General features: G+C 44.4%; 3 protein-coding genes across 3 annotated transcripts; 1 reads left to right on the top strand and 2 right to left on the bottom strand.

Annotated features, from left to right (window-relative positions):
• Positions 1-15,126: 15,126 nt before the first annotated feature.
• Positions 15,127-39,668, bottom strand: RASAL3 (RAS protein activator like 3). Its single transcript, XM_069945344.1, has 18 exons — positions 39,073-39,668; positions 34,815-34,924; positions 31,838-31,916; positions 28,983-29,056; positions 28,424-28,497; positions 28,086-28,206; positions 27,907-28,005; positions 27,120-27,644; positions 26,894-27,038; positions 26,187-26,331; positions 25,814-26,050; positions 23,312-23,513; positions 22,548-22,639; positions 20,877-21,150; positions 19,679-19,795; positions 17,273-17,460; positions 16,224-16,299; positions 15,127-15,629 (listed from the first exon to the last, which is right to left on the bottom strand). The coding sequence occupies exons 1-18, from the start codon at positions 39,362-39,364 to the stop codon at positions 15,486-15,488; spliced, it is 2,994 nt and encodes a 997-aa protein (XP_069801445.1). The 5' UTR covers positions 39,365-39,668; the 3' UTR covers positions 15,127-15,485.
• A 102-nt stretch (positions 39,669-39,770) lies between these two features.
• PGLYRP2 (peptidoglycan recognition protein 2) lies at positions 39,771-48,694 on the bottom strand. The gene is made up of 6 exons (XM_069967790.1): positions 48,544-48,694; positions 46,570-46,647; positions 45,248-46,075; positions 44,136-44,346; positions 40,898-41,195; positions 39,771-39,851 (listed from the first exon to the last, which is right to left on the bottom strand). The coding sequence occupies exons 2-6, from the start codon at positions 46,634-46,636 to the stop codon at positions 39,837-39,839; spliced, it is 1,419 nt and encodes a 472-aa protein (XP_069823891.1). The 5' UTR covers positions 46,637-46,647; positions 48,544-48,694; the 3' UTR covers positions 39,771-39,836.
• A 4,913-nt stretch (positions 48,695-53,607) lies between these two features.
• MCOLN1 (mucolipin TRP cation channel 1) lies at positions 53,608-71,021 on the top strand. Its single transcript, XM_069967682.1, has 14 exons — positions 53,608-53,841; positions 61,483-61,679; positions 61,938-62,105; positions 62,186-62,336; positions 62,420-62,486; positions 63,204-63,300; positions 63,404-63,503; positions 65,625-65,731; positions 65,806-65,955; positions 67,984-68,085; positions 68,205-68,327; positions 68,412-68,618; positions 68,707-68,840; positions 70,517-71,021. The coding sequence occupies exons 1-14, from the start codon at positions 53,772-53,774 to the stop codon at positions 70,548-70,550; spliced, it is 1,707 nt and encodes a 568-aa protein (XP_069823783.1). The 5' UTR covers positions 53,608-53,771; the 3' UTR covers positions 70,551-71,021.
• The last annotated feature ends 825 nt before the right edge of the window (positions 71,022-71,846 follow it).

Genomic DNA, 71,846 nt, shown 5'->3' with positions numbered 1-71,846 from the left:
ACCATCTGATGTATGTATTGTATGGTTTTTCAGCTCCCTTTTAAACATATGTTTTTAAACCAAAGAATTAAATTCTGTTGTTTGTAATCAATAAAGTATTTTTGATATATGTAGAATACTGTCCAGCATTGTTTTTTCATAGGTAGTGTGTCCATTGAAATGAGTGTGAAACATTACTGAGCATGCTTTGTGACCTTTGAGGTCATTCCACAGGGAGCTTCTATTGTCTCCTCTATCTACTGGTATCACATGTTGCTGCACTGCCGAACAGATCACTTTACAGCAGCCTCCTCTTATCACCACAGACACAACAGGAAGTCTCAGCTTAGTTTAAGCCCCAGTGGTGAGAATGAAAACTGCAAGATATTGTGAGAAAATGAAAAATTAGGAAAAATGTCACCAAATATTCGTTAGAAATACGTTTAACATAAAAATTTTTTTCTTTAAATAAAAACATTTTTTGATTACACCTTCCTTTAAAGGGAAACTGTCAGCTAGAAAAGATGTCCCAAACTGCTTATGTGGATATATGGCTATGTATGCAGTTAGATATCTATATACAGTGGTACCTTGGTTTAAGAGCGTTTTGGTTTAAGAGCTCACAGTTTTTCAAAATTGTCACTTGGTGTAACAGCATTGCTTTGGTGTAAAAGCTCCCTGTACTGGGCGGGAGGGCGAGTGGGGGAGGGGCATGGTCTGCATAGCGGGGTCTACAGCACTGTACTCTGACCCAGGAAGTCTTCCTCACCTTCCAAATCATAGCAGATCCACTTCAGGCTGGGGCTTACATCAGGGGACAGGACTGAGGAGGTAATCTCTCCATAGCTGTAACCCCTCTTTCCCCGGACAGAGAGTGCTGCATGTATGTGTCCACATCTGCCTGCTCATTCCTCCATGCTCCCAGCAGTCTCTGTCAGCTCTGATTGGTCCATGCTGAAAATACCCCCTTTCCCATTGCTGTCATGTGACCACACAGACCTCTGACAGCAGCCCTCCTTCTCTATTCTAGCCTGTTGTACTACGCTCCCGCATTATGGGCATCTGCAGTTCCATCCTGTATCTACAAATTGCGGCTGTTTTTCAGGTTTCTGCACTTACTCTATAATATATTATACACCACATGCTGATTTCCATACTGTACAGTAACTTATAATATCACATATTCAGCTGTTTTTAAAATGTTTGTTTCATTTGTTTTACATGTTATTCAGAATATAAATTCACAATTTTTGGGGTGTGGAACCAATTGTCTGCATTTCAGTGATTTCTTATGGGAAAACTTGCTTTGGTTTAAGAGTGGATTTGGATTACAAGCGCAGTCCCGGATTGAATTATGCTCGTAATCCAAGGCACCACTGTACTTATTACCATCTAAAGTGTCAGAGGCATGGCCAGAGCAAGTGCCCTGACTACGTCTTTATGACACTTTACAGCTGCAATTAAAAAAAAAAAAAAACACACACTTTTTGATGATTGCAGCCTCAGACAGCTCTAATAAAGGTAGGGATAATCTCACTGCTTACATAGCTATATATCCATCTTAGGAGCTTGTGATGTCTTTTCTAGCTGGAAGTTTTCCTTTAGGCTATGTTCCCTCTACGTAAAAAGCAACGGCCGTTGTTTTAATTGAAAAATTGCACTAAAGTCTATAGACAACGACCAGAAATAAATCACATAAACATTAGTTCGATGGCCATAGCCATTGTTCAATACATTGTGCGAAACAAAGGGCTGATTTATAAAAAGTATGGTGTGTGAACATAGCCTTAAAGGGGTTATCCACCTAAGAGCTAAAAATGTAATGCTAGCTGCTCCTACTCACCAAGACCCCCTGAGTATTTTGAGCCATTTCCTGTCTTTCTAGCTGCTGCCATTCCTGAGTTACAAGTTTTCTAAAAGTCGATCTATATCCAAGATGGCGCCGGCCAGGAAACTACATTTCCCATTATGCATTTCCCTGATTGGTGCATTTGTGTACTCTCCCTCTTAGCTTTCTTTACTGACCAGCAGAAAACACAGGACTGTTTGTTTCGCCCACTGATTTAGCATCACATCACCCCAATATGTATTTTATACTAGCTGATGGTGTAGCAGAGTTGACGTGCGCATGGTGCAACTATGTGTTGCATAATGGGCATATGTTTACCGGGGGGTGTAGTGCAGGCTTATATCTCTGCTTCCTGATTGTGAATGAAAACATTCTAGTTCAATGAAGACCCTAAGAACATCCATAACACTTACAATATACAGAGTTTTGGCACAGGTACATATGTCTGCATACACTGGCAGAAGGCAGAGATAGAACCATAACTTTTATTACAGAAACTTATGCTGCGTCTTCACGGAACCATTATCGTGCGAATTCGCACGATAACGATCGAATTCGAACAATTATCGTATGTGAAAATGCTGCGAACGATCAAATGACTAACGAGAAATCGTTCATTTTGTTCTAAAATTGCCGTTCGCAAAAAATTTGCATATCATTCCGTGTAAACAGTCGTTCACCGATTTTTCCTATGTGCGAGATAGGCTTAAGCGATCGCAAAACGAATTTTCCGTACGATATATCGTACCGTCTAAACGCTGATCGTTATGAAAAAATAATCGTTACTCCGACATAGTTAATCGTACGATTGGGCGAATTATCGTTCCGTGTAAATGCAGCATTAGGATCGGCGACACATGTAAGTCTATAGAAGCAGCACTTTCACTAGCAGGGAACAGGTGCATGGAGATGATGTAGATGATGTCTCCTGGGGGTCGGGTTATCAAGTCAATAGACAAGTTACCCAATCCCCAGAGAGGAGATCACCTGTCCTGTGTCTACAAAGGGAGGGGGGAAGGGGAGCTGAGCGTGGTCAGAATGGACATAGAGAAGATGATTTTAGACTTCCACAGCGGATAAGAATGAAGAAAAAACAGGGAAAGTGTTATACAAATATATTAGACATATGTGGTATTGGGAAGGGGGATCGTTCAGAGTATTGTTTTTGTTACCCAAATAACCTGCTACTTGTTTGCGAATCCTGGTACTGTGGTCTTCAAAGGGGTTACACACCCGCAGGGGAATTTTCATTCCGCTGCCAGTATGTAACGCCGGCCTCTTTAACCCCATGCCGCCCACAGCATACGTTACCTGCTCCGCAATCCGGCTGCATCTGAGGCTCCCGGCTCCTGTAGGACTCTCTTAGCCAATCAGTGCACGGCCCCAATGCAGTCACTGATTGGCTGAGCGGACCTATGGGAGCTGGGAGCCTCAAATGCAGCTGATGTATGCTGCAAGGGGGGGGGGGGGGGATTATCGAAGATCACAGTACCAGGCGGATTTCGCTGCAAACTCGCAGTGTGAAATGTGCTGCAAATTGGGTACATGTGAGGCTACCTTATACCCTAAAGCTGTCGGAGTCGCTGATCTCTCCCTCATTCTTCCCAAGTTCAGTTCACATAGGTGAGGATCAGAAATGGCAAATTTGACACCGATCTGTCATTTTCCTTCTCAATGCCAATTGTGATAGGTGTAAATGCCAGATCGGGTCCAACACTTTTCTGTACCAGCATGGCCGCAGCTAGTAGGAATGGAGATAAGGTCAAATGCATGCAGCCCTCATAACCACAATGTCATGTAAACTCAAAACCAACTCAACATCCTCTCATGGTTTTGTTCACAAATAACAATGCTATATTTATATTCTGAATGGCCAGTACAGCAGCATATCCTGCATAGTAACATTCTCACACCTGGTGGTGGGTCAGTGATGGTCTGGTATAAGGAATTGTCCTGCTGATAGTGTCCATCTGCCATAGGGGAAACAGCTGCCATAAGGGGATATACCTGGTCACAATACAAAGATAAGCCCTACTGTCCAAACATTCACTCAACAGGCATCAGAGGAGTCGGGTTAAACATTCCCAGCACCATTACACCTCCTTCCCCAACCTGACCTGATTTATGCTGCTTGTGCAAACTGTGGACCTTCCCTTCAGCATGGTGCATCTGGGTTTATCTGAGCAGACAATGTGGAAAACACTTCTCAGTAAACAAGTTTTTGCATTCTAGAGGCATCTCCTGTTATAGTCCATCAGTGCTAAGTAGAGATGAGCGCAACTGGAGCATGCTCGAGTTCGTTCGGCATTGGATTACTAGTGGCTGAAGAAATTGGATGCAGCCCTAGGGACTCCCTAGGGCAACATCAAACTTTTTTAGCCACTGGTAATCCAATGACGAGCGATCAGACTCGAGCATGCTCCAGTTACGCTTATCTCTAGTGCTAAGGAACAACAGGTTGTGCTTTCAGACCCATTAGTTGGCTGTACATTAGGACTAGAGATGAGCGAACTGGGTTCGGGCTTGAGTCGATCCGAACCCGAACTTTCGGCATTTGATTAGCGGTGGCTGCTGACTTTGAATAAAGCCCTAAGGCTATGTGGAAAACATGGATATAGTCATTGGCTGTATCCATGTTTTCCAGACAACCTTAGAGCTTTATCCAAGTTCAGCAGCCCCCGCTAATCAAATGCCGAACGTTGGGGTTCGGATCGACTCAAACCCAAACCCGATTCGCTCATCTCTACTAGGGATCCTTCTACATGGCCCGATATGGGGCTGTGAAAGAACGCTAGGAAGCATCGATCAGCGAGATCAGCGCTTGTTTGCAGTGTCTTTAGAAGCCGGGCTGCACCAACAATCACAATTTTATTTATGTGGGAATGTTTCACCAGAAAATTACTTTTTTTATGTTAAACATACTTTTCAAGATCTTTTGGTTATTTTTTCTTTAATTTTCCATTTTTCTATCTCTATTTTAAAATAATCCTGAGATCTTGTAGTTTTCATTCTCATCACTGGGGCGAAAACTAAGCTGAGACTTCCTGTTCTCTCTGTAATGATAAGAGGAGGCTGCTGTAAAGTGATCTGTACAGCATTATGTGTAGAGGAGACAAAAGCACCTCCCGGTAGAATTACCTTTTTCCAAAGGTCACAGAGTGCGCTCAGCAAGGTCATCTCAAGGGGACAGACTCTGTTGTCGTCTATGTCCATGAAGCTTGCTGTAAACCATATCACTAAGTGCTGTTATGAACATCCCAGGCCACCCCATAACATTGTACAAAAAGTGAAAATAAAAATAGAAACAGATTTTCAGTGATGGGGTGATGATGGAGTGTGGAAAGAAGTCATGGGAAAGCCTGAAGAAAGGAGTAAGTAAGTGAGAACTGGAGAGAGAGAATAGACAAGGTGTGAGGGAATACGGTCACTACAGCAGGTGGTGAGGCGAGAGGAGGAGAGGAGTCTGGAGACGTTTTCCTCTGTCACCGGTTGGAAAGCTGAGAGGGATGAGGAGGAAATGTGAGAGGGAATGGGATCAACACTCCCTGGGGACTGGGAGATGATGTCCCCTATATTGCTTTTGAAGTAGAAGGCCAAGTCTTCAGCGCAGAGGTTAGTGATGGGTGTCTGTATTTCGAATTTAAGGAGAGAATTAAGGGTATCAAAGAGGCGTTTTGGTTATGGAATAGAGAAGAGATGACAGTGGTAAAGTAGGATTGCTTAGCAGAGTGAAGAGCAGAGTAGTAGGAGGTCTGCTGTTTTCTTGGATTTCTTCCATAGGCGTTCAGCACACCTAGCGCTGTTCTAGATTTGTGACAGGCTGTTTGGGGTATTGGAAGGGGGGGGGGCAAGTTTGTCCACAGTGGTTTTAAAGGTGTTGTGGTATTGTTTGGCGGACAGATTAGGACAGGATCGGGAAGAGATAGGGGGCAATGATGACTGTACAGTGTCTAAGGGTACTATTACACGGAACAATAATCGGCCCGATCGCTCCGTGTAATAAATACAACGATCAGCCGATGACAACGATTATCGGCTGATCGTTGATATAGGTTAGAACCTATATTTGTCAGGCGCCGACCGCGCACCGCTACGTGTAATAGTGGCGAGCGACCGGTGACTGACAATATATTTTACCTATCCATGCTCCAGGGCTGCTCCTGCGGTCCCTTTCTCCCCGGGTCCTGTGCGCTCTAGCTTCAGAGCGGCCTGTCAGCTGACAGGCTGCTCAGCCAATCACAGGTCGTGGCGGTCCCGGCCTGTGATTGGCTGAGCGGCCTGTCAGCTGACAGGCCGCTCTGAAGCTAGAGCGCGCGGGACCCGGGGAGAAGTGGACCGCAGGAGCAGCCCTGGGGCGTGGACAGGTGAAGTATATAGTTTAAGCAAGGGCTGCAAGGACATCGGTAACTATGTCAAAGCAGGCCTTGTTAAGCGATTATCGGGCCGTGTAATAGGCCCAGTAAACGTTTACAGGTATTATCGGGCCCCCGTCGGCCGTGTAATACCACCCTAAGAAATGTTGGGTTCTGATGGCACCTTTGGTTTCGAGGTCTCAGGGTATGGGAAAGGTGTAAGCCACCATGGGTCAGAGCAGCAGGTGAGGCTGTGTCCGACTCTTGTAGCCATGTTTCCGTTAGAGCCAACAGGTTTAGCGATTTAGTAGTGAACATATCATGAATCAGACAGACCGGGCGTTCCACAGGGCGCAGTAAATGAGGATAGGATCCAGCATGGAGGGAATCCTGACAAGGTTATGAAGGTTTCTGTAGGTGGTAGGTGAAGAGAAGCTGTTAGTGAAAGAGGGAGTTAAACCAGGGTTATGAGAAATGTCTCCTGCTGCAAGAAGAAGGAGAATTGTAAGGGATAGTAAATTATTTAGTGACTTATGAGGATGGTTTCTGTGCTGCACCTTGGAGAGTGAAAGATGATGGAGGTTCAAGAAGGTTAAAAGTCAATGTGAACAGTACATGGGTGAAGGAAGGAGAGAGGGGCTGATGTGGATAGAGTCCAGAGGGGGATGGGTATGTAGACAGAAGATCAGCCTGTATAAAGGGATACACAGCATGACGCAGGTAATAGAAAAGTAAGTGGTTAGTAGGTCTATGGAGAGTGCTAACAGGTTGACCCTCAGACGTTTCTTTTGGTTTCTTTCTGGTCAAATACTCAAGTGGTCACTTAAGATGTCATGATGGAAAAGCCAAAAGACCAGAGCATCAACTACGGCCGTTGTTTACTGCGGCTGTATAAAATAATGTTTATTTTCTACGGCCACAGTTTGCAAACAATGACCATAGAAATAGACTGGTCACACACTGTGTGGCCATCCTGCTGGTCGTAGTTTGAATAAAAATCGGTGGTTAATTGATTTTTATTCACACTCATACGGCCAGCAGAGTGGGTGGAAAACAATGTGCCTATGGCTGAAAGCGCTATATCGGCCAAAGGAACACATAATACAGCGGCTATTGTTTGATACTTAAAACAACAACGTGTGAACATAGCCTTATGGTGCAGGGATGCATTCGGCAGAGGCCCCAATCTGAGATTTCCTACTCCATATGGAAGTTCTTCTCTGCCAGATTCTCTATGATTAATCTGATTATATATATCGATATTTCCTGGATTGTAAAGACATCCTTCTGTTCAAGGAACAGCACCACACTTGGCCAAGTCTGGTATTACAGTACACAGACACTATTCTCTTGAAAAATCTTTAACAGCGCGTAGTGAATATACTGAAGATTTTCTGACCTTCATGGATAGCTCTCTCTTTAGGTTTAAAGACCCTATAACACAAAGCAATTATCAGCTGTATTTGGACGATTATCGGCTTGGTATAATAGAAGACGACGATCAGCCAACATAAATGATGAGGACTAATTATTGTCTGACATGTTGAAAGACAAACGACAAAGATAGTAACGATCTGCTGCCGTCGCCCCATGTAATAGGAGCGGCAGCAGCAGACCATCGCTATCCCCTATGGGCTCCCAAGATGATCTAAAGATTGTCTGGGGAGCCTCCCCACGCCCACCCTCCACACTTAGCCTCTCACTGTTGGCGTATGTAAAAGTGTTGGCAGCGAGCGAGGAATAAGGAGACGCCTGACAGGTTGACGCTCGCTTGCTCCCGGACATCGCCCCATGTAATAGGGGCTTAAAGGGGTAGTGCGGCGGTAAAGAATTATTGACAGAATAACACACATTACAAAGTTATAAAACTTTGTAATGTATGTTATGTCTGTGAATGGCCCCCTTCCCAGTGTCCCACCACCCCCACCCGTGTACCCGGAAGTGTGGTACGCTATACATACCTGTCACGTGCCGACTCGTCTCCGATCTTCAGTCTGCGACGTCGTCTTCGGACGGCCGGGCCGAATCCCTCTAAGCGTCCTGATTGCCGGCCGCCCTCTTCAGCGTCATCAGATGCTCAGCCGCGATTGGCTGAGCACAGTTTGGCTCAGCCAATCGCGGCTGAGCAGCTGATGATGCGCGTCATCGGCTGCTCAGCCGCGATTGGCTGAGCACAGTTATGCTCAGCCAATCGCGGCTGAGCAGCCGATGACGCTGAAGAGGGCAGCCGGCACTCAGGACTCGGAGACAAGTCAGCACGTGACAGGTATGTATAGTGCACCACACTTCCGGGTACACGTGCGGGGGTGGTGGGACACGGGGAAGGGGGCCATTCACAGACATAACATACATTACAAAGTTATATAACTTTATAACGTGTGTTATTCTGTCAATAATTCTTTACCGCCGTACTACCCCTTTAAGGAGTAGTGTTGAGTGGATCTGTCAGACTGTTGGCAACGTGCTCTGAATACAAACAATTGGCGGCTGCAGGAGTTGGATGCTGCCCTAGGGAGTCCTGGAAAACATGGATACAGCCATAGATATCTCTCTCTCAAGCTGGTCGGAAGTGTGGAGAAGCCATTGGGTAACACCAGAGTGACTTGGAGCACCATTCTAGGCTGCCTTTATATGTATCAGTCCTCTGAAATGCTGCATTGTTTATGAGGGTGTCATACACCATTGCAATAAGGGGGCAGCGTACCAATTGTAATTGAAGATATGGCAGGGATTTGTTACGGATCTCAAAACTATCAAAATCTGCAATTAGGCTATGTTCTTACTTCGGGAACACAGGGGGAGATGGCAGCCGTCTTCTTATGTAGACGGCCTCTAATATTGTTTTGGATCTTTATTAGCAGCCATCTGTAACAAGACGGCCACCACCCTCCGCTATATACCCGAAACGAGAATGTAACCTTAGGTTATGTTCACACAGTGTTTTTTACAGCTGCAAATAATGATTATGAACATTATTTACAGCCGTAACTATCAAAATACACCCACATTTTTTCTCTTGGGTTTTCCTGGCTGCATAATCCACCAGAAACTCTGTAAGTAATCCACACCAAAATCTGCAAGAAGATTTCCTTGTGGCTTTTTGCAGAGTTTTTGCAAAAAATCCCTGCAGCAAACCCGCTACATGCCAACATACCCTTACTTAAAAAAAAAAAAAAAAAAAAATACTAAGTAAAAATTGTGATTGTTACAAAATATCAATATTTTTTCCCAAAAAATTTTGTACTTGCACCAGTGTAAATATTTGGGATACATGTTAAATTTTCACGCACCTTACAAGACGTCTTCTCCATGTTACAGGGGACACAACAAGGTCAGTCTACTCTCTCAGGTTTAGGATTTGTTTGCTTTTTACTAATGAGTAATTGGTGAAAGCTGAGGGGAGTAAAGAGCAAATATAGTCCATTGGCGTCATGTTGACTAAACCATGTGTGGCTGTGCTTTAGTTTGGGCTTTGTAGTGAGTTTTGTAAGACAAGGTCCACACTGTGTCATAGATTAGGTCTGAAGCCTTGGTTGCAGAGTCCATTTGGCCCCAATGGATACAGACGGATCCAACAGATCCCGTCAGGTTCTCCACTTGTGTCCGTTATTTTGAGTTTATTGTGCCATGCAGTCATGGTTTCGTTTGTGCCAAACGCAATGTTAGAATATATCCTTAGGCTATGTTACCACTTTGGAACCATAGCCTAAAATTGCAGAAAAATTAGTTTTGCACAAGCCTTGGAAAAACATGGTGGCGTTAACAGGGATTTTTTTTATAGTGGAGCCACGATGGCCATATCCCGATGAATACTAAAAGGATGCAGTTGACTTTATATTAGCATAGATTCTTTGAATCTTAAAAATATCGGAGCTTAGAACAAATGTGAACTGAACCATATAATAGTTTCTGCTTAATGGGGGACATTTATCAAACGTGCGCCCCAGGCGTATGCCAGGGAGAAGGTGCAGATTCGCCCCTTCTCCCTGGCATACGCCTGCCCCATGCCCCGCTCGCCCAATGGGCGGGCCGGGGGAGTTTGGGGGGGGGCGTGACGAGATGGGGAGGAGGCGTGGCTACCTCCCGCACCTCATTTATCATGATTTATGCCTGTTCGCAAGCGTAAATCATGATCCAAATCTACACCTGCTTGGAAGCAGGTGTAGATTTTGTACGATGCGTGCAGGTTCGGCTGCCCGGTCGGATTCACTAAGAGGCGTGCGCCAGTACTTGTACGCTAGTCTTTATAAATCCTCCCTCAAAGTGTACCTGTCAGGAAGTCCTTCTGCCGCTAAAAGTTCGAGTATCCATGAATATGACCATGCTGAGTGGGACTCCCCCCCCATTCTAGTCCGCATGGGCCCATGCACAGTACTGACTTGCCGTGGCTGTATCCATGGATACCATAAGGAATTTCATGCCAATCAGGTCAGCGTTCTTGATTAGGGATGGTCCGAATCTTCTGAGGTTCGGGTTCGTATGAACCCGAACGCTCGGCATCAGATTCCCGCTGTCTGCCCGCTCCGTGCAGCGGGTGGATACAGCGGGAGGACCGCCTGGAAAACTGGAATACAGCCTCTGGTGATCTGGAAAGAGGAATTAGGAGGCATATAATGGTATCTATACATATGTAGTAGGTAAGTGTGTGTGTGCGTGGGGGGGGGGGGAGCTGCGGGAGCTGTCGCCGCTCCTGTTACACGGAGCGACGACAGCAGATCATTGCTATCTTAGTCGTTTTTATTTTAACAAGTTGAAAGACAACGACAGACAATGATCAGAACGTTCATGTCGGCTGATCGTTGCCTTTTATTACATAAAGCGATTATTGGCCGTAATGGCCGATAATCGGCCAAATACGGCCTATAATCGCTTCGTGTAATAGGGCCTTAAGACTGCGTTTACACATTTGCGTATGGAATACAACCACAACAAGGCTGAAAGACGTACATATACTTCTGGCAACATTGTGCAGCTATTGGTAAAGGGATGAAGAAACATGGATGTTTACAATACAAGGGTATGAAGGGGATTAATGTACAAGTCTGGAGGGATGGATTGGATAGCTACAAGAGCTGCACAATGGCCTGTTACCCTCAGTATAAGGACCACATAATAGCAGGTCATGATGCCATATCATTCTTAATAGAAAATAACCACTATAATACAAATACGACCTGGTTGGTGCCGGTGCATAGCTCTTGGTGACATCGTCCATATTTAAAACCACTGCCTGGTTCCCATCATCTGTGCTGATTTCTCTATATGCAAATTGGGTCGCTTGGTGCACTGGAGGCCTAGCGACTAGCTAGCCTTGATTCTGAGGAGGGAGGAGAAGATATCAGTGCACTAAGAGTTGCTGGGCCTGCCTCCAGTGCACCGAGCGACCTTCCCCATCTCAAGTACTTCCAGTACTTATCTGCTGCTGTATGTCCTGCAGAAAGTGAAGAATTCTTTCCAGTCTTACACAGTTCTCTCTGCTGCCATCTCTGTCCATGTCAGGAACTGTCCAGAGCAAGAGAGGTTTTCTATGGGAATTTGGTCATGGACAGAGGTGGCAGTAGAGAGCACTGTGTCAGATTGGAAAGAATACACTACTTCCTGCAGGACATACAGCAGCTGATAAGTACTAGAAGACATGAGATTTTTTTTTTAATAGAAGTAAATTACAAATCTGCATAACTTTCAGAACCAGTTGATTTAAAAACATTTTTTCCCCTCCGGAGGACCCCTTTAACAGTATAGTAAAGGCCCAGACCCTTCCTTACCATCTTAATCCAGGTGGTATTTGCAAATGGTTGGAATTTCTGGGTTTATTAGCTTACCCTCCATTTAATCTTCTTGAGCTCTTTGGAATGTTATAACTAGATATTTCTGGAGCTTTAATACATTTATTGAAGTTGGCCATAGACTGATGCCTTAACGCCAACTGGTGAGACATATGGATTCAATGCTTCCCTAATATGCTGGTAAAGAAATTATTAAATCAAATACTCACAACGCTCTCTTGATACTGAATACTAACACGGAGCGATTTTTAACGATTAACGACTAATGATAAACGATCGCAAACAAGATTGTTTAACGTTAACCTGAAATCCTTCATCATATTACACTGAACGATAGTCCTCGTTACTATGATCGTTTATTCCTTCTGATATCAGCAAAACAATGAACAATGTGCAATTACACTGAACGATTAGTAAAAAGATGCGGAACTTGAGCGAAAGAATGTGGATTTACAGCGAACAATTAACGATAATTTTAGGTTCAGATCTAAATCAACGATCAACGACATACAAACGATTTTTTGATCATTGCCTACAATTACACAGAACGATTATCGTTTAAATTGAAATGATATAACGATTTTTTGCACGATAATCGTCCCGTGTAATAGGGCCCTTATTCTTGTCTGTAACACTATGTCTAATTTTAGCACGGGAGTATAATATGGTTGCCGATATGAGAGGTTTTATCTTTGATGATGTTATCATAGTGCCCGGTGATTCACCTGCTCTGATCCCTCACAGCTGGCATGCTGGCTCTTCTGGTCCCTGGTCTTCTTGGTGACCTGGTCTCTGATGACAAACAGGCCTCACAGGAGCTGCCTCATTCAGCCAATCATTGACTATAATGGTACATGGCAGCGGCCAGACTTTATGGGACAGCCGAAGATAGTTGAGGACTGACATGTTGACAGCACCAATACAGTTTTTTCTCTGCTTGTCAGGCAAGGACAATGAAGTTGCACTTTCATCTCTGCCAAGCAGAGAAGATACTTAGTTGATATAAGCAAACACAATAATAGTCGCTCAGCCTCCCCCTCCCTGTAGATTGACATTTTCACAGGTCCCAGAGGTATGTCCATGAGGCTTGCCACTAAATGCTGTTAAAAACAGCTCAGATCTATAAAAAAAAGAACAGTAAAAAAATAAAAAGATTGTAAGAAAATAAAAAAATGTTCCGGTATCTGACCGGATATAATAAGTAAAAAATAAATCTAGCCATACATTCTTTTTAACAGTGCTAAAAGTTTTAACTTCTCTTCTGGGTCTTCTCTTAGGCGTAACAAACGTGTAAAAACTTGTTCCTGTGTTCACATAAGAATTTGTCTCCAACCTTTCTACCTACATGTTATTATGGGAAATCTAGTAGAGACTTGAGTTTGTATATGTTTGGTTTGTTGTATTTTGTTTGGTGGAAATTCACTTGTCTATAGGATGTATGGGAATGGATGTACGTGTCGAGAGTACACTGTGGAGTTATCTTCAAAGCGGAACCAACAATGCAGATATGTTGGTTGAGGTTACCTTCACTTGTTTCTTCATCTGGGGTCAGATGTATAGGAATTCAGGAGCAGACATGCTGAAATTCTCATTGATCATACTTGTTTCGATTGGTGGAGTCTAGTGTTGAGCGAACACTAAAATGCTTAAAGCTAATGCACCATCAGTACATTCGCTTTAAGTTAGAACGGCGCCGGTGCCAAAACTGGTGCTGGGGTCCCTTTTTTGAATCACAGCCCAGCACTGGTCTATTGCCATGCACCAGCCTGGCTGAAGCACTGGAGGTGGGCCGGCCCGCCCAAGTGAGAGGAAACCCCCGCCCCTCTATGATGTGGGCACCATTGATTCTAATGAAGCCGCGTTGTTACTCCAGTGGACCATTTTTCAATGCTTGGGTACTCAACTCGAATAAAAAAAACCATTGAAATGAATGAGAGACTCAAGCATTTAACCAAGGCATACCGCCAGAGTTCTATTGTGTCTTGCAAAAACCTATTGCATTTTTTTGTTCTAATTTTTATACATATTTTATTTATGCATCCCTTCAAGGGACAAAATATTCAAAAATTAGAAGGAAAAAATGGAATAGGTTTCTGCAAGACACATTAGAACTTTGGTGGTATGCAATCAATTGTCGGCATGCTGCTAGAGTTCTAATGTGTCTTGCACGGCAACTTGTAAAACCTAAGATGATCTGCTATAGTAATAAACCATAAAACAGCCATACATATCTTCTCCTGATGCCCTACGTCTCTGGCTCTGGTCCCCTGCTCAGTGACAGCCCACGCAGTCAATCACTGCATTGTACCGCCACAGTCACTGAATAGGGGACTGGAGGGCATTGGCAGGAGTGTAGACAGGTAAGTATGGCTGCTATATTGTTTTCACTGTGAAGGTACCCTCAAACAGTCTCAGAGATCCCAGCATTCATACTACTGTACTGACATGCTGTGTCAGTACAGTAGAACAAATATTTTAAAAGCACCCTGAACACTCCAAGGAGCCTGGTCAAGCATCGTGCATCGGTCAAGATACTCGATCAAGAACTATGCTTGACCGAGCATGCTCACTCAACACTAGTGGAGACTCAAAGTCTCAATGTAAATGGAGCAGGACCTAGAGAGATAATAAAGCTCCAGTTGGTCTTTCGCAATGCAGGAAACAAGGGACCTCTAGTCTCATGACTGGCAGGGGGCAGACCACAGTGGCTAGGTCATAGGTTTTAATCTTGGCATAACCCCATTTTTAGGTAATGATAATAGGACAGTAGCTTTTTGGTGATAAGATGGCTTATGAGTGGAAGGTTACTTTACCCATTGTTATAGATGCTAGATATAGGTTTTTAATTTACAACCAACATAAGAGTTCATGATACTTTCTCATACAAGACGCATTTTATTTGAGATACAAAGACTGACAATTAGTTGAGATGGTCATAGAGACTTTGGGCAGCCGTTCCCTTATGGTCATCTCTGCCTTGAACGAGTTGTCCAAAAAATGGATGTCTGAAATCCCTAATATATGGCCGTCTTTATAAAAATAGAGGTTCTATCTGTTCATGTAGGAAAGGATGAGGCAAAACCAAATAGTAACTGAGAAAAAGAATAAGGAAAGTTGTTCAGTAGAGAAGAGCCATAGGCTATATCCATGTTTTCTCAGACTCCCTAGGGCTGCATCAATCGGTATCCACCATAAGGCTTCTTCAGCCACCGGTAATCAAATGCTGAACGATTGGGCTCGAGCATGTTCCAGTTGCACTCATCTCTATTATTTAATAGACTCCTGGACCTGCTCTTTGTCCTGTAGTATGCTAAAATACTAGTCCAAATGTAATTTTTTTTAACCAACCTCTTATAAAAAAAATTCTATTATGTAATTGACCTGACTATATATGATTATACGGTATAAATACTCCTGTCATTTGGCTCAAGATCACAGAAGTTTCCAATGTGCTCTGTAAAAAAAGGCAGCTTGAACTTGACTTGTGTCAATATAGTAAACCCCAAACTGGTGAATGGACTAATCAGTGTCAGAACTTTCCAGTCCATCCATATTATTAGTTATGGAGATGTCCTGTAAGGCTTGTTCTGTGTTCTGATTGTAATCATTGGGAAGATGCTTAGAGTTTCTAGATGTCTTCTCCAGAAGTGACAGACGTCTCTCCTACAAGATATGAAGGCAATTGTATACCTCTTATTCAATATAATATAGACAGTCATCAGAATGGGGAAGAAGGTAAGACCTTACGCCTTCTCACAGTGGCAAGCATATTTACTTACTATATTGTGAAAGTATTCTATGTATTTCACCTGAATAATTATCGTTTTGGTTCAAATCATCTGTTTTCATCAACAATGGTCTAATGTGAATAAGCACCTTTATGCTGGTTTCACACCTATTTAAAACCCATTTGCACGTCTCTTGGCCAAAGTTGGTTACAAAGAGCAATTCATGCCCTGGATGACCTAACCTGTCCTATCCTGCAATCCATAGATTTGATTGGAGGCTGTGTAATGCTTACTTTTACCCGTGGGGGCGCTGCAGGGAATTTGAACACTTACTGCCAGGTATCCCTTCAGATCTCTGCTGATCACTGAGGGTCTGATTGGGAGACTCTGTGATTAGTCTATCATCGAGGAAGCCTTCTAGGAAGGAGAGATTAGACAAAGTGGACAACCCCTGTATTGGGCATGCCGCCATCCTGTCCAGAAGTGGAATTGATGTACATTGTAAACCAAGTTTAGTATGAGACCTTACCAGTATTAGAATCTTCTCTTCATTCTTCTCTCTTTGTGTCTTCTCTTCGGCACATTCCTTCTCTAATGCAGTAATCCTTACAGAAATTACACAAATGAATTAATTTAATAAAAATAATTTCTTTACTTATATAGCGCTAACACTTTATATAAATCAGTTGCTCTCATATCAAAGTTTACAATCTAAGGCCGGGTTTACACATCTCAAGACACCGGTCGTTCTGTAACCAGGCCGTGGCAACAGAACGGCTGGTGTCAGTAAAGATCATCCTGGCCGGTACTGCAGTACCCACCGGATGATCTTCATTTGTGCTGACAATGGAAAGTGCGGCCAGAACTACACTCTCCATTGTGTGAGCTGTCAGTGTTGTGCGGCCACTATTCAATGAATAGCGACCGCACAAAACTGACATGTCAGTTTTTCGTGCAGCCTCTAGGGGTCCCGGCTGGAGTGTATACTATGTGTATACACTCCGGCCGGGATTTCCTCAGACTGCAGTGCTACGTAACTTCTGTTCCAAATCGGCAACAACAGCCATGATTAATTCAAAAGTTATGTTGTATGAACATAGCCTAAGGGTGCGTTAACACCTACAGGATCTGCAGCAGATTTGATGCTGTGTTCAGTTATTTAAATGAAATCTGCTGCCGAAAATCAGCTGCAGATCCTGTAGGTGTGAACGCACCATAAATCTGTATGTGGGAGGAAACCTATGCAAACGCAGGGAGAACGTACAAACTCTTTGCAGATGTGGTTCTTGGTGGGACTTGAACCTAGGGCTGCAAGGCAACTGTGCTAACCACTGAGCCACCATGCTATTAATTTTATAATAATATATGATGTGACTGTGTATTTGTGGGTTATCTTATTCACTGAAACCAGTGGGAGTAATGGGAAATCCATGGAAATCTATGTACTCTGATAGGTTTCTGTAAGTGTAGGAGGACAAGAGGAAAAACTAACTTCACTAACCATTCACGAATGGAGGTCTCCACTACTGTGACTTATCTGAATGATAAAAAAAATTCAGTTCTTTTTATTGTTACTACCTGTTCTGCATTTGTGTCATCTGGTTAGTCATCTCCGTCTGTAATGCCTTGTGCATTTCTTCTACTTTGGCCATATGGTCTAGAGCTTTCTGCATCTTCTCCGCCATTTTTAGCATTTGTCCCTCTAGATCCTTTTGTTTGTTCTGGTTTTCTGTTATTTGTCCCTTCATTTCTTGTAGGTCCAGCTCCTATTGAGATCAGAATTTTTTTTAAAAAACGTAATAAATTATAACTTTCTGACTATCAACCTGCAAATTTGGCAATGATTAACCCCAGTATCCCATTCCCCTTAGATGACTGATGGATTGTTGGTGGAGTCCGGAGAACAGTTGTTGTTCCTGGTATTTATTATAATTGTCAGGCATGGAGTCAAGAAAGAATTTTTGTCCCCACAAAGTGAGTAAAATTGGCCTCTACCATATGTTTTATTTTTGCTTTTCTCTGGGTCAACATTAGGCTGGACTAGATAGACGCGTGTCGTTTTTCAGCCTTACAAACTGTTTTACCCACAAGCCTGACATAGGCTGTGTTCCCACTGCATAACAGTATGGCCGCTAATATCAATCATGATCATTATTAGCGGCTGTGTATGTTACAAGATAGTTGTCTTATATTATGACGCAATGGGAACATAGCCATATAATGGATTGTTCACACTATGACTAGTGGTCACCGATGGTTATACTTGCCTGAAATGGATTGGAGTTAGGGAATCCCCACCCAAAAGGTCACCTTAGCGGTAATCACTGCTGTTACCTGGAGCAGAACTTCAATGTCCTAATTTTGACTCCAGATTTTGGCAAGAATGAGTTAAAAATCTGAGCCTTTAGTGGGTTATTTTTCCTCAATTGGAGAAAGACAGTATATTAAAGATAACTACGTCATACCGAATTTTCAACTTTTTATATAGATTTTTTATTTTAAAATAATCTGACACCACAAGTCATTGGATCTGTCCCCAAAGGCTTCTGCCTATCCCGCCAGCCTTGATTGATAGCAGTGGCGTAGCTACCATAGAGGCAGGGTAGGCAGTCGCTATGGGGCCCGAGCAGGAGGGGTGCCCGGGGAGACAGTAAGATTGTGTCCTTCTGCTTAACCCCTTATGTACTGCAGTGTGTAATACCCCTATTCCACGGAACGATTATCGTTCATAAACTCGCTCCAATGACCGCTCGTTAACGATCACTAAACGAATTTTTTAAGCAAACGATAACACATAACGTGAACAATATATGTAGTGTAACGATTATTTTGCGGTCGTTACATGGTCGTTTAAAACGTTCGCCGGGGGGATCATGACCATACGACACACTTACTTTTTTAAAACCTTTTTACGAACGACTGAAAGATTTCTAATTTTACGAACCGATTATCAAATTATCTTTCAAAGAACAACGACTTTTTTTCGACATGCTGAAAAACAATTTTGAACGACAGCATAACGATTTCGCCTTTGTCGTTCGCTCGTTTACACCAATTCCATGAAGCGATTATCGTTAACGAGCGGTCGTTGGAGCGAGTTTATGAACGATAATCGTTCCGTGGAATAGGGCCTTAAGTGACCCAATGTTACTTACATGCTGCAACACAGAAAAGAGTTAACAAGCAGAAGACAAGGAGATCTCTGCTTCACTGCACTGATAACCTCTGACCTCTGTTCTCCAGCTGGCAATCAAGTAGGAAAGGGAAATGTGCAGAGCTCCGTGCAGAGGTCAGGGGTTATCAGTACACCAGCTGTAAAGTATATATATATATATATATATATATATACACACACACAGACACACACATTGCTTTGTGTTGTGCATAGGGGAGGGGAGCTCTTTATACTTTTTTGCTATGGGGCCCCGTGAATCCTAGCTACGCCCCTGATTGATAGATCTCTCCAGACACAGGGAGAACCCATTGGGAACTGACCGGATGACTTATGGTTCAGGCAGCAATAAAGTAACAACATGTTGCCTTCAAGTATGTCTTACATAGACCTAAGTTAGCAATACACATTAGGGCGGCTGATCAAAGAATACAAATGGGGCCTGATTTTCCTAAGAGAGCAGATATAGGGAGAAAGAGGCATTGTGTACGGTGAATAGCTATTAGCCACATGAGCAGACAGATACCTAAAGTTTATGCTAGCATTATTCATGGGTAAAGACATAAGCAGAAGAATCAGCAGCCATGAGTCTATCTTAGCCATTAGGGTATATGATTAAAATGGAGACCATATGGTTCAAACTCCATTCCAAACGTTAGAAAGGTGTGTGCATTCCTAGTTCTCTACATACTACAACTACGTAACATTGACCAAAGTTATACTGATTTCTCGTCCTCACATCTATAGGTTTCAAGTTATTCTCGTATGTGGTATAAACACCTTTTCTGCTTTCCCATAGTTTCCCACTTTACCTGGTCTTCTTCAACTTGTGCCTCTTGCTGTACAAAGTGTGGGTCCTCATCCCTGCACCATGGCACGGTTGACTTCCGTCTTGGTAGGGTGGATGATTGCCTTGGTCGTGTTGGCTTCTGTATAGAAAAAAATTACATCATTCATGTAATTCCAGTCTCTTTAGTAGTTCTGGTCTTTATAATGACATTTTTAAAGGGCCAATTAACGCGACTTTGTACCCACAATTTGCCTCCCACCCCGCCACAAACCGCTTGTACCTTTGGATAGCTGCTTTTAATCAAAGATCTGTCCTGGGGTCCGTTCGGCAGGTGATGCGGTTTATTGTCCTAAAAACAACTTTTAAACTTGCAGCCCTGTGGCAAATTGGAGTGGCCTAGAGTGTCTGTGCCCTAGGCTTGCGACGCCTCTCCGTCCTCGCGCCCCACCCTCTTCATCATTGGGAAGGCCGCTAGAAGGGTTTCACTTATTCATCACTTGTCTGAACACTGCACAGGTGCCTTAACGATCCAGGACTAGTGCAGTGTTCAGACAGGTAATGAATAGGAGAAATCCTGCCTAGTGGTGAAGAGGGTGGGGAGGGGTGAAGGAGAGGCGTCGCAGGACTTGGGCACAGACAGTCTAGGCCATGCCAATTTGGCACAGGGCTGCAAGTTTAAAGTTGTTTTCTTAGGACAATAACTGCATCACCTGCCGAACGGACCCCAGGACAGATCTTGGATTAAGAGCAGCTATCCGTTGTTACAGGCAGTTTGAGGCAACAGATTGTGGATACAGAGTCACTCTAACTATATGAAAACAATGCTTGAAATAAAATGCAGCAACCAATAAAATAAAATGCAGCAACCAAATAAAGGTTGAAGACCTGGAGGGCACTTAGGCTCTGCTCCCAGACATGGCCCAAAGTCAAACCAGTTGAGTAGCACAGTGGGTCTATATCAGCTGCCCAATTCTGAGCCCTGGTGTAACGGTATGGAACCCTGCAAATGACAGAACTCTTCTTTCAGAAGTTCCCGTTCATCCAGTAGAGAAGGAAGATGCCACCACAATATTGACATTCGGGACCAAGACAACCGTGACATCAAAAACAGCATCCGACCCCACCAGTCATTCTGTATACCACCAATCCAACTTCTTTTTTGCCAGTTTGTCATAATGTTTTTGGGGATAACAGTTTCCTCAGAAGAGACATGTTCATACCGATACACCTGCACTTCCATTCTCCTCTTCATCCTTCTCAGCCACAGAAGGAGCATCATGCCTTGTCCTACGCTCACGACCTGGCCTGGTCTGGGCCGGGACACTCTGCGTTCGAGTAACATGACGTCTGCTCTTTCTCTCCTTCTCCTCTATCTTCGGAAGGGGCACTAGTCTTTCCTTTATGAGGCTGCTCAACGACTGGCTCTTTTTTACAAGAGGGCGGAGATTGCACATGTCCCTCGGAAATATGATTTCCGGTTCTTCACTTTCCTGACTATAGAAAGAAATGCAATATGAGAGATTTAGGTTATAGACGTCCGTATAGAGGGCTCTCTGACCTGCAGAGAAATAACCATTTGGGGAAACTCTTTTAGTGGTTTATTTGTTTATACGGTATATGGGGTATCCACATGGCATGCAATATATGTCTGTTAGATACCAACAGTTCAACCTCTGAGATCTGCTCCTATATTGAGATTGAGGCGGTTTGCCTGTTTTAGGCTTCCCGACCACCTCCAGTGGTCACAACCATTTACCCTCACCATACTTTTTCTGAGAGGGCTGCAGTTGCCCTTTAAAGTGAATCACTCGCTGACTGCCTACCAAGCTGATGGCATCACTGAATGGATACGAATAAAAGCTTTTACGAAATACCTGTGCCTGTGTCTGTGTTTTCATTTTCATAAAAAAAAAAATAGGCTTTATCATGAAAAGTGTCAAGGAGGCGGATCTCATCATTCCCAGGGCCGTACCACCTCTACGCCTCACTGTGCTGTATGCCGCCCCTTTTGCATAATCAGCAACCCTTAATGTGCATACAGCACAGGGCCCAGGGAATGATAGGCCCCGCCTCTTTGACATTATTTATGGCCTGAATAAAGGCATTTGTTTATGAAAAGAAAAGCACAGGCATGTAACATAGGTATTTTCTGAATGATTTTATTGATATCTATCCAGTGGTGCCATCTACTGTGTGGATGGTCAGGAGGTGACGGATTCACTTTAATGGTGCGTTCACACCTACAGGATCTGCAGCTGATTTTCTGCAGCAGATTTCATTTAAATAACTGAACACAACATCAAATCTGCTGCAGATCTGCTGCAGATCCTGTAGGTGTGAACGCACCCTCAAGGAGAACTCTTGGCTGGAGTGGTTTTTGGCAGATTGATGGGGAGGATGAAAGAAGTAACATACTTTTACCTCCCCCACTGCAGCGCTGGTGCCGGTATCCCGCAGCTCCGGTTTCTCCCAGCTGCTGGGCCTAACATGTCACATCCCAGGTCCCCTCTCGGACCCTGAAACGGCCGGGTCTAAAGGCTGAACGTATGTCTGTTACCTTCATACTCTGCACCGTTCCCGTGCTGGTTTTTGTGAAATTCTCTGCTTGGTAAGAACAATCCGCGACGATCCAGCCTGACCAGACTGGCCCGCTGCATTGCTAATCATTAGAAGGGGTGGGCTGGCCGGGGACGGATCAGCGATGGGGGCGGCCATACCGGACAGAGGATTTTCCAACAAACAGTATGGGAATGGCGCAGAGGATGAAGGTGATACAAATACTTTCATTCTTAGCATCCAATAAGTACTAGGGAGCTTAGATTTGTCTAAACTGCTGATAGTTCCCCTTTATGACTTAAAGTGTGCTCCATTATTTCTGGCTGCAGTGTTACCTCTGGTCCTGGGTGATACATTCAGGGACGGGCAAACCCTCAGCCAAGGCCTTAAGGATTGTGGGAAGTGGCTCCAGATGGTCTTTAGTTTGCTATGGAAATAAGAAGAAATGTAAAATTGTCTTTTAGTTTCTTTAATAACTGCAATGATAAAAATAGACACTTAGAGGGCGGCTTCTCATAAAGGGGTACTCCAGTAAAATATATTTTTTCTTTCAAATCAACTGGTGTCAGAAAGGCTGGGTATGTTTTTGCAGTTTGTTTTTTCGAAAAATCCATTTTATGCAAAATAACGGATGAAAAAAACAGGTTGACCAAGTTTTTGTGTATGCTCAAAAAACCAATGTGTTTTGATCCTTTTTTTTATGCTTTTTTTTTATACTGGAAGTCAATGAAATAACATTCCAAAACTAATGCACACAAATACATCCGTTTTATCATCTGTTTTTCATGTTTGTTTGTTTTTTTTTTTGCAGAAAATGTATGAAAACAACAGACTGCTGTGGACCCAGCCAAAGTTGTATAGATTTGTAATTGACTTCTGTTTTAAAAATTTCAGTCTTCCAGTACTTATCAGCTGCTGTATGTCCTGCAGGAAGTGGTGTATTCTTTCTAAGCTGACACAGTGCTCTCTGATGCCACCTCTGTTCGTGTCAGGAACTGTCCAGCAGCAGGTGAGGTTTTTTATGTGGATTTGTTACATTCTACTATAGTAGTCCCATACCTTTATTAGCTCAAGTGGAACTCAGAATTGGTTTTAGTACCTGATGGATGCCGGTGAAGATCCCACATAGCATATAATGAAGGGTAGAAAGTTCATAGGCCAGATCTACGCTGCCCTCATAACCAGTCATGGCGACCTCACTATCCGGATCTGTTACTGTCTGCAGGAAGACGGACATCTCATCCCAGTGCTGCTCCAGGAAGCCGTTCATAAAAGACATGTAGTCCTCCTTCTCTCCAAACCTGCGGAGCCCAATATAGAATGAATCATTGGCTGGGTAGGACACATACATAAGAGTTCCATATAGTACAGGTTAGTTATCATATAATGCTGCACACATATATATCGGATGTCTATACCATTGACACAATATAGGAACCCTCCATACAAAGCCGAGACACTTGATCAGATTTATAAACCCTATGCAATAATTTTTTTGCATTAAACCCACAAGGATTTCCATATGGGCCACTCCCTTGGTTGGTGAATTTTACAAAGTTGGTTGGTGAATTTTACAACAAGGTTTAGGGTACCTTTACACGGAAAGAGTTATTTGACAGATTTTTGAAGCCAAAGTCAGGAATGGATTTGAAAAGAGGAGAAATCTCAGCGTTTCCTTTATGACCCGTTCTCTGTTTACAGTCTGTTCCTGGCTTTGGCTTCAATAATCTGTCAGATATATCTCTCTGTGTAAAGGAACCCTTAGGTGGGGTTTTATGTCTAGCAAATAGGTGGAGAATTAGTAAATGAACAAGCTATTGGGCTATGTTCACACACTGTCATCTCATGGCGGCCGTCGTCTCATGTCAAATAACTGCCCCTGTTTGTGTCGCGAAATGATGGGCGTCCAGTAAAAAAATGTCCGTCATTTTGACAGTGTGTGAAACATAGCCTCAGGGTGTGTTGACACTAAGGCTAGGTTCACATTGCATTTTTGCTGTCTGGTTAACGTATCTGTTTTATGAAAAAAAAATTTGATATGCCATCCATTATCAAAAAATAACGGATCGAAGTGGTTCCACCTTGGATTCCGCCTTGAAATCTATCTATGTGAAATCCACATGGAATCTGAGCCCCATTGATCTCAATAGGAAGTCTGCGACAATGTGCAAATGGTACTTTATCAATGGATGCTCTAATGTAAATTTGAAATTTTAAGGGGTTATTTAGCGTTAGAAAAACATGGCCACTTTCTTCATGATCATTATAGACGGCCGTCATCTGCAAGTAACAGACAGCAATGACGGCCGCAAAAGCCCGGCATGTGAACATAGCCATTGGCGGATGCTTGCAAAGCAAAAAAGGCATCAGATTATTGCAAGATCTTTGAACTTCCCATTGATTGTTTGCTACAATGTACCAATGTAGATCACAGCTATCAGCCTGGAGACCAGTGACTTGGCAGAATTATGAGTGCAGCTCTGGAGTGATGCAGGATCAGTACAAGATAGGAAGTGTATATACAGTACTTAAGCACCTGTCTATATACTTCTGAGACCAGGGCCAGCCTTACAGTAAATGGCGCCCTGTGTGAAACCTTTTCGGGTATACAGCTACTGCTGCAGCCGGTACGTACCACCGCTGCTGCAGGAGCTGTATACAGCAGTTCAGGGAACCATATAAGCTGATTGGTTCCCTTTAGGGTAACAAAGATCCTTCAGCCTCCCATGCCTCCAGACAACACCCATCACCCAACCCCCCCCCATTCATACAACTACCACCCCCAGCCCCCCCAAACAACTAACACCCCCAGCCTCCCAAACTACAGCCCCCACCCACCAACCCCCCCATTCATACATATACCACCCCCAGCCCCCCCAAACAACTAACACCCCAGCCTCCCAAACTACAGCCCCACCCAACTGCAGCCCCCCAAACAACTAACACCCTGCAACTCCCCGCCCAACTACAGCCCCCCAAACTACTACCACCCCCACACAACTACAGCCCCTCCCCAGCTACCACCCCCAGCCCTCCCCAACACAACTACCATCCCCAGCCCTCCCCAACACAACTACCACCCCCAAACCTCCCCCACACAACAACCACCCCCAGCCCCCCCCCACACAACTACCACCCTCAGCCTTCCCCCACACAACTACCACCCTCAGCCTTCCCCCACACAACTACCACCCCCAGCCCCCCCACAGAACTATCACTCCCAGTCCCCCCAAGCACAACTATCACCCCCATCCCTCCCACACACACACAACTATCACCCCTGTCCCCGCTGAGAGTTCTCTCACCTGAGCGCCGGCGTGGCATGGATTCACCCAGACCGCACGTCCCCTAACTAATTGGCTGGACTTGCGGTGCTGGTGACGTCATGCTCCGGCGCCGCGCAGGGGAGGAGAGGGGCTGAGTGCTGCGGGAGAAGGGGAGCTAGGGGCGCTGCGGCAGAGAGCTGCACTGCACATCTAACTACAAATAGTAGCAAGCGCACAGGTCGCTAACCCCAAAGGCCGGCCCTGTGTGAGACAACATCTTAAATATTTTCACTGTAATACATTTACATGGAACACAGATTATGCTGGTATATCACCTAGTGAAATTTGCCAGATTCTGTAAAACTTTGGCCACCAGGGTTAACGCACGAGCAGCAAGAGGGTGCGGATGTTCGGGTGAGAGGTGAAATAGTCCGGGGGAAAGAATGGCCGGGCACAGGAAACGCAGGAACAGACAGGCACTGACCAATCGGGAACCCAGTTCTGGTCGTCCCCGCATGACTACTTTTTCTTGCCAACTAGAGAACACTGCCAGGAGCTCTGGAGGAAAGTACCTGCACAGAACAAACAAAATGCATGTCTTCCAAAAAAAAATATATATACATATCTTTATACAGTATATATACATATATATATATATATATATATATATATATATATATAAAAAAATGTTAAGAGATTTAAAAGTACTTTTGTGACTGCATAATGCTCTCGATGGCTTCTTCGCAGCTCCTCCATAAATTTCCCCTGTTCTCACTGAGTTCTTCTGGTGAACATCGCTGTGGGTCGACCTCATGACTCTCCGTTGAGGCATATACACGAGTGATAAAGGGTCCTACAAACAATATACATTTTTTTTATTCATCGTTTTCAAATATACAGTAAAAGAGTAGAAAGAGATATATCGAATAACATTTATAAAAGCCATTCTAGTGCAATGGAAACAGTACCACACTTGTCCTCAGGCTGTGTCTGATATTACAATTCACCTCCATTAACTTCAATGGAACTGAGCTGCAAAACCCCACATCGAGAGGACAAAATTGGGGCTGGTTCTGGAAGAAAGTGGCCATGTTTTTCTAAGCCTGGACAACCCCTTTAAAGAGAGACTCTTGGCTTATTTCTGAATACACTTTTCTATGGGTATAATGAAACCAAAAAATATGTTGTCCTCTATACGAGTTGGTATTTAATGGAATGACCGAGAAGCAGTGTCAGACTGGCCCACCAGAGGACCGGAGAATCCTCCGGTGGGCCCCCAGCTTTAGAACCTGCAAAAACACTGACTGCCATGTTGTTTCTCACTGGTTCTTCATTTGTGGGCCCCCAGGATCATTTCCCCTGTGGGCCCCAGATACTCCAGTCCAAGACTGCTAAGAAGTCTCATGTTTACGCACCCAAAGTCTCCTGCAGATACGTCTGTCCCACCATTTTCATATACTCTTCAATCGCCTTAGTAAGAATAGTGTTTTCACGAAATAATAATGAGTCTTGGACATCATAACGAGAGATCTCAGCTACACCAAGGTCCACAAGGAAATCCTAGAGAAAAACAAAAGTCGAGAACCAGTAAAAACAAATAAATGACATGATGGTAAAGGTCAGATCCCTTTCCCATCTCACCTTGGCCTTGCCGGTGCTTTGCAGGATGTATACCAGTGACCTCCCAAGCTCTTCTTTTTCCCGGGCGCTCAGAATGGGCTCCATTGCTCTGCTTAGCTTGAGATATTTCCAGGTTAGATATTCTGCGAACTCCTTATACTTCTCCAGTGGAAGTACACAAAGCTTTCGGTACTTGCCTCGTACTCTCAGTGTCACATCTCCACCAAGAGGCACCCATCTCTCCACTCCCTCCCTCATTCCTTCCAATGCCAGTGTAACAGTCCCTACTCCGGTAGCTTCTTTGCCCTCTCGAAGAAGGTGAAGAGCAACGTGCCCCGATGAGTATGGTAGATCCGCCAAGTTAAAGCTTTCTCCCCAGAATACCACTCCGGTTTCAGCTGCCTTACTAGAGGTCCGTCCATAAAGACAACCGTCCAGGTGGACTTCACAAAAGTACCGAGCACGAGAGCCAGGACCTGAGTGGGGAAGACCCTTGGCCTCATGGATCCAGAGACTGAGAGAAGACTCTTCACGTTGACAATTATCCTAAACAAGTGGAGAGAATATGTAAAGATGATACATTTGGGAATGGTCTACAAGTATAAGGAACATCTTAGACTTTTTGTATATTTTTTTTATACTGTCATGTTTATTATATTGGTCTTATAATGTCGTGTTATTGTCTTACTCGGATTACAAATCCCATTTGGAGAACTTGCCCTGGATTGTCCATATGACATGAGGAATTCATGGACAGATGTATTAATAAAATATTATATGATGGAGAAAATTATGTCATTGTTCCTACCTTGTCTGGCTGCAAAGTCCTACGGAGGTTGTCGATCCATCGATCTCGCTCTTGAACTGAAGAACATCCAAAACAATGACTACCGGAGGCTGTGATGACCTGAGATGGATGGTGACGTACTGAGTGTAAGTCATGGCACCTTGTACAACTCAACCACACTATAAATATCCTTTAGTTACCTCAAAGCAGAACTGCTCCTGAAGTATACTGCTGTGTAGAGCCCTTATAATAACGTCTTTCTCATTATTCAGGTCCAAAATGTCCATACAGCCTAGCGACTCATGTGATCCATGCAGGCTCCTGTAATACATTATATGGCAGTATTACATTACTAGCGTAGCACCATGGTTTTCTCATATTCCTATAAGGGCCATTCATTATATGGTCCATGTAATATGGCACCCACAGACTAAACATGAGATACTACAAGCTGCCACAATGGCCAGAATTGTATGGGCCACATCCAGGTAAGCATACACGAAAATAGTCAATATATGTAAAGATGTGAGCTAAGTACCTTTCTTCCAGTTGTTGAGATCCTATCCCCGTCTTCTTTCTGGTCTTCTTTTTTTTTCGTTTTAGAATTAATCCCTATAAAAAATAATTTAATAAGGTTATATAGTACTGGTAGTGTAGACTTGGGTAATACTATAGCATGAAGCATAGTTCAGTCCTATGTTGTGAGATACATCTATTAGGCTATGTTCTCACATAGTATTTTTGCTCAGTATTTTGGTCAGAAATTTAATGGATGGCCGTCATGCAATGGCAAATAATGGCTGTTATTTTAAAACAATGTCCGCTCTTGTCATAAAAAAAAGTCTTGCATTGAACTTAAAGCAAACAGCGACACAACGTGTTGAGCAGCGGACATTACTCGATATGGTAGCGGAAACAGTTGCCATGTCAATTATTTCTGGCCATTTTGCATTGCAATCAATGCAGTTTTAAGTGCAACAATGGCCGTTGTTAATGCACTGTGTGATTATGGCCAAAAAATGCACACAAAAAAAAAATCAAGCTTGTGAGTCCAGCTTTTAAATTGTCCTAGGCAGTATGAACACCAGCAACATTACCTTCACATTATTATGTTGATTCTTCGTGTCGCCTTCTACATTTCCATCAGCAGTAGCAGCAGCAATATCTGTAACTAAACAGAAAAACAGATAATATAGGGTTAAATAAAGAAGTCATTGCTGTTTAATCCCACATTGAGTCCTGCTTACCCCCCAAACACATTTCGAAAACGTATGAGTCCTGCCAGCCCCACCATACATAGTGATTGACAACGCTCTCTGCATACATACTCATATAAGGGAAGTTGTCAATCACTGTGTATGGAAGTCCTAGTGCAGCGTCCCAGTCACAGTTTCACAGCTGTCTGATATTGTCAGGTGCCTGATAGGTACTTTACTTTACACTCAATGTTATGTTGAGGTACCATGTATTATGTCTGTATACTTTTGATACACTTGTCATTCTGCGTAACAGCATACACTAAAGGGTTTTGCAAATTTAAGGGTTAATAATTTTCTACTGTATAACTATACCACATCTATCACATCCTTTTCCTACACAGACCAGAATATGTATACCAGGCTATCTCTAATACGATAATTTCCTACAAGACTGATAGCTCACACCAAAATATAATAAACAATGTATACTTTATTGAAAAATTCATATAACATTCATAAAAACACATATTTTAAAATTCCAAGAAAATGATATTGACAGATTTGCAAAAATGACATAGGTGGGCCACAGAGATCACTAGGACATGATTGAGCAGGGGAAGCTTAATAGAGTAAAACACCCAGACAGAGAACACAATTAGTAAGGTGCACAGTGCTGCATGTATGAGAATATGTCAATCTAGTCATCTCTACCAATGTGCATAATCTCTAAATCACTTCATGTCTCTTAACCAATGAGACCACTTATCACCTCATGTGTCTCCACCAATGAGGAAATCATTATAGTCCATAAAAGGGTAGACTCAGACAAGTCTAAACAGTTCAGGGCCTGGCCTGCTAGCTCAGCTTCTGCTAGTCAGACAATCCAGTCAGTCATTCAGTCAGCTAAATCCTGAGCCAAGCAAATCACTACCAGTCTTCACTATGAGGATTCATCTATGTGCTTCTTTTTTGTTGTCTAGACTAGGGTTGGAGAAATTGCTTCTTGCTTATGGGCCCTCTGGCATTTCCATCCTCTATTAGGCCTCAGGTCGGAGACAGTACTGATCAGCTTCTGCATCAGTGATCGTTCTCCTGCATACGTCCCACCGGGTATCATGTGACAGAGTACTCCTGTGAGTACGATTGTTCTCTTTTCAAATCACAGTCAAAAGCCAAACTGTGAAGATCCTCATCTGTCGAGTCAAGTCTAATTGGAATGTGATCCATTTAAGTAGTTTTTTACCATAGCAACCAAACTATGTACTTCTAAATTGCATCAAAGCTAATTTCTTTAGTTAACAGCAGTGTTCTTAAAGGGAAAATGACCAGATATTCCTACTCTCAAGCATATAAGCTGTATCTATCTTTTCCTGTAAGAGAGCCTTTTATGTGAATTATAGGGAATCTGTCAGCAACTGGACCCGACCTGAGGTGCCATCTCCCATTTTCGCGCTACTACTGTCAAGGGCCTTGTGCGCTGTCAAGACAGTCTGTGAATGTTCCGGTGAGATCACGGGCTGTGCGCTTCCTGTCTTTGCCGTTTATGCAATCACTGGAGGAATGTGCCACTCCTCAGGTGTACGGCACCTGCATGAACGGCAAAGACAGGAAGCACAAAGCCTGTGATTTCACCGATGCATGCATAAACTGTCTGAACAGCGCACACGGCCCTTGGTGGTAAATCATAGAATATATTTCAGAAATTCATACAAAGTCATACACAGTTTTTTTTCAGTCAGATTCCAAAACTGAATATTATTGCAGTATTACATCAGTATTATATCTGTAATATGATGCAGTGCACCATATGGCAGCACAGAGTACTTACAGCATCAATGGTCTTAGAGGCTTATGTATACATGTCATATGGATACCAGGTAGACAGACCAGGGCAGTATTTACCACTAGGCACCTGTGGTCCGGTGCCTAGGGCAGCACCTTGCAGGGGGGCAGCACCAGGGAGCAGGGGGACAGAAAAAACACATTTTTTTGTTTTTATTTTTTTTTAGTTTCCCTCCTCCCGTTCAGACTTTCCAGTAAATCTGGTGTCTTTTCCAGGTGGGTGGGGGGTATGGTGGTATTGGTCAGGTCTGATATCGCCAATAGGTGCGTGAAGATGGGGCGTCTTCAGGTTTAGTGCCTAGGGCAGCAGCAGCTGTTAATACAGCCATGAGACAGACCTATATGGGTCCCTAATGCATCTTTTTACCCATTCAGTATTACACAGCTATTCCTTGGTTGGTTCTGGGGGAGATCGGATGCTTCAAAGGACACTATTTTATTTTTTAAGGGGAAGAAAATCACAGTGCTCCTTCTGGTCATCGTGACAGCTCTACACCACAGGAAAACTACTTTCATGCAGCACCCTCTATCTCAGCTTCCTGGACCTCAGTCATTTATGTAATTTCTTGCCTATTGTTCAGACCACACAGTGGTTTTTTACACGATGTGCGTGCCGAGGCTACAGGGTAGGCCTAGACTATGAGAGTACATATGAGTGTTGTGTACTAGGTATGTGAGGCACTACAGGCATTGGAAACCAGACAACAGACACTATTAATGCTGATGAAGTCTTCTCTGAGTCTCTTCCGGCAGGAAGGAAGTGGTTAACTCAATGTGCTTGGCTGTGTTAACCCATTACCAGTCGTTCTCTATTTACCTGTATATTGTATGAATATCATCACAAGTCTCATGGTTCCTAGTCCTAAGCATGTATATGCAGCCTATCATATAACACTTTACTTATGTCATACCTGTATCCAGCTTGTCTATCTGTACCACATCATTGTTGGACACGCAACTTCCTGCTCGGCTTCGGGTACGAAATGCATCCTGAGAGTGAGAAGAGGATTTCTATGTTTAATAATAACGTCTACTAATTCAGTATGCTAGGCTGTGCTAAGTAATAGATATAGTATATACTGTATGTGTGCTAGCATCAGGCCATGTTCACATTTAGTGTTTTTCATGTAGATTCTTAAGGCTGGGTTCACACTATGTTTTTTTAATCCGTTTAAAAAAAAAAAAAAACTGATGCATTTGCATGCACCCATTTTGATCCGTTTTTCCACTGATTTCCATTATAAGAAAACGGATGAAAATGCAACTTTTATTTTAGCGTAAAAATACACAAGGATTCAGATTTGGGTAGCCAGCACACAGAATTTCCCTATTTCTTAGGGGCAACCTATCCAAAACTTAGGCTGTATCCAGAGCACACAAACTGCAGATCCCTTTATATTCTTATTTCTTGAAAAAAAAAAAAACAACTAATGACATTTTGGTCTATTAAGCAGGGTTTTTTTTTGTTTTTTCTTTCTTTCATTCATTTTTTTTTTCCATTCTATTATGTAATTTCCAAAACAGATTTGAGCCGTACCTGACACAGGTACCCCTGTACAAATCCCTGTACTAAGTAAGACCCATAATCTGTTGCTATTATTCTAAAGTTTCCTATTAATTGAAAAAAATAAAAACTTTTGACATGTCAAAAGTTTTGATCCGACCCTTATCGATTGCTAGATATAGCTTTGGCTGCTGTTCTCCCTGACTTGCTTCGTTACATGGGCTCCATAGACTTATAGAACCTGACTGCTACAGGCAGATAGGGAGAGCCGGACCTCAGCCAATTAAGGCTGCATTCACACGTTCAGTGTTTTTTCCGGTCCGTGGTTGTGGTCCGGCAGCAACCTCCGTGATCCGTGCAAAACAGTCCGTTTTTCATCCGTTTTGTATCCGTGTCCGTTTTTTTCATGGATCTGTGTTATGGTGCGTTTACACAGGCAGATTTATCTGACAGATTTTGAAAGCCAAAGCCAGAAACAGACCATAAACACGGAACGGGTCATAAAGGAAAGGCTGAGATTTCTCTTCTTTTCAAATCCATTCCTGGCTTTGGCTTCCAAAATCTGTCAGATAAATCTGTCTGTGTAAACGCAGCATTAAAGCATTTTAAATGACATTGATTACATCACATCCGTGTTTTTCAAGAATGAACACGGATGTCACATCCGTGTACATCCGTGAAAAACACGGATCCCATTGATTTCTATGGGGAATCCTTTTCGTGCATCCGTTCCGAGTAATGACATATCCTATTTTTTAACGGAACGGATCACGGATTCGTGAAATCATGGAACATCTGAATAGCCCAATAGAAAGCAATGGGCTGTAAAACTGCCCAAGCACACAGATCCGTGAGCACGGACAACTTCCCGGAACGTGTGAATGCAGCCTAAGACTTTGGTAATGTGCCATGTCAAATAGTTTTTCAAACCTTTTGAGGTCTCAACTTGAGCAAATATGGCCAAACCTGTCCATCAATATGTCACTGGTTAAAGTTATTTGGAAAGTTCTGCTTTGGTAGTAACAGCCTCTCTCATATACGGTATGTTCCCAGGAACCCTTATGATATGGAAGGAATGACAATAAAAGGTCTATGTATCATATATGATGGATATACTGGGTGTACTATATTTATAAACTCCATATTAGTAGGTCATCTTACACAATGTCTGGCTTCCTTCTCCTCTTCTTCCTCTTGTTTGTCATGTCTTTTCCTCTTTCGTGTATCAAAATGTTTACACCTAGTCACCTAACCAGATGCAGTTTTTTTTTCCTTATTCCATTTTAATATCTATTTCTATTGTTTTTATTTTCGCCCTCTTATCTTCATGTAGTGCAGAAATCAGAAGATTTGCTAAGGCTAGGTTCACACTGCGTTTTCAGCATCCGTTTAACGGATCCGTTTTTTTTAACGTCCAGAAAAATAGGGTCAGCAACGTTTTTTGGTCCGTTTTGGTCCGTCAAAAAAAACGGATCCGTTTTTTTTATAATGGAAGTCAATGGAAAAACGGATGCACACAAATGAATCCGTTTTTTGCAATCCGTTTTTCATGCGTTTTTTGCAAAAAACGGATGCGTTAAAAACGGATGCTGAAAACGCAGTGTGAACCTAGCCTAAGCAATATAACCTGTAATACTAAAATCTACAACTGTCTACACTACACTAACACCGACCATGAAAGGGTCAAATAGGTGGCAAGGGTTGCAAGATGTAAAGCAATACGATCCCCAAAGGCTTTCTAATATCAGGTCCAAAACCAGCATTCAAAATAGGCTCAAGTAGCAAAAGGATTTTCCATAAATGTCCCCTAGATGTTGGTACCACCTCTGGGTCCCCCACCTATCTGCAGTTAGAGGCCTCTCCGACCTTCTCCAAACTGTTCATCAGGAAGCCAAACACATCCGAAGGCGGTTAGTTACACAATTTGTATACCTCTCCTTGACTTGGGAGTTGTGCATATGGTGTTGCCCACGAGTTTTGCATTAGTTGCATGGTTGTGCAAACATTTTCAATTTTTTGCCTGGCCTGCGCCTGACACAACCATGGTGAATTCCCTCCTGTAGTCTGTATGAGGTAGTTTCCTAACTCCTTCCGGACGCTAGATTAGGGATATTGGATTTCTACATATACTTTCCTAGGCTAGAGGAATCTGGCAGACTTTTTTTTTGCACTGCTAAAATCATTGGCCAAGAAATAGCTTTTGGCCAGGCAAACACATGGCTGACAACTATCTTCAAGGAGAATCAAATCTATACTCCGGGTTGGGTTTACTAGCTGATCATTGGTGGTCCTACCTTGGGGACCCTCATTGTACATACAAAACAATAAAATTGTGGGTCACCTTAGATGGAATTGAAGGTTCATATTCATGTATAACAATGTACCTGTTCCTCTCCTCTGGACAGGAGAATACGTCCGTCCACAATGGACAAGTTTGATACATCCCAGACAGGAACTTCAGGTGCTGGGGTTGGAGGTGTTATCTGTCGTGACTCTGAGGAGATATAGACAGTGGTACGCATGTTTGGTTATAGAAATATAAGCTCATTGGTATGGAGGAGTCTACAACAAAATGTTCCCGCTGTCCACCACCTCCTGTCCTGTTTTGTACTATATTACAAGCTCTTCATCAGCTTCTATGTTTCATCTATGCACTGGAGGTCTGGCACCCCCAGTATGATGATCTCCCCTTGATGATGCGCCTCCATTAGGATCAAGTATGGCCACCGGGATCTCACCCAGACGTCAACCAGGTAGTGAAAAAAAATTCACTACTCCAATTGGTACATTCACTTTAAAGGGAACCTGTCACCATGAAAAGGCTATCTAATCTATCGATGTCATAATATAGAGCAGAAAGAGCTGAGCAGATTGAGATATAACTTTATGGGAAAAGATTCAGTATAATTTGTAAAATGTTGATTGAAATCCCTGATCATTCTGTGTTAAGAAGTCCAGTGGGCTGTGTCACTGAATGATAGGACCGCCCACTGGACTCTTTAGCATGGAAAGATGCCTTTAAAAATTAAATGGTTATAAATTTACACTGTTTATCTGCCCCGAAAGAGCCAGTTGACAGTTATCTCTCCCACCCTCCCCATACATATAACCAAACATTCCTTTGTTCTCTATGGGAAGGGAAGGGTTAAACTGTAGCCAGACAGCTCTGGAAGAGGCTTATATTTTTGGACAAAGACAATGAAAGACAATGAAATTTCATCACACCTGAGCTTTATCTGATGATGATATTGGTGGAGTCCTGATAGATCGCCATACACTTTATACTGATGGCTTGTGGCCTATATTACTGGGCTCAGTTTCCCTATGGCTGTCCAATCATGATGGGGATTAAAATTTTGCAGCAGCTGGAAGGCTGCGTGTTGACACCCCTGTCCTAAGGTACCTAATATATCTAAACTTTGCTAAAAGGTAACAACTATGAGAAGACCACCATATCGTGGTGCTGCCATGTTAGTTTTTTATGGTTTTTCATATTGCTTATGATTAGTCTAAAAGGAGATCAGAGGGGTCCTCCAAAGTGAGCGCCTCTGCCAACAATCATATAATGCGTACGGCCAGTTTTATCAGGAGTGCAGGATTATGGATGGCATACATGTATTGTCCATTGTGGCTGGCATACATTTATACACTGTTCTTGTTGGCACATTTGTATGGTCGCTTTTATAGCACTAAGTAGATCCTGGGCCTCTATGCAAAAACCGTAACAGGGCCCTCACCTACATATGCAATAGACTGGCCATTGGCCTTCCTCAGGTACCAGGCCTCTTTACACTCTTTATTGTTACAACCCTGCAGTGGGCACTACTATGTGATTGGAACAATGTTATGGATGTGGGTAGTAATGTTATTACATCACTATCATGGTATGGTATGATTTATAGTTATAACAAGAGTTGTTTTTGAAGGTGAAGTTAGAAAAACTTGGGCTGAATGTCAGGTAGTCATTGTTGTGACTAGGGGTGGGGGGCATTAAAAGGGTACTCAACCAAACCTTTTTTTGTTTTAAATCAACTGGTGTCAGAAAGTTATACGGATTTGTAAATTACTTCTTTTTAAAAATGTCAAGTCTTCCAGTACTTATCAGCTGCTGTATGTCCTGCAGGAAGTGGTGTATTCTTTCCAGTCTGACACAGTGCTCTCTCCTGACACCTCTGTCCATGTCAGGAACTGTCCAGAGCAGGAGACTGGAGAGAATATACTACTTCCTGCAGGACATACAGCAGCTGATAAGTACTGGAAGGCTGAAGATTTTAAAATAAAAGGAAATTACAAATTTATATAACTTTCTGGTACCAGTTGATTTAAAAGAACACTTCTTTCACCTAAGGCAATGGGGGAGGAGACATCAACTATATTTTCAGAAATAGTTAAAGATTGTATTATATAAAATATATTTCAACCTGACCCAAAAGCTTAAATCCAGACCTAGTTATCTGCACGTCGAGCGCTGTGAGGACAGAGCAGGAAACGTTCACGTTTCCGCTGGTGCAAACCACAGTATGTGAGGCTGAATTACAGTCTTTCCTTATAGCAAAGCTAAGAGAGTCTGTAGGTTGTACTCCCCATAGAGATGCTGTGCGTGGGTATTCAGTAATGATATTATCTTATATGTTTCCTCAGCAATACAATGCACAAAAGAATCACATGTTTCTTTATTTTACTACTACTAAATAGTGCTGGATAATTAACACTATACAACAAAGTGAACAGTGATCACTACCAGTCCCAGGGGTCATACTGTATGGACTGGAGCGGTTGAAATTGAACACCCCCCCATAGTCATTAATTTCAGTGTTATCTTTGCTTACAAGTGTAATATGTGCAGCTCCTCCAACCACACTTATGTTCTCCCACCCCCCGGTGGGAGGTGGGGGTGTCCATATCCTAAATGCCATAATATGGTATTCCTATTAAAGACATATGTTTATTCCACAGGATAGGCCATACATGGTGTCTAGTCTGATACAACCAGCTAAGAATCAACCGATTTCTGATTGATAGCGCTTTTACAAGGGCTGACTAACTCAGGGGGTGTGTGCAAAGTACCCTAAAATGGGTATGCCCATTTAAAGGGAACCAAATCAGCCCAATTTGGCTGATATGGTTCCCTGGAGCACTGTATAAAGCTCCTGTGCAGATCACGGCACGTACTGGCCATGGCTGCAGCAGAAGCTTTATACGGAAGAAAGAAGGTAATCATCTGGGCAGCTCCCCGCCTGTGTCTAGTCACCGCTTTCTGCCTGTCAGTGCGCTCGGCGGGTATGAGTGACAGGTAGAGGTGCCAGTAACAGGCCTCCCTGCCTGTCACTCATTTTCGCCAAGCACACTGACAGGCAAGAGCGGTGACTAGACACGGCCAGGGAGCTGCCCAGATGACTACCTGCCGCCCCTCTTACTGCTGCGCGCCTGGGGAATTAAATTTCATTATCTCAGGTAGGGATGGTCCGAACCGAAATGATTCCCGCTGTCTGCCCGCTCAGTGGAGCGGGCGGATCCAGCGGGAGGACCGCCTGGAAAACTGGGATACAGCCATAGCCATAGGATGTATCCCAGTTTTCCAGGCGGTCCTCCCGCTGTATCCGCCCGCTGCACAGAGCGGGCAGACAGCGGGAATCTGCCGCCGAGCGTTCTGGTTCGTACGAACCCGAACCTCGGCAGGTTCGGACCATCCCTAATCTCAGGTATAAAGATTGTTTTGAAAACTGCACAGGAGCTTTATACAGAGCTGCAGGGAACCAAATCAGTCTAATTGGGCGGCTTGCTTCCCTTTAAATAGTACAATTATAGGCTATGGGGGAGATTTATCAAACATGGTGTAAAGTGAAACTGGCTCAGTTGCCCCTAGAAACCAATCAGATTCCACCTTTCATTTTCCAAAGAGTCTGTAAGGAATGAAAGGTAGAATCTGATTGGTTGCTAGGGGCAACTGAGTCACTTTACACCATGGTTGACAAATCTCCCCTATGTTCCTGTTTTTTTTAACAGTTTTTTGGGGGGGCGTTTTGTTGTTTTTGGTCATTTTATGCAAATTATAGCTGTAATCTGCATAAACCACCCGGGATTTGTTGTCAAAATGATGACCTTCCACAAAAAAGGTCAGTGAAATGGCCAAAAAAAGACGCTGTGTAAACATAGCCTAAGGCTATGCACATAGATTCACAGGAGAAGAGTGTAGGTGAGCAGAAGGCTTCAGCCGTCTTTTGCTTCCGTGTCTGTTTTAATAATGTGTGTGTGATATGGCCTTAGATGTAGAATTTATATGGATAGTGACCTGGAGCTTCACAGCATCCCTATGACAATCCTAAACTATTGCAGCATAGGTCAGAATGTGTTGTCAGGTTGTTCACGTATAATACTTTTCTGAATTGCTAACATATAACAATATTTCCTCTGAAGTGAGAGAGTTAAAACCCCCATAAGACACAAGTCAATCTTAAAGGGGCAAAATCCCCCCCCCCCAACCGTATGTTATTTTCAATTTGGATTTCAAGGATTCTATACATTAGTAGATATCACACTGTCGCCAATAGTTGGTCAGACACCTGCGAATTCTTAGATACCCTTTAAAAGCATGAAAGTGTTTTCTATGTCCGACCTGTGTAACGCCCTGCAATCTCTTACCTTCCAGAACCTCTACCGTCTCCACCACCTCTTTCTTTCTTCCCTTCTGGTGCACGGACCGCAGATATTGGACGAACCCTGTGTTAGGCTCTTTGGAAGACTTTAGCCTCTTAAACAGATGTATCTGCTTCTTCTGCGACTCCTTGTTCTGGGACCCCCGAGACGACTTCCACCCTTGAAGTCGATCCCACACGCTGCGCTTTTGTCCCTTCTTCCATTGATAAGACTCTAGCGGAGACGGCTCTGGAGTGGTGGACTCTACGGTTACCTGCTCTTCACACGGTTCCACCATCTTTCTTTTTTTTTTGTGCAGAGTATTCACAGTAACCTCTAGAATCTCTGTCCTGTGCACACCATTATGCTTTCATACCAGCCTCCCCCTTCCTCCTTTAAGGCACCTTCACTATGTTTGCTAAACTTCCTCTGAACCTCGCGTCTTATATCCAAACCTGTCTCTTATTCGCCTGCCAAGCCGACTTGTCTACACCCCTATTGAGAGTCCCTCTCTTTTTGCATCTTTCGTCTGCTTCTTCCCCCTACAACAGGAAATATGCTGGCAAAATTTTTAAACCTGCGGTATCACGAAAATCTTAAACCACGCAGATCCAAATCTAGTAAGGTGGCGGATGGGGGGGGAGGAGTTGTCGGGGGGGCGCTTTGTTTGTGGTCATATGTAAATGTATAATAATTCACAGAAATTAAACTGAAATGATCAGGCTTTATTAAGAATAAAAGTGGAGATGTAAAATCTTCATCTGCGACAATCAGCCTATGGATTCCTAGAAGGACGATATAATAAAAAATCTTTAAATGGTGGTCAAAAAAAATCAAGATAGAAGTCCTCCATTACTGAGTCTGGAGAAGAGATACAAAGAGTGTCTCTCCCTCTGGATTGTCCTGCATTACATAGAAATTAGGTGAATGGACACTGTAATGCTTTATTTCCCCTGTGGTGGCGCTGCAGGGAGACCAGACCCCCACAGTTATCAGCGGATTGCTACAGATCACACCAGGGGGACCTTGCAATCTGCTAATTGTGACGGAGTCCTTATAAATCAAATCTGTCACCCCAAATGAACACCTACAACCGGGGGCACATATACATCTGCTGTAGCCTTGCTGTATTCACGCAGATCATTCAGCCAGCATGTATTGAAGACACATTATAGGGGTACTCCATAGACAAAAATTGCTTTTAAACCAACTGGTTTTACAAAGTTGTACAAATTTGTAAACTAAAAAAAGTCTATCAGTACTTATCAGCTGCTGTATGCCCTGCTAATAGTGGCGTATTTGTTCCTGTCTGACAGGGTGCTCTTTGCTGCCACCTCTGTCAATGTCAGGAACTGTCCAGGTCAGGAGAGGTTTTCTATTTGGATTTGCTACTGCTCTGAATAGTTCCTGAGGTGACAGCAGAGAGCACTGTGCCAGACTGGAAAGAATACATTACTCCCTTTACAGCATACAGCAGCTAATAAGTACAGGATGAGTTGAGTTTTTTTTTTTTTCTTTTTAGAAGTAATCTGTCTAACTTTTTGATTTAAAAACTGTTTTTTTTCTCCTCCAGAGTACCCCTTTAAGGAAAACCATAATCGGGCACATATGTGTAAGTCATCATGTCTATGTTGTCGATGTTATATATACAGAAGAAGCCATGGGATAACAGTCTGAATTAACACACCCACAACACGTCACAGAAACAAGTCAAGTTTGGTGACTGCTACAGCATGACCATCGCTATTAGGTCGAATATCTTGGGGACCAAATTAAAAGCTATAGAAATATAGAGCTAATAGAAGACATAATGGTAGCTCTTCTCTATTACCTTGGTAAAATGCTCCCAGCTGGTAATTTCTTGGAACAAGGCATCTCCGGGACACGTGGTGCTCACAACCTGACGATGACCCTGGATGGTATAGTTGGGTAAGATGTAGCCGGATCTCACTGCGCATTTCAGTAAGCGATCTCTGACCAGTTGCAATATGCGACTATCTGGGACTGATGATGTGAAGTCTCCAATGAAGCTAATGCCATAACCCACAGAGTTGTGGCCCTTGGTGTGAGCCCCAACCCAGTGCCAGCCACGGCCTTCATATAGATATCCATCAGAACCTGCCACAAAGCTACGGGATGAATAGGGATAAAGAGAACAACTGTATGACAATGCAATTTACCAAAGTAGTCTATATATTACAGTGAAATGATGAAATCCCAGGAAATGATGAAATGACTGCGCCGTTCCATCATTTCCCTAGGGATTTGATCAAATCACTGACCCCTTTCAGGGAAATGATGCAATGAACTCTATCATTTCCCCCAGGGACATAGAATTCGCTTACCGTATCGCCTCTTTGCTCCCCCCAGCCTGCCCGCTCTGCTCCCCATCCGCCTCCGCCGCCTCTCTGCTCCCCATTCCGCTAGTTTCCCCTGCTACGAGCCTCCTGCTCCCCCGGCCTGTCCGCTCCGCTCCCCGACTGCCCCCGCCATCGTACGCCTGCCGGGAGGTGTGCCGCTCCGCTCCCCGACCGCCTCCCGTCTCGTCCACCCCGCGACACGCCTCCTGCTCCTCCGGCCTGTCCGCTCTGCTCCCTGTCTGCCCCAGCACTGTATGCCTGCCGGGAGGTGTGCCGCTCTGCTCCCCGTCCGCCCCGCTGCCATATGCTTGCCGGGGATGTGTGCTGCTATGCTCCCCCGTCTGCCCCCCGCCATATGCCTGCCAGGGAGGTGTGCCGCTCTGCTCCCCCGTCCGCCTCCGCCGCCATATGCCTGCCGGGAGTTCCCGTCTGCCCCCGCCGCCATATGCCTTCTGGAGAGGTGTGCCGCTCTGATCCCCGTCTGCCTCCGCCGCCAAACATAGAGACGGGCGATTTCTCGATCATTTATTCGGTCATTTCCCTGAAAGGGGTCAGGCATTTGATCAATTCCCTAGGGAAATGATGGAACTGCGCATTCATTCTATTCTGAGCAAGCTGGAAGCCATTTGATGCACTCCAAGCAATGAAAAGGCTGCTGGTGCGCAAGTGCATCAGTAACCTTTTCTCTCCCATTCAATTCTACACGAAAATGCTGAAAAGGAGTACTCCTTTAAATGAATGGCTCCTTTTTTTTAAATAAAATTATAGAGGTACATGGTGTGACTAATAAAAAGCCACAGAGAGTGGATACTACATGTATATAATAGCTTCTTATCATCTATACTATCAGCAGTGTAACATCAGGTACGGTAAGATTATAACCAGCCATGACAGCATGACACAAAAATAAACTTCCTGGCAGTACTATCAGTCATCTCTTGTGGCTTTTTGGACACCCAATTTTTTAAGTTCACATACAGATATATTCCACAACTAGAGTCTAGGAGATTTTATCTATTGAGCCGACAGAATTATGAATTTAGCTCTGTAGTACAACGCAGGTTTTAACGCAGGGAAGCTACGAAAATATAAAATTTTACTATCATTATAGGGGTACTCCAGCAAAAATGTTTTTCTTTTAATTCAAGTTGGTGCCAGAGATTTGTAATTTACTTCTATTAGAAAATATCAAATCTTCCAGTACTTATCAGCTGCTGTATGTTCTGCAGAAAGTGGTCTATTCATTTCAGTTTAAGAGCAGGAGAGGTTGTCTATGGGGATTTGCTGACTCTGGGCTGTTCCTGATATGAACAGAGGTGGCAGCAGAGAGCACTGTGTCAGACAGGAAAGAATATACTACTGGACTAGTTTAGTCCAGTAGAGTAGTAAAATAGTTTAGTCCAGGAATGGGGCTCCTTCCTTTACCCCATAAGCACCCTGAGGTACAGATGAGTTGACATGGCAGATCGGGGCCTAACAATGTTCCCCTTGTCTGCAATCTGTATTTGCCTATTACCTAGGGCCTAATAGACCCTAATAGAAAACCTCTCCTGCTCTAGACAGTTCCTCACATGAACAGAGGTGGCAGCAGAGAGCACTGTGTCAGACTGGAAATAATACACCACTTCTTGCAGGACATACTGCACTTGATAAGTACTGGAAGACTTGAGATTTTTGACTAGAAGTAAATTACAAATTTATATAGCTTTCTGACACCAGTTGATTTGAAATATTTTTTTGCCGGAGTGCCCCTTTAATGTGCCCTTGATTCCAGAGCGTTGCATATATGATAAAGGGTTAACATACAGAATGTAACCTGAAATCAAAAAAACAACATGAATAAGGTAAAGGCCAGATTTCCATAAAAAAAGAAAGGATCCTGACTGCAAAGGCTCACTGTTTACAGCAGGGAGGGGGAACCTTCGGCACCACAGCTGTTGCAAAACCACAATTCCCATCATGCCTAGGGAGCTAAAGCTTTGGCTGTCCAGGCATGATGGGAATTGTAGTTTTGCAACAGCTGGAGGGCCGATGGTTTCCCATTCCTGGTCTACAAAATTACTGAAGCACAGGTGGACTAGGTGAAAAAAAGGTGAAAAAAATAAAAATGAACTCCTCAATGTTGAGAGCCGTTCTGCATACATGTATGCGATTGTGTACAACCTTTTATGCTTTGTTATAATTGCAAATTTTTATTTTGTTGATTGCAACTTACTTATTTTAAAAACCAATAAACTTTGAAGAGGTAAACAAACAAACAAATTAAAAAACCTATTGGTAAGTTAACTGTTTTGTGTTGCAGATCTTGCAGACGGTCCCATTACAACACCTCATGTCACCACAATTACCTAATATTCCAACACCACTATAATTACCTAATAAAGCAGATAGTATTACACAACAGACAAACAAAACAGAACTGTGTGCGCCATCTAGTGCTCAAGACATAAACAGCAAGGGGGAGATTTCTCAAACATGGTGTAAAGTAAAACTGGCTCAGTCGCCCCTAGCAACCAATCAGATTTCACCTTTCATTCCTCACAGACTCTTTGGAAAATGAAAGGTGGAATCTGATTGGTTGCTAGGGGCAACTGAGCCAGTTTCACTTTACACCATGTTTGATAAATCTCCCCCCAAGTGTCTACAGCAAATCTATGCTGACTATGACGGACTTAGTGACTCGGTGATTGTGAGCGTCTTGCACCTTACCTATAGCCGATGTCATCCCAGCCGCGATCCACCTGATGGAATCTCTGCATGCTGCGCATGTCTGCTGCACAGTCCTGGAAGGAGACGCACGGCTTAGAGGGCTCATAGGTGTGATGGATGTAGACATGAAGCAGAGGGGGCTTTAGTAAAGTCGGGGTGCCTTTATAAGGCTTCGCCTCCCACAGGCAGCGAGGTATCACCGCAGGACAGTCTGTAAAAAACATAATGAATAATAGTTAAAGGACAACTTATCTTTAACTTATTTTTTTTTACATGTAATTTCTACATGTACTGCGCCCCCTGCTGGACACTTCAGATATAGACTGGGTTGTGACGTCACTTTTTTTTTTTTGGAGAGAGAGAAATTGAAGCCTGCCTAAACTACTAAATTCAGGGAAAAAGCACTATATGTGCATTTGCCATAATTAGTATTCATTAGGAATTTCTCTAACTGTTCTTATGTAATAACATATAACAAATACATTTTTTATACATTTAATACATTATATTATATAGGAACGGGACTCGTCGGAAAGGGTAAGTATCTGGGGGCTGCACCAGGGGGTCGGGCGGGCTCTGTGCCCGCGTCCCCAGTGACAGGTTCCCTTTAACTATAAGCAAGTCCAATGACATGCTTATAGTTAAATTGTTTGCTATGATTGACAGCACGAGAAGCCATTAGCTTCTAACACTGTCAATCCCTCTTGTGACCGCAGATAGTTTTATGTCTGCAGTCACAAGAGGCCACTTTGTACCCAGGGGCAGGCTGAGTAGAGTTTCAGATCTCCAGGCCACAGTGACCTTCAGCCGTGGGTGCGTACTCACACATGTCCACCCTGCTAGAAGAAATGTCCAGATCTGGGCACTTCTGGTGCAGGGAGAATCTGTTTATCAGGCTGTCTGCTCTGGAAGCTGGAAGATTGGGACTCACCTAGAGAAGAGAGTAGAACTGCAGGGAGTGGATGATAGGTGAGTATTTTTTTTTTTTTTACTCCACCATGGCGGGCCTATAAAACATTGGGGCAGCACACAGGGGACAATAATACAATAATGTAAATTCCGCACAGGGCACCATCTACCCTAAGGCCAGCCCTAAATGGTTTGCCTTATACCTAGAAACTGTTGCTCAAACTTTTTGGCTACCACAGAAGCCAAGGAGATCGCCTGTTCTTCTGTGACGGGACGTAAGTTATGACATCTCTGATAGCAATGAATCCCTTTAAGGATCTTCTCTGCTATCTGCCCCTCCTTTAGCAGACCCTGGAAGTCCTGTCTCCGGAATGCGCTTTTTGTTGGTCGTCCCCAGTAGTATGACTGCAGTAAGGAACTCATGGACTGGGTCTCATTGTTCAGGATCTCTCTCAGCAGAGCGCCATCCAAGCCGCCATTGATGTAAGCCAGTGTTAGCTCATTTCTGAAAGGGGCTCCTTGTAGCTGGAAGGTTTTGGGTGAGGAGACGGAATCCCAGCATCCATTGGGAAAATCTAGTGGTGCATCGGGGGACACGTCAGGATCAGCAAAAGCCGAAGCTAAAGACATTGTGAGAGATGTATGATGTCTACCATCACTGCTTGGCCTCAGACTTGGTGGACAGCCGTCTTCTTCATTGTGGCTCGCGACCTGTAGATTCTCCCATTTACAATCAACGTTCCACCCCCAGAGCATAGCCCCGAGGAGTGGGCTGAGGGCCACCGTGCTTCCATCAGGGGCTAGGACAACCCCTTCCTCCTTCCAGCCCTCATCTTTTACGGCCACCACTTTGTGAGTCAGCAAAGCCTTGGTAAGAGATGCCTGTTCAGCGCTGAGACCCTCGGGGGAGCTGGATGGTGGAGCGATGGCGGAAAGCAGGAGCCGAGCAAGATCCTGGGCTGAAGAATCTGGCAGGGTGGACTCCAACTCCTTTATAAGACCAAGAAATGTGTCCATACTCATGACATGACCTGAGGAAAGAAAGCTGAGAATGAGATCATCGTATATCAGCCATAAAGATGAGGAAACTGTTAAAGTTGTAGTTCAGCAAAAAAAAAAAAGAACAAGACATTTTATAATTTACTTCTATTTAAAAAAAATAAATAAATCTCAAGTCTTCCAATACTTATCAGCTGCTGTATGTCCTGCAGGAAGTGGTGTATTCTTTCACAGTGCTCTCTGCTGCCACCTCTGTTCGTGACAGGAACTGTCCAGAGCAGTAGCAAATCCCAATAGAAAATTTCTAGTGCTCTACAGACTGGAAAGACTACACCACTACCTGCAGGACATACAGCAGCTGATAAGTACTGGAAGACTGGAGATTTTTTTTTTAATAGAAGTAAATTACAAATCTCTGGCACTTTCTGGCACCAGTTGATCTGAAAGATTTTTTTTTGTTGTTGTTGCTGAACTACCCCTTTAAGGTCAAACTGTAGGTGACATACAATTGGTTCTTGTCAATTACCATTTGGAGGATCTGATGATAAACACAATGCAGGAAGGAAGAAGAAGACGAGACACCAAGATGCCATCTTAACATCACCTGTAGGATAAAGTAAATATAAATTTACATCTGTAAGTCTGCATTCCCTTTTCTAAAAGATCTTTGCAAAAAATGTGATTTTTCAATAGCCGCTAGGGGTCTTCCAGTACTTATCAACTGCTGTATGTCCTGTAGGAAATGTTTTCTTTCCAGTCTCTGCTGCTACCTCTGTCCATGTCAGGAACTGTCCAGATCAGGAGAGGTTTTCTATGAGAATATGCTTCTGCTCTGGACAGTTCCTGACATGGACAGAGGTGGCAGCAGAGAGCACTGTGTCAGACTGGAAGGAAAACATTTCCTACAGGACATACAGCAGGACAGCCCGCCAGACTCCTGGATCTTCTTCATAGCCCAGGTCACGACCCGGTTGATGGACTGCCCGCTCAGCCAGTCAGTGTCTGGTGCAGGACACTAGTGCAGTCACTGATTGGCTGAGCGGGCAGTCCATCAATTGGGTTGGTCGCGACAGCATTGGAACTTGGGGGAAATGCCTGCTGGCAGGGGTCTCGGGCCTGTGATGCTTCAGGAGCACGGGGAGAGGTAAGTAGTGGTTGCTTATTATATTCCCCCCTGCCGGCAGTGAAATTTTTCAAATCGACGAACTTCTCCTTTAATTCTGGTACAACCCCTTTTAGGGACTAATCACAGATATCAAAACTTTCGCAGGTCTCTGCCTGAAATTATTTAGCTTATCCAGTCAAAGTTTAGTATTAAACCTTTTAGAAAACCTTTAGGTAACATTAGATGATGTCATTCCTTTTAATCCACGATTACAAAGACACGGCTACTACCCCCCCCCCCCCCCCCAGTAGACGGGTGCAGCGCTATTGTTTGGAACAAAGGAGCAATGTTTTTTTTAATCCTATATAATCCCTGTATAAGGACATCTGCACTCCAGAAGAAAGACCAATTGTTTGAGTTTTATGTTACTCATTTATTTTATTTTTCTTATATCAATTTAAATTTTTACATTTTTTACACTGATCGGAGATTTATCAAACATGGTGTAAAGTGAAACTGGCTCAGTTGCCCCTAGCAACCAATCAGATTCCATCTTTCATTTTCCAAAGAGTCTGTGAGGAATGAAAGGTGGAATCTGATTGGTTGCTAGGGGCAACTAAGCCAGTTTCACTTTACACTATGTTTGATAAATCTCAGGTTTGTATGGTCCACTGCTCCCTTTCCTGCATCATCACCTCTGCACAAGTCACAGTGCATGCCCACAACATTCTCCATTAGAGGTTAATAAGTCAGTTTCAGGCCCTGGGTTCATATGGTCCACAGCTCTCTTTTCTACATTATCACCTCTGCACAAGTCACAGAGCATGCCCACAACATTCTCCTATGGAAGTAAATATTCAGGGACCAGGTTGCGATGGGATTTACATCCTTTATTGCTGTGTGCAGAGCGGCAGCTCAGGCAATATCCCTATTTATGTTTGCTGTTATCCCTGTTTAATGTCCCTGCAGCGCTCCAACAGGAGACATGAAGTAGTACACATTTCTTATACGTTATAGCTTGTTATGCCGAGAGAGAAAAAGCAGCACTGCCGAGGATCCTGAATGAGGTACTAGTGAATAAATAATAAGAAATAGAAGAAAATCTGAAAATAGAATTTTTTTTCCCAATTAAGGTGGGAGAATCTTCTCACCAGCCGAACACCCTGTAGCCATAGTGTCGGACTGACCTACCAGAGGACCGGACAATCCTCCGGTGGGCCCCCAGAACCTGCACTAACACTGACTGACGTGTCGTTTCTCACTGGTTCTTCATTGGTGGGCCCCCAGGATCATTTCCTCTGGTGGGCCCCAGATACCCCAGTCCGACACTGTATAGCCAGATGATGACATGGTGACGGCAGAGGATGAGAGTGTGGATCCGGTGCTGGCACTGACCTGGCCACTCATTGGGCAGTACTTTAAGGGAAAGTCTTTAAAGGCACAGACCACGTCCCAGTCTCCGGATACCGATCCAATATGTTCCCAGGGCTTTTTGTCACATAGTCCAAAGCAAATATCGTAAACACCTGAAGTGGTAATATGAGAGGGAACAGAATCAACAACTTGCCTGGCTTAGCTTCTTCTTGTAGCAGGAGGAGCAGGTAATTTGTTCTCAAGTACAATGTCGGCTAATGACTTCCCTGTTGGGAGGGACAGGTAACTTAAATGTGTTTAACCCCTTCAGGGACAGAGGGAAATCTCACCCGAATGTGACCAGGAAACCTTAATGAAGACCTAGAGATCCACAGGCTCCAGTTCTGAAGGACAGCTCTTCCTTTAGATTATCTCATGTGCAATGCTAATCAGGTGTTTGTTTTGTTAATTACATTTAATTACTATTAATTGCATATTATATGGTTAATTTTTTTTATTTATTATGGACAGTCCCTTTTTGTTATCAGCCCCACCCCCCTCCCCAGTGATCAGTTGCAATCTGTAAGGGAATGTGGCTAAAAAAGTTTAATTTCCCTACAGCGCCTCTGCAGGGAAAATAAAGTATTGCATAGTGTTCATTAAAGGGGTACTCTGATGAAAATCCTTTTTTTTTTCAGATCAACTGGTTTCAGAAAACTATATAGATTTGTAATTTGCTTCTATTTAACAAAAAAAACTCACGTCTTCCAGTACTTATAAACTGCTGTATGTCCTGCAGGATGTGGTGTAATTATTCCAATCTGACACAGTGCTCTCTGCTGCCACCTCTGGCCATGTCAGGAACCGTCCAGAGCAGGAGAGGTTTTCTATGGGGATTTGCTACTGCTCTGGGCATATTAGTAATTCTTTTACTTCTTTTTAAAAATCTCCAGTCTTCCAGTACTTATCAGCTGCTGTATATCCTGCAGGAATTGGTGTAATTTTTCCAATCTGACACAGTGCTCTCTGCTGCCACCTCTGTCCATGTCAGGAATTGTCCAGAGCAGGAGAGGTTTTCTATGGGGATTTGCTGCTGATCTGGACAGTTCCTGACATGGGCAAAAATGGCAGCAGAGAGCACTGTGTCATACTGGAAAGAATACACTACTTCCTGCAGGACATACAACAGCTGATAAGTACTGGAAGACTTGAGATTTTTTTTAAAAGAAGTGAATTACAAATCTGTAAAAACATCTAACATGTGAAAGAAAAAAAAAACTGTCAGAGTTCCCCTTTAGGCCACTGCCAGACAGCTCTGACTGTGGCTTATCTCTCCCAGAACAAAGGAGTGGGACAGTGATTTTCCATCACGCCCAGCCCCTATCACCTTCCTGCCCACAGACTCTTTCCCTATCTTTGATCAGATTGTGATCAATCAGAGCTCATTCCAACTATGCACAAAAGCAATCAGGCGGCCATATCTTCCTTATTTGCACACGATACACAATCACAGAGGTTTGTCCCCTGACATTAGCATCTGATTAGATACCTGAAGTCTATGGAGGCTGTGTGTATATGGGTCTGGGGTCAGGTTGAGAGCTGTGAACTCCCTCCTCCCCAACCTTGTGACCCCTCCTGCCTTCCCAGCCACATCATCGTTTAAAAGTTCTTAAAAATTCATGCAGAACCCTCAGCTCTGTGTTCAGCACCAGGGACAGCACACTAAACACGTCAGATAGCGGTGCATCACCGGAAACGTTCACGGTTGTTGCCGCAACTGTGTTGATAAGTTTTTAACCACAGGAGATATTGCAACAATTCTTGTCTTTGTTCATAGTCTACATCAGTGATTTTCAACCTTTTTTGAGCCGCGGCACACTTTTTATACTTAAAAAATCCCGGGGCACACCACCAACGAAAATGGCACTAAAACAGTTCATATTATACATAGAGTTAATAATATAGATTCTAAATGTATTTATACTCAGTGCGAAACCTGGGCCTGTTTTCTTCTCCCCCCCTACTTCTCTCCTGTGCTTCTCTCCACCATACTTCTCCCCCCGCTTCTCTCCTGTGCTTCTCTCCCCCGTGCTTCTCTCCTGTGCTTCTCTCCACCATACTTCTCTCCCCCGTGCTTCTCTCCTGTGCTTCTCTCCCCCGTGCTTCTCTCCTGTGCTTCTCTCCACCATAATTCTCTCCCCCGTGCTTCTCTCCTGTGCTTCTCTCCACCATACTTCTCTCCCCCGTGCTTCTCTCCACCATAATTCTCTCCCCCGTGCTTCTCTCCTGTGCTTCTCTCCCCCGTGCTTCTCTCCTGTGCTTCTCTCCACCATACTTCTCTTCCCTGTGCTTCTCTCCTGTGCTTCTCTCCCCCATGCTTCTCTCCACCAAACTTCTCTCTCCCCTGTTTCTCCCCCATCCCCAGGTTTCTCTCCCCCTGCTTCTCCCCCATCCCCAGGTTTATCATCCCCCTGCTTCTCCCCCATACCCAGGTTTCTCTCCCCTCTGCTTCTCCCCATCCCCAGGTTTCTCTCCCCCTGCTTCTCCCCATCCCCAGGTTTCTCTCCCCTCTGCTTCTCCCCATCCCCAGGTTTCTCTCCCCCTGCTTCTCCCCATCCCCAGGTTTCTCTCCCCTCTGCTTCTCCCCATCCCCAGGTTTCTCTCCCCCTGCTTCTCCCCATCCCCAGGTTTCTCATCCCCCTGCTTCTCCCCCATCCCCAGGTTTCTCATCCCCCTGCTTCTCCCCCATCCCCAGGTTTCTCTCCCCTCTGCTTCTCCCCCATCCCCAGGTTTCTCTCCCCCCTGCTTCTCCCCCATCCCCAGGTTTCTCTCCCCCTGCTTCTCCCCATCACCAGGTTTCTCTCCCCCTGCTTCTCCCCATCCCCAGGTTTCTCATCCCCCTGCTTCTCCCCCATCCCCAGGTTTCTCTCCCCCTGCTTCTCTCCCATCCCCAGGTTTCTCATCCCCCTGCTTCTCCCCCATCCCCAGGTTTCTCTCCCCCTGCTTCTCCCCATCACCAGGTTTCTCTCCCCCTGCTTCTCCCCATCCCCAGGTTTCTCATCCCCCTGCTTCTCCCCCATCCCCAGGTTTCTCATCCCCCTGCTTCTCCCCCATCCCCAGGTTTCTCATCCCCCTGCTTCTCCCCATCCCCAGGTTTCTCATCCCCCTGCTTCTCCCCCATCCCCAGGTTTCTCTCCCCTCTGCTTCTCTCCCGTTTCATCCCCATCCCTGCTCACCTTCCCTGAGATGCTCGCCGCGGGTGCCGTCCCCCTCACCTACTACCGGACGCGCTCCTCCAATCAGGGGAGACCGGGAGCGTGGTGCGCTGCGGCGGGCCGTGATGCACGCATCCAATCAACATGTGCGCTACGGCTTGCCGCAGCGCACCACGCTCCCAGTCTCCCCTGATTGGAGGAGCGCGTCCGGTAGTAGGTGAGGGGGACGGCACCCGCGGCGAGCATCTCAGGGAAGGTGAGCAGGGATGGGGATGAGAGGGGAGAGAAACCTGGGGATGTTCGGGCCAGTAGGTGAGGGGGACGGCGCCCGCGGCACACCCGACCATGTGTCACGGCACACTAGTGTGCCGCGGCACACTGGTTGAAAAACACTGGTCTACATGACCACCTTCCCATTGGAAAAACCTACCCCTGATCCACTATGGCGGCCATGTTCCGCACATAGCCTTAGATAGCCCCCCTCACCCATTACTTGCTGGGGTATCAGATATGTCATTTCCCCTATTATTTCTGAAACATAAGGATGTCCTGAGACTTTTGAATCACAGACCTCCCAGCATCCTGTATCAATATAAAAAGTGTTTGAGTCTTGGCAGGACTGTACTGACACAGCCATGCTGCTGTATCAGTACAGTCCCATGAAGATTTAAAGGGGTATTCCACTCAAACATAACTTTTGCTATGTTGTTGCCCATGGTGAGACTAACAATTCCTTCCATACTTGTTATTATCTATTCAGTCTCCTTCCCCCAGTTCTCAGCTGCTGCTTTCTGCCGAAGACACAAAAATCTGTGTGTGAGCCTTTCTCTCAGTCTCCTCCCCCTCCCTTCTGAGACGACTGATGTAAACAAGTCCCTGGCTGGCTTTATCTGCAACATTGCAGCTTCTTTGTAATGCTGGGAGGGTTAATCACAGTGAGTTCATCAGCAACTTGACCTCAGATTACCCCTGCCAGCATTACAAAGAAGCTACAAAGTTGAAGATAAAGCCTGCCAGGGCCGTCTCAGAAGGGAAGGGGGAAGAGGGGGGAAACAGAGCGAAAAGCTCAGTTTTTTGTATCTTCAGCAGAAAGCAGCAGCTGAGAACTGGTGGAAGGAGACTGAATAGAATAGAATGAATTGTTAGTTTCACTATGGGCGGTAACATATGAGAAGTTATATTTGAGTAGAATTCCCCTTTAAGTTTCAGTTTTCAGTACCTTCAGTATTATAATGATACATGATGCTGCGAGGTCTGTGATTCCGACGTGCAGCAGATTCATGGAAGGTGTAAATGCACCATAAAGGTTGTTACTATATCCATATAAAGCTGATTATACCCATGAGGGTCGTCCCTGTACTAGAACTATTGCTTGTGGACGTGTACACTGAACGTCTATGCAAATCAGCCGAACTATTATAAGTCTGATAGTGTGAACACATGCCGTAGCTCTGTAGTGATTTCAATGAAAAATTAATGCAGCTAGTCTACAGCCCATTCACAGGTTAATCGCTATTTAAAGGGTAAAATCCATCAGCCCTGTCACCGGTCTATCAGCCTAACCCCGGATGACCTCAGCTTCAGCAAACTTAGGGAAGTAATTATTATCCATTTTCCCATGTCAGTCACAGGTTAAAGGGCAGGTGTTCTGGCTCTAAACACTTGTTTCATTTCATAACTGGAGCTAGGAATGGGCGGGGTCTATCATAGAGAAGGTTTGGACGTTCTGACGTCTTAAGGTGGGCGTGGTTTTAGAGCCTTAGGAGGCGTCACATGACCTAGTTAGTAAAAGGAAGGCAAAAGGTTCTGACGTCACGAGGTGGGCGCGGTTTTGGACGTAACCAAAGACTGAGGGGGCGTCACGTGACATAATAGGCGGGCGTTGACGTAAAGCTGGGCGTGGCCGTAGTCTTTGTCACATGACCACCAGCGGCAGGTCAGCTGATAGAGATCTTAGAGGGAGAACTCATGGGACGGAGGTTGCGAGGGGTCCCGGAGACTGAGCGCATCCTGCAGCAGATGAGACACACACAGTGACGACAGCCGCGCTCAGACATGATGGGCTCAATGCGCAGGAGCCGCAGCCTGAGTGATAACCCCAAGCCGGTGGCGGCAGCAGCAGCAGGTATTGTTATGTGGCCGCTTCCTCCATGCACAGGTGCAGCAGAGCTGAGTCTATAGATTTGTATTGTGCTATACCATATGGGGGCAATACAGCGCCTCCTAGGGGAAGCATATGGTAGTGCACAGGTTCTATTGAAGTTAATGGGAGACGTTTTGTTGTTAGATGGAGATTTAAGATGTCTGGGGGAACCTGCCACCCTCCAGCTGTTGCAAAACTACATTTCCCATCATGCCTGGACAGCCTTCGGCTGTCCAGGCATGATGGGAAATGTAGTTTTGCAACACCTGGAGGGTGGCAGGTTCCCCACCACTGCCCTACAGCTTCATATGTTTGTTATAGATCCTTATAGAGAATGAATACTAGAGTATAACTGCATAAGGCGCCCCCTATAGGAAGCATATGGTACTGCACATAGATTTATCATACTGCACTATATGGAGATCCTGAGTTACGGGTGTCCATGTCTGATATCACAATCTGATGCCCCCTAAGGCCATGTTCACACAGGTTGGATTTGATGTGTATCCTAGGCATGTTAATAGCAGTATCTCATCCCCATTGATAAACAATGATAAATGCTGTGTCAGCTATTTGGGGCAGGATAGATAAGGATTAGCTCCATTATATGATAGTAGAGCAAATCTGCTGCGGATAGAGATTCAGGATAAGAAGCTGATCGGTGGGGAGTCCGGCTGCCATTCATTCATTATCTTGGGAACTGCAGGGCTGCTGAAGATATAGGTAAATGTAAGAGATGAGCGAACCAGGTTCAAGTTGATCCGAACCCAAACGTTCAGTATTCGATTAGCTGGGGCTGCTGACTTTGGATAAAGTTCTAAGGTTGTCTGGAAAACATGGATACAGCCAATGGCGATATCCATGTTTTCCACATAGCCTTAGGGCTTTATCCAATTTCAGCAGCCACTGCTAATCAAATGCTGAACGTTCGGGTTCGGATCGACTCCAGCATGTTTTGAGATTCACTCATCTCTAGTAAATGTTCAGTGACCACATGTATCAAACTCATTGCCTCCAGCTGTTGCAAAACTACAATTCCCATCATCCCTGGACAATCATAGCTAAAGCTTTGGCTGTCCAGGCATGATGGGAATTGTAGCTTTACAACAGCTGGAGGCAATGAGTTTGATACCTGTGGTCTATGGAGTCACTGAACATTTACACACATCTTCAGCAGCTCTGCAGTTCCTGGATGTGGCCACACGTTTCACCATGTACGTTGCAAAGGGTTAAAATCTGTATCCTACGGACGTTAAATTCTGCCCAGAGTTTCCACTACATGTGGAACAGGCCCTACTGGATAGAAATCGCTGCTTTTAGAGCAGAGTGGTGGTTGCTAACCTAGGCAACGAGCTGTCAACAATGGAAAGGAAAGGGCAGCATTTTAGGAGGAGACAAGTTTTCTGTATGAATGTGTCTGCAAAAATGATATAACTTGATGAGCCCTACAAGTATAACTATACTAGCTGAGATGGGTATACCCCTTTAAGGCTAAGTGTAAAAGGGCTGTGAGCTTTAGGCTGCATTCACACGTTCCGTGTTCCTCACAGAACACGGACGTGAACTGCCTGTAACAGACTCTCCCCCGCCTGGCCAGCTTCTGTGATAAGATGCTGGGAGCGGGGGAACTGTACAGAAATGCGCCCCACTGATTCATTACAGCCCGGCGCCTATCTGTACAGTTCCCCCTCTCCTAGCTTCTTATTACAGATGCTGGCCAGGCGGGGGAGAGTCTGTTACAGGCATTCCACGTCCGTGTTCCGTGAGGAACACTGATCATGTCAATGCAGCCTTACACTCCGGCTGTAATCCTAAGCAGCCCCATGCTTTACCCAGATATAACTAACAGCCACAATGGATCTCTGGACTGAGACCTGGTGTGATCTCAACTTCTGCCCAGTCTGAGTGGCCTGTCAATACTTTTTACTAAGACTTTAAAGCTGGGATGGGGAACCTTTGATGTTATGCATCCCCCCCCCCCCCCCCAGGCATGATGGGAATTGTAGCTTTGGAACAGCTGGGCGGCTGCAGGTTCTTCATCCCTGCCTGAAAACCAACCCCTAAAAAGGTATAAACTGTGCCGCTTTTTCCCATTAAACTCATCTTTAAAAAAAAAAGACCTTAAACCTCAAAAACCCACACGTGAGCATTGTCTAAATGTGGAAGTGGTTTAATCTCAAACACATTTTCCAACCTCACAATATTTTTTTTTTTATTTCAATAGTGCTGACCATCGGCAGAAGAAGCAATGCCTTTTTTTTTTTTTTTTTTTTTTTTTTTTTTACTGTATTTTTTTATATTTATAATTTTATTTTTTTAAAGACCAGAAACACACACACACACACACAATGCTGAGATGGCAGATTCCTTTCCTTTTTCCTGTGACGATGGGTTTTATGATGTATTTTGGTCCTGGTCACGTCCTGTAGTAGAGAGGAAAAGATCCATAATTCTGGTTACAGTTCACTGGGTGAATGGTATAAGATTGGGAGATGGAGAAGTTAACCCCATAATGACTGTATGTTCCTCACCGGGATACTCTAGGACAGGTATGGGGAACCTTAGGCCCTCCAGCTGTTGAAAAACTACATTTCCCATGATGGCTGTACAGCTAAAGCTAAGCTGATGGGGATTGTAGTTTGCAACAACTGAAGGACGGAAGGTTCCCCATTCCTGCTCTAGAATATCGGCCGCACACTTGTCTGCCGGTTGTCTTCTCTGCTCTCGGGTGATGGGCACCTTGGTATAGAGTCACATCACATAGGGGATTACCAGAATGGGGGATAGCCATCTGATTGCTGGGAAGCAGAATGTAAGGATTAGGGATAGAAGGAGGGTGATACATTTGTGTATGGAAGGCTTGAGGCCTTTATCCTCTTCTAGACTCACAAGGGAAGGAGCACGAGACGGGCCTGGAGCCCCTGATGAGGATATCGCCCCGGGCGTACGGATGTCCACAGAAAAGAAGGCAGACGTCTATTTCCTCTATAATATGATCCATAGCGGTTACTGCCAGGAAGTCTTTATTAAGAGGAAAAAATTGGGTTATGTGAATCCAGCAAATCCTTTAACCCCTTAGTGGGCACCTATTTTGAGCCTCAATGACTAAGCAATTCTTCGTAATTTTTCTTGCCATTCTAAGGGCAATAACTTTATATTTTTCTGTTTGACTTTAGTTCTTTTTGCAGGATGAGTTGTGTATTTTTTATTTCAGTGTTTTAGGCCACAAATACATTATTAAAGCCGTATTCCCATCAGGACTCTCTTAGGATGCGCCATATGTGTCCAATAGAAGTCTGTCCTACCTCTGGGACTTACATTGAGATTGAAAGGTCCCCAGCAGTGGTCGGAAAGCCGGAAATAATCGATCTGACTGCATTTCATCTAATGTGGTGAACCGGAGATGTATAAGCGGCGTAGCCTGCGGCTCTGTGGGTATAGGAGGGAGAAAAACTTTAACTTTTTTGGGAAGGAATAGGGGGGGGAAGAAAGACAAAACAACAATACCGCCATTCTGTTTTTGTTTACACGGTGGGATAAATTACACAATGACTTTACTCTGGGTCAGGGGGGTTATGGTGATAAAAGCCGGGTTCATGTCTGTGTTTGAGCTCCCTGTCTGATCTCTGTTTGTCTGATATGTTCGGGGATCAGAAAAATGCAAATGAACAATGATCCAATTGATTTAATGGAGTCAGATATTATTTAGATCAGTTTGTAATCTCCAGTTTACAACCTGCCCCCTCTATATATCTCCGACCTCATCTTCTGATCCCTCCCGTCACATAACCTCCGGTCTACAACCTGTCCCCTCCATTCATTGGAGTTGATCTCTGGATCCCTCCCATCACATAATCTCTACCTTATTTCCTGATCCCTCCATCACATACCCTCCGGTCTACAACCTGTCCCCTCCATACATCTGAGCTGATCTCTGGATCCCTCCCATCACATAATCTCTACCTTATTTCCTGATCCCTCCATCACATAACCTCCGGTCTACAACCTGTCCCCTCCATTCATTGGAGTTGATCTCTGGATCCCTCCCATCACATAATCTCTACCTTATTTCCTGATCCCTCCATCACATACCCTCCGGTCTACAACCTGTCCCCTCCATTCATCTCTGACCTGATCTGCTGATCATTCCCATCACATAATCTTTACCTGATCTCCCAATCCCTCCTGTGACGTAATCTCCGGTCTACAACCTTTCCCCTCCATACATCTGATTGGATCTCCCGCTCCTTTCCCTCACATAACCTCAGATCCTCACAAGGCCTCTACCTCTGCTCCCCTGCTCTCGCCCTGTCCGCTCTTCATACATCCGTGTCCAGTGTTTCTCCCAGGCTTCCCCTATACTCCGGTACTCACTACCCCGACACATGAGAATGCTAAAATTAAAACTATACCTTTTTGTTTCCTGTATTCTTTATAGCTTCTCTCCTGAACTGCCTTCTCATTCCCCTGTAGATGGTCACCCCTCAGGGGTCCTCTCCTTCTCTCAGTATTTAAAGTGTCACTGTTATAGTATTTTATTGATTTTATTTTTTTCCAGAAATCAATAGTTCAGGCGATATTAAGAAACTTTGTAATTGGGTTTATTAGGCAAATATGCCATTATCTGTATTCAAAAAGACTTTCCCTAGCCCCCCCCCCCCCCCTCTCTCATTCGCTGCTCATTATCAGGAAATCATGTCTTGTTGCATCAGACGTGCCCCTGTCTGTTCTATGGAGAGGGGAGGAGGGAGATTAGTCATCAGCAGAAAACAAAGGATTACACAGTGGGAGCTGTGTGAAAGCCTCTATTCAGAGGTCAGTGCTGGCTGTCAGAGGAGATAACCCGGTGATGTAGCTGTATATTAACTCTTTGTTGTCCTGTTTTGGTGGCTCCTCTCCCTCCACCCCTCCCCTCTTCATAGAAAACCATGAAGACAGGGGAAAGAGCTTCAAACTACTTTCTCATCATAAAAATGCATTTTTCGGCTAATGAACCCAATCTACAAAGTTTCTTAAAATCGTCTGTACTATTGATTTTTGCAAAAAAAATAAATATAACGACAGGTACACTTTAAGGATTGCCTTTTCATGTGTTCGGCTCCTTGGACCTAGTAGTGCAATAAACCACAACTGGTAATAGTAGTGGGCAGTCTGTAACCCCTGAGGACCAGGTTACGGTAGTGTTTAGTGTGTGTTACGTGGCGGAGATTTATTATAGGAAGCAATTACATCTATTTATAGTGCACATTCTACATTTACTGGAGGTGACGTGCCGCCATGGGTATGAGGTGACAGCCCGCTGGATTCCTTTGGTCGTCTTCACCCTGAGACGCCTATATAGCATAAGGTTGAGGTGGAGCTAGTTCTGCGTACTATGAGTCAGCATGTTCTTATAGTAAGTGTGTCACTGTAGATTGTAGTCAGCTCCTTCCCTATTCTGGTCTGGTTTACAGTACAGATATACAGTAAGGCAGGCGGATTTATAACAAAGGGCATTGTCCCTATACGTAGCAAAGTTCATGAGGATATAGCATCTAGCTGGTTTACTTCTTGTTATTGCCTACTGTCAGCATTCTTGACTTCACTGCCGCCCGTGCCTGATCCTGTGTTCTTGTTTCTGATCCTGTCCCTATAGCAAAATGTGTGGGAGTTGAGAGAAATACCACACACACGCACACGCACACACACACACGTACGTCACTTGTTTTGATCGGTTGGGGGTCTTGGTGCTGAGACCCTCACAATACGAAGAAGAAGCACTCTGATGTGCGCTTCACTCCCTGGCTTGCCACTTGATCGGACGTGCTGCAGGAAACAGGCTCCATAGATTTACAGTTTTTGGATATCTTTAGTCCTGTAGACTTCTTAGTAGATTTGTAATGTGACTGTGGCGGACCATAGGCTTCCCCCATATCTCAGCAGGGTTTCCATGTGCTTTTTCACTTCATATATCCCCTTGTTTATTGACCTGTCATCTGGACATCCAGCTTCATTGTCTTTGCTTATTTTTCTGCACATTCATCATTATCTTTACATTGCTGTGGACGTCCTGAAAGGCCCATTGTTCTGTAGTGACCCACTTCTGATGTGGCCCATAGTCTCCGGCTCTCCCACTTATTCCAGCTCTCCTTTGCCTATAACATTGGGTGCATTGAGTTGCACTTTCATCTGCTTCCAAATCTGTAGTGATGCGAAACAGATCAAATTGTTCATGGATATAAGGGAAGCCTTCATCTTACCGTCTTACAGATAACATCTCTGATAAGCAGATGATTGTTTGAAAGGAATTACTAAAAGGGCAGACTGGATGGACAAGGGGTCTTTTGCTGCCAACAATCATCTGTGTTACTTATATAATGTAGTGATTCTAGTGAAACTGTTGTCTGAAATGAACATCTCATAAGCAAACCTATGTGTCTCCATGGTAACAGACTACAAAGGAAGTCTTTGCATAGTCTGATCCTGCAGTCAATCGTTCTCTTTTTTTTTTTTTTTTTTTTTTTTTTTTTTTTTTTCTGCTCTTCACATATTCCAAACTCATTGCATAGATGTATGAATCTCTATCTGGGGAAAAGACATATACCCCAATTTGCGATTTGGGAAAGGAGTTTGATCATGGAGGGTCTGACAGCTGGGACCCCTTGTGATTTCCATAACTGATCCCTGAGTGTTATAAATGAGTGCCGCTACTCCACTCATTGTCTTTGGAGCACCCAGAGTACAAGGCATGGCCACTTTTGACAGTTCCATAGACAATGAATAGAGCAATAAGCAGGGCTCTGTTCTGGTGATGGTGGGGATTCCCAGTGGCCAGACCCCCGGCACTTTGACCCTTATCGTCTATGCTGCGGATTTAGTTATTTTAGCTCAGACTGCTCCTTTAAAATCTCCTGGATTCTGTAATTTTTGCCATTTGTTTTTGCATTATTGGCACCCCTAGCTGCTTTCTGGACACAGCGCCCCCTTATGGTCATACAAACCTATAGACCAGATCTTCTCAAACTATTTCTTCTGGAGCCTCACCCAACAGACCAAGAGGATGCCGGGGCCTCACCAGACTGACCAAGAGGATGCCGGGGCCTCACCAGACTGACCAAGAGGATGCCGGGGCCTCACCAGACTGACCAAGAGGATGCCGGGGCCTCACCAGACTGACCAAGAGGATGCCGGGGCCTCACCAGACTGACCAAGAGGATGCCGGGGCCTCACCAGACTGACCAAGAGGATGCCGGGGCCTCACCAGACTGACCAAGAGGATGCCGGGGCCTCACCAGACTGACCAAGAGGATGCCGGGGCCTCACTATCTGTGGTGAAGTCCATTTAAAAGCTGAAAGAAATGCTAGGGCTACCTTTCTTCCATCTCCCAAGCTCTAGATACTAATAAAGCAAGTACTAAATTTAATTAATAATGTTGCTAAAATGGAGCTTTTGGAGGACTGTGCAGATCATAGTCACTTTTGTGAAAACTGGCTCCCCAGCTGGGCGTCACCAACAACTAGGGGGCGCCTCACTGGTAAGGCCCACCTCACAGAGAAGCACTGCTATAGACAACACGTCCCCCATAACCACTGTACTGTCTTTGCTTTATGATGTTCTCACCGGTTTCCTATTCTGTTTTATAGCCGAGCGCCAGCACCTCCTGTCCCCTTCGCCCTGCTATGGCACCAGGTTCTGTGAAGGCTCCAACCCAGAGGAGGTCCAGCTACGGAGGCGGCTGAAGTATTTCTTCATGAGCCCTTGTGACAAGTACAGGGCCAAGGGCAGGAAACCTTACAAGTTGGCCCTGCAGCTCATCAAGATCTTATTGGTCACCGTTCAGGTAATGTAAAAGTAACTCTAATACACCGCCATGTCGTCCTGTGCAGTAAGTCCTTATCCGTCAGTCATTCCCCTTATCAGTGGTGTCCAGTGTAGAGCATGTCTGCATGGAGTAGGCTGAGGCAGCTAATAACCATGGTGGATGTTCCCCTATTGTGTAGATATGGAGCAGATCAGTGAGACCTGCGTTCTGCTATGTATGAGAAGACTTGGCTGCCCCCATCCTCATCCCCCCCCATAACTCTCCTGTCTCCCGCAGCTCATCCTGTTTGGTCTCAGTAATCAGATGGTCGTGCAGTTTAAGGAGGAGAACACGGTGGCCTTCAAGCATCTCTTCCTGAAAGATTACACGGACGATTTGGATAAGACCTTCGCCGTCTACACCCAGGATGACGTCTACGACTACCTCTTTTATGCCGTGGAGCAGGTGAGGGGGTCTCCGTACCGTGAAGGGGGGAAAAAGCCCACCACTCCTTTATAGTAGCTATTATTATTTTTTTTCTTTAGTACATCTCATTACCAAACCAGACCACGGCTCGCTATGCGTACACGCGCCCTGCCAACAAGTCGGCTGTGTCGGTGTGTCAGCAGTATTACCGCAAGGGCCACATCGATCCTGCCAACGATACCTTCAACATTGACCCCAAAGTTGTCACGGGTAAAAACATGTTGTTTTCCTCGAGTCCTCTCCACCTATAATGAAGTCACTTCATCACCGTCCTTCTCTGCTGTCTCCTCTAGATTGTGTTTACGCTGACCCCACCGAGACCACTCACAGCTACAGGAACTTTACTATTAAATTTCACAAGTACGTATAGTGCTAGAATGTTGCTGGGTCCGAGTTCATAAGCTCAACCGCCAAAGGTTAAAGGGGTACTTCAGCAAAAATCTTTTTCTTTCAAGTTAACTGGTTTTAGAAAGTTATATAGATTTGTAATTCACTTTGATTTAAAAATCTCAAGTTTCCCCATACTTATCAGCTGCTGTATGTCATGCAGGAAATGTTGTTTTGTTTTAAGTCTGACACAGTGCTCTCTGCTGACATCTGTGGCCGAGACAGGAACTGTCCAGAGCAGCAGCAAATCCCCATAGAAAATCTCTCCTGCTCTGGACAGTTCCTGACATGGACAGAGGTGGCAGCAAAGAGCACTGTGTCAGACAGGAAATAATACACCACTTCCTGCAGGACATACAGCAGCTGATAAGTATTGGATAGTTTTTTTTTTTATGGGGATTTGCTGCTGCTCTGGACAGTTCCTGTCTTAGACAGAGGTGGCAGCAGAGAGCACTGTCAGACTGAAAACAACAACATTTCTTGCAGGACATACAGCAACTGATAAGTACTGGAAGACTTGAGCTTTTTAAATAAAAGTAAATTACAAATCTATATAACTTTCTGAAACCAGAGAGGAGTGTTTTTCCTGCAGCCACCATTTATTGAAGTACGTGGTGTGTGTGTGTGTGTGTGTGTTTTTTTTTTTCTTTTTTTAAATGTATACTTTTTTTTTTTTTTTCATCCTCTTAGGTTGATTAACATAACGGTACAATTTCAGCTAAAAGCCATTAACATCCAGACCATCATTAACAATGAGATCCCGGACTGTTACACCTTCACCATCACTGTGAGTACTCCCTATTCGGGGTTGTATACAGAGTGTATAGCGGAGTACAGGAGCCGTCATCCTCTAGGTGTTCTCATTATGTGATCGCTTTTCTCTCATACAGATCATATTTGATAACCAAGCGCACAGTGGGAGAGTGAAAATACAACTGGACAATGACGCAACCATTAAGGAGTGCAAGGACCCGAGTGTGTATGGAAGAGGTGAGCGCAGGTGTAACCTCTGTGCCTGAATGTATGATCCTCTAATCCCACCGAAATGTCGGCATTCTTTCCATGTTTGATCCCATGAACGGTATAATAGGGAACTATAGAAATCTTCCTGCTTGCCCATGTACATCTGTTCACTCATGCACTTACATGTCACACTATTGCACACCCTTTCACAATCAAGTGTTCTCAAACTAATGTATGCAGGCTTAGAGTTACACTGTGACACAGGAAGTCTTGTACACGGAATTACTTGCAGTCAGATTCACTCTTGCATACTTGTGCAGTTTCACTGGGGTACACTGTTGCACTTGGTGAAACTTGCATACTTGGTTACACTCTGGCGCATTGTGACACTCTGCTACACTTGGACACACTTTTCTATACTGCATAACATCAGGGGCGTAGCTAGGATTCATAGGGCCCCATAGCAAAACTTTTTAAGGCTCCCCTACGCACAACACAAAGCACTGCGCGTGCGCGCACACACACACACACACACACATACACACATATTCTGCTTTAGGGCTGGAGAACAGAGGTCAAGGGTTATCAGTGCAGTGAAGCAGAGATCTGTCTTCTGCTTGTTAACCCTTTTTTTTTTTTTTTTTTTTTGTTACAGCATGTAACAGTAAACATTGGGTCACTTAAGGCCCTATTCCACGGAACAATTATCGGCCGTCACGTCCGATAATTGGCCTGTGGAATAGAAGGCAACGATCAGATTGTTGCAGTCGTTTGTTTTTCAACGATCTGCTGCCGTCGCTCCGTGGAATAGGATTGTTGGCAGCAGACGCTGCTGTATGGGCTTCCCGGATGATCTAGCAATCACCTGGATGGCCCTCCCCTGACTCGCCCGCTGCTGCTGCCTGGAATAGCGGCGGCAGTGAGCAGGGAACGAGGAGCAAACGAGCACTGACAGCACTCGTTTGCTCCAAGTCTGCCTGTGGAATAGGGCCTTTACACACTGCACTGCATAAGGGGTTAAAGGAGAAGTCTGGCGAAAATTTTTATTAAAGTATTGTATTGCCCCCCCCAAAAGTTATACAAATCCCCAATATACATTTATTACAGGAAATGCTTATAAAGTGCTTTTTCCCTGCACTGACTACTTATCAAGGCGTCACCTCCTGGGTAACATGGTGATGTCACTTCCTGGATAACATGGTGATGTCACGCCCCAACTCCCAGAGATGTGCGGGCTGTGGCTGCTGGAGAGGATGATGGCAGGGGGACACTGAGGGACACAGGGCACTGGGGGGACTCTGAGCATCCCTCTGCCATCATCCTCTCCAGCAGCCACAGCCCGCACAGCTCTGGGAGTTGGGGCGTGACATCACCATGTTATCCAGGAAGTGACATCACCATGTTATCCAGGAAGTGAAGCCTTGATGCAGTAGTAAGTGCAGGGAAAAAAGCACTTTATAAGCATTTCCTGTAATAAGGACTGGGGGGGACAATACAATACTTTTATAAATATTTTGACCGGACTTCTTCTTTAAGCAGAAGGACACATGCTCTTACCTTCTACCCCGTGCCCCCTCCTGCACAGGCCCCATAGCAATTGCCTACCCTGCCTCTATGGTAGCTACGCCACTGCATAACATACCTGCACACACAGACACTCTCGCACACTAGCAGACTTGCTTTTGTGCTCTTAGGGTATGTTCACACTGAGTAGATGAGGCGGAATTCTGTGGTGGAGCCGATCGTTTAACATTTGATTACTGGTGGCCGAAGAAGTTAGATGCAGCCCTGGGGAGTCCGATAAAACATGGATACAACCAGAGACCATAGGCTGTATCCATATTCTCCCAGACTCCCTAGGGCTGCTTCCAACTTCAGCCACCGGTATTCAAATGCTGAGCAATCCGACTCAAGCATGCTCTAGTTGTGCTCATCTCTAGTCCTCACATTTCCCTGTGCATCATGGGATGTGGGGGTGATGAATGCTTAGAAGTAAAAGGCCGCTTGTAAGATCCGGTGCCCATTCGTGGGGCCAAGACCATCCAATATGTAGCCATGTATTTACCATGCACTCAGTATATATGCCCAGATCTAGCCATTGGGATATGTAATAGTGTTAGTGTTTAATCGTGCCGTATCTTCTCACAGGTGACAACCACTCCCGTTTGGCATTTGACATCATTGTGATAATTTCCTGCATCCTCTCCTTCATCCTGTGTGCCAGATCCATCATACGAGGCCTGAAACTGCAGAATGTAGGTTCCCTATTCTTTCGGGACTGAAGCTGGTGGTGTTACTTTGGGTTGTTACTAACCTCCTCTCTGTCTAGGAATTTGCTACATTTGTACAAACCCGTCACTCATTGACTGTATCCTTGTCTGACCGGCTGGAGTTCGTGAATGGTTGGTACCTGCTGCTTATCATCAGTGACATCCTCACTGTGTCAGGGACGGTCATGAAGATCGGGATCGAGTCCAAGGTACTATTACTGCTATAGACAGTACTTGTGTTGAATAGAGTAAGAGATTACTGCCTTCCTCTGCCACCATACAGACAGACACCTGTATTGTCCTTATGTGCCCCACGTACTGCATCTGTCTGGACGAGGCAAGTAATTTTGTTTAGCTACAATCTGGCTGTCAAACATGCGGCTCCCGCCAGCTGTTGCAAAACCACAATTCCCATCAAGGCTGTCCAGGCATGACGGGAATTGTAGTTGCACAACAGCTGGCGGGAGCCGCAACTTTGTAGAAATCAAGCTTTTTTAGGAAACTCTGTAATAGGTTTTATTAGGCCAAAGAGCCTCTCCCCCTTGCTTATCTGTTTGCTGTGTCCATTATGGTCTATGGAGGGGGTAGCAGGAATAGAAAACATTATAGGAGACATCACAGTGCAACATCCTACAATCTTACCTCACAAAGTTCCCAGAGCAGCACTGAGTTTTCTTACCTGTGAATCCAGTGTTTTGTGTCCTGACAGTCTCCAAACTGCACAAGCTGGTTCTCTCCTCTTCCTGGTCACTCATCTCCCCTCGCCCCCTCCCTTCCATAGAATATAATGGACATGGCAAACCTGCTTTCACTGACTGCACATCTGTAGATGACTTATGCACAGATAAGAAGTGAGGGGGGTGGTAGGAAACCAGCTTTTTAAGTACAGAAGAAAACTTTTGCTTAATAAAACCTATTACATAGTTTTTTAAAATACCTTGTACTATTGATTTCTTCAAAAAAAGGAAAAATTAAATAACAAATACACTAAGGGGGAGATTTATCAAACATGGTGTACAGTGAATCTGGCTCAGTTGCCCCTAGCAACCAATCAGATTCCACTTTCTTTTTCTCACAGATTCTTTGGAAAATAAAAGGTGGAATCTGGTTGCTTGGGGCAACTGAGCCAGATTCACTTTACACCTTGTTTGATAAATCTCCCCTTAAGTCTTTTCAGCGCCATCTGTACATACACTCACCGGCCACTTTATTAGGTACACCATGCTAGTAACGGGTTGGACCCCCTTTTGCCTTCAGAACTGCCTCAATTCTTTGTGGCATAGATTCAACAAGGTGCTGGAAGCATTCCTCAGAGATTTTGGTCCATATTGGCATGATGGCATCACACAGTTGCCGCAGATTTGTCGGCTGCACATCCATGATGCGAATCTCCCGTTCCACCACATTCCAAAGATGCTCTATTGGATTGAGATCTGGTGACTGTGGAGGCCATTTGAGTACAGTGAACTCATTGTCATGTTCAAGCAGAAATCGAGACTCATCAGACCAGGCAACGTTTTTCCAATCTTCTACTGTCCAATTTCGATGAGCTTGTGCAAATTGTAGCCTCAGTTTCCTGTTCTTAGCTGAAAGGAGTGGCACCCGATGTGGTCTTCTGCTGCTGTAGCCCATCTGCCTCAAAGTTGGACGTACTGTACGTTCAGAGATGCTCTTCTGTCTACCTTGGTTGTAACGGTTGGCTATTTGAGTCACTGTTGCCTTTCTATCAGCTCAAACCAGTCTGCCCATTCTCCTCTGACCTCTGGCATCAACAAGGCCCACAGAACTGCCGCTCACTAGATGTTTTTTTTTTTTCGGATTATTCTCTGTAAACCCTAGAGATGGTTGTGCGTGAAAATCCCAGTAGATCAGCAGTTTCTGAAATACTCAGACCAGCCCTTCTGGCACCAACAACCATGCCACTTTCAAAGGCACTCAAATCACCTTTCTTCCCCATACTGATGCTCGGTTTGAACTGCAGGAGATTGTCTTGACCATATCTACATGCCTAAATGCACTGAGTTGCCGCCATGTGATTGGCTGATTAGAAATTAAGTGGTAACGTGCAGTTGGACAGGTGTACCTAATAAAGTGGCCGGTGAGTGTATATTCCATGAAAGTCTGTGTGCAGCCCCCTTTAAAGAGCCTTGACCTTTTTTTTTATGATTTTATTTTGCAAAATAATTTTGCTGTCTATAAGTAATTCCTAAGCTTAGCTTTGTCTTCCTGTGTTCTAGACGTTTGCCAGTTACGACGTCTGTAGCATTCTGCTAGGGACCTCAACGCTGCTGGTTTGGGTTGGAGTTATCCGGTATCTCAGCTTCTTCCAGAAATATAATGTAAGTGTGGCAGTGATCCTCATCTTGCCTATACCATAGCTGGCCTTAGGTGTTCCGCCACCTCTTACCGATACAGGTCTCTGCTCCTCAGTGTCATCTATCTTGTCTTTTCCCTGCAGATTCTCATTGTCACACTCCGAGTTGCCCTGCCTGACGTAATCCGCTTCTGCTGTTGTGCGGCAGTGATTTATCTAGGATATTGCTTCTGTGGTTGGATAGTCCTGGGACCCTATCATGTCAAGGTGAGGGAATTGGCCCTTTTTACTTTAATCCGCTCTTATATCATTGGCTCCATCCTCTATAGTAACATCTTGGTTTCCTTGCAGTTCCGCTCCCTCTCCATGGTGTCGGAATGCCTCTTCTCCCTTATAAATGGAGACGACATGTTTGTCACCTTCTCGGAGATGCAGAACAGTAGTTACCTGGTGTGGATGTTCAGTCAGCTGTACTTATATACCTTCATCAGTCTCTTTATCTACATGGTCCTCAGTCTTTTCATTGCCTTGATCACAGGAGCCTATGAGACCATCAAGGTAATTATATAGGGTAATCGGGGATCAATGATCAGTTCCTGGTCTTGCTCCCATGTAACTGGATACTGATGTCTTCTGCATACTTCAGTTTCAGAACGCTGGAAGTGAAAATGTTTCTGCCCTCCATCAGTATATAGAGGAGTGTAAGGACAGCCCCAGCTCAGGGAAATTCCGCACCGCCAGCTCCAACAACTGCCCTTTGTCGTGCTGCTTCCTTAGACCGTGAGTATTGTGCATTAGCCTCTTCTCTGAACATGGGCAAGATGTGCTGCATGTTTTTCCTAAGGGGGTGAGTTATTGGGATTTGGAATGCCCATTTAACTTAAAGTGTACTCCGACAATTTTATTTTTTTTCTTTCAAATCAACTGGTGTCAGGAAGTTTTATGTAGTTGTAATTTAATTTACTTTTATTTAAAAATCTCAAGTCTTCCAGTAGTTCTCAAATATGCAAAAGTACTGCGGAGACACAATCACGTGTTTCTCAACGTCAGTGAGCTAGCCAGACCTTCCTCCGGGAAGGAAACAACCAAGCCAAAGGCATTCTCCAGTCAAGGAAACCACCTCAGTAAGGTATCCATCCACAGACGGCTGTTTCGGGGTATTTGCCCCTCATCAGTGTGGAGTAGGAATCTGGCTAGTGGGAGCAAAGCCTCAGGGAGATCAACCAAAACACTGCGGAGACACCATCACGTGTTTCTCAACGTCAGTGAATTTCGGAACAGCTGTCTGTGGATGGATACCTTGCTGTGGTGGTTTCCTTGACTGGAGAACGCCTTTGGCTTGGTTGTTCCTTCCCGGAGGAAGGTCTGGCTAGCTCACTGACGTTGAGAAACACATGATGGTTTCTCTGCGGTGTTTTGGTTGATCTCCCTGAGGTCAACCATCATTCTCTTCCAGTACTCAGCTGCTGTATGTCCTGCAGGAAGTGGCGTATTCTTTCCAGTCTGACCTAGTGCTCTCTGCTGCCACCTCTGTCCATGTTAGGAACTGTCCAGAGCAGTAGCAAATCCCCATAGAAAACCTCTCCTGCTCTGCAAAATTCCTGCAGGACGTACAGCAGCTGAAAAGCACTGGGAGACTTGAGATTTTTAAATAGAAGTTAATTAAAACTCTTTGTAATACTCTTTCTGATACCAGTTGATTTGAACAGAAAAAAACTTTTTTTGCTGGATTACCCCTCGAAAGCTAGCAGAGTACAGCAGACATATAGGTAATGGAGGTAATTGTGCGTTTGGGATAACATAATTCTGAGTGACTAGAGCATATTAAAGGGGTATACCTATCTGGCTTTTGGCTCTCTTTCGGGGCTCTATAGAGAATGAAGGGAGATGCGGTGTGCATGAGCCCACGGCTCCTTCTGCTTGGGTAGTGGGGTCCCCAATAGAAATGAGTATAACTGGAGCAAGCTCGAGACCAACTGTTCGGTATTTGGTGGTTGAATCCAAGAAGTTTGATGCAGCCATACATATGAAGTCCTGGAAAACATGGATACAGCCACCAGTATTCAAATGGCGAACAATGTAACTCGAGTATGCTCCAGTTGCACTCCTCTCCAGTCCCCAATCTTGAGATTACGGGGCCCCTGTGTTTGGATCTGTAGATGGGGCATAACTACCCCAGATGGGAATACAACTTTAAGGCGGAACTCCTGACTTCCAAGTGAAATACAGTGCGTTAAGTGAATGTGCTATGTGGTCTTTCATGGCTATTCTTTCTCCCATCGACTCTTCCGACCTCTCCCCTCTCTCTGTACCATCTTACATTCTAGTATATAACCATATCGCCTGACCTCCATTAACACCAGCTGAACGGCTTTGAACGATCAGTCGCAGTCATTTCCCTTCCTATCACAGTGTTTGTTCCATCATCCCCTCAATCTAACTTCTCTTTCTTCCAGACCTCAAAGTGATGAAGACCAAACCATTAACTGAAGACTTTTCTCATCTTGAATAAGGATGAAGGGTTCGTCCACGTCGCCCGTTGGGATTTTAACTCCGTTTTAAGGACTTTCTTTTTAAGATGTTTTTTTCCATTTTGTTTATGAAGACATTTTAAATGACTCCTTCTGAGCCTTAAACCGTATATAAACTGGACTCTCTATCCAGGAGACAGACCTGAGTCAGAGTTAAGCTAAACCTGTAGACCCTGAGAGTTATACAGAGTGTTTAAGGTATAGAAAGTATTAGACTATTTTATAATTCAGAGGTTATTTGAGGGTCACAGTAGAGAAATAGAAGGGCTAGACTAGAGAAGACGTAGGATCGGAAGACCAAGGCAGACGCACACCGGGACACATGATGGTGCCATTGACTTCTTTTAGGTAACACTGTTTTAATTTAATATTTTTTTTTTTTAAACCACTTTTAATGTATTGGAATAAAAAGTGTCCCAGTACACGATCATCTTCGTTCTCTTTGTCCGATTCTTGGGAAATGATTAAAGTTCTAAGAATACGAATGGTGGAACCGCTGCAGACGAAGCATGGGTGCTGAAGTACTCTGGTGGCCAAGAGCATGCTGGGATTTGTATGTCCTTGAAACCAAGCGAGAGCCCTGGGTTTATTCTCCTATATAGAATTATGTGTAATAGCATCCTTTCCTTTTAAACTAATTATATTAAAGTGAATAAATCTCACTAGTAGTAGAGGTTTTTAGAGGATGGCGCTGTCTTTGACATTCATGATGTATGTAGGAGCCCAGACTGTGAAGGTTGATTCAGACTTATTTTTTTTTCTACCTCTGTGCTTCTAATCTCTTAATATTATCAACATATTCTTTTCAACAACTGTCTTCATGGTTGTGTTAAAGCTTCCCATATACTCTAGAACACGCCACCTCAACACATCCGACTCTCGCCCACTATTAAAGTGTCGTTGTCGTTATAACTTTAGAAATCGAAATTAACAGTAGATGTGAAATAAAGAAAGTTTGCAATATACATTTATTTTTTATTTTTTGACTTTCTTTATTATTTTTTCCCAAAATGAAAACAAATTACACATATATCACTACATATACACATACCCCTATAAATCATTATAAATATAAAAGTATAGAAATGTACCCCCCCCCCTTTCCCCCCCCCCTCCCTCCCCCGAGTTGGCCACTTAACACAGAAACACAGATACATACATATAGAACTGTACACATGCCATTTCCCAAACATATATACCTTTAAATAAATAAATAAATAAATAACTGACCCCTACAATTCAATTCTCCCCACCA

Source organism: Dendropsophus ebraccatus, chromosome 1 (assembly GCF_027789765.1).
Source record: "Dendropsophus ebraccatus isolate aDenEbr1 chromosome 1, aDenEbr1.pat, whole genome shotgun sequence".
Classification (NCBI taxonomy): domain Eukaryota; kingdom Metazoa; phylum Chordata; class Amphibia; order Anura; family Hylidae; genus Dendropsophus; species Dendropsophus ebraccatus.
The sequence above is the reverse complement of the archived record's forward strand: the minus strand, read 5'-3'. Positions and strand labels throughout refer to the sequence as shown.

Coding starts and splice junctions, on each gene's coding strand:
- RASAL3 (XM_069945344.1), bottom strand. CDS start 39,364: ATGGTGGAACCGTGTGAAGAGCAGGTAACCGTAGAGTCCACCACTCCA. Junction 29,057..31,837: donor GATAGACAAGCTGGATACAG/GTATGACATAAG, acceptor TTTTCTGTTTAG/TTACAGATATTGCTGCTGCT. Junction 16,300..17,272: donor ATGACACAAATGCAGAACAG/GTAGTAACAATA, acceptor AATTTCTGTAAG/GATTACTGCATTAGAGAAGG.
- PGLYRP2 (XM_069967790.1), bottom strand. CDS start 46,636: ATGGCATCTTGGTGTCTCGTCTTCTTCTTCCTTCCTGCATTGTGTTTA. Junction 46,076..46,569: donor ATCATCAGATCCTCCAAATG/GTAATTGACAAG, acceptor TTCTTTCCTCAG/GTCATGTCATGAGTATGGAC. Junction 41,196..44,135: donor TGGGATGACATCGGCTATAG/GTAAGGTGCAAG, acceptor TTCATCCCGTAG/CTTTGTGGCAGGTTCTGATG.
- MCOLN1 (XM_069967682.1), top strand. CDS start 53,772: ATGATGGGCTCAATGCGCAGGAGCCGCAGCCTGAGTGATAACCCCAAG. Junction 61,680..61,937: donor TCTTATTGGTCACCGTTCAG/GTAATGTAAAAG, acceptor TGTCTCCCGCAG/CTCATCCTGTTTGGTCTCAG. Junction 68,328..68,411: donor TGGGACCCTATCATGTCAAG/GTGAGGGAATTG, acceptor GTTTCCTTGCAG/TTCCGCTCCCTCTCCATGGT.